Source organism: Fundulus heteroclitus, chromosome 5, assembly GCF_011125445.2.
Source record: "Fundulus heteroclitus isolate FHET01 chromosome 5, MU-UCD_Fhet_4.1, whole genome shotgun sequence".
Lineage (NCBI taxonomy): Eukaryota > Metazoa > Chordata > Actinopteri > Cyprinodontiformes > Fundulidae > Fundulus > Fundulus heteroclitus.
The window spans coordinates 25974214-26037120 of NC_046365.1; the positions used below are offsets into that span (position 1 = coordinate 25974214).

Below are 62907 nucleotides of genomic sequence, written 5' to 3' on the forward strand. Positions count from 1 at the left end.
GCGCACCGCCACGCCAACTCCGAGCTGCGCGACAAACTGGCGGCGCTGTCCGAGAAAACCCACCGAGGAGGGGTCTCTGCGGCCGCGTCCCGAGGCCACGTGAGGCCGCTGGGCTTGAAGGAGATCCTGGGCTACCTGAGCAGCCAGGAGCGGCTGTCGGAGGAGAAACTGACCCGAGGCAAAGTCAAAGTGGTGATGGAGAGAGAGGTGGAGAGGGGCAGGCTGCGCAGGACGCGCTGCGGGAACATCACTCTTCCTCTGCGGGGGGTGGAGCTGGAGGAGCCCGAGCCGAGGAATGCGTCCGCTGACAGACTTGCGAGAAGCGCACTGCAGGACAAGCGCGCAGTGAAAAAGGTGTGTGGGCAACTTATTATTTCTAACACGTCTGTCCCGCCCGTCGCCACAAAGCGAGCCGAGCAGCGCAGCCTCCGCGGGCTCACCCATAGATTAATGATCGGTGTTTAAACCGCACGCATGTGGCACCGAGGCGCGCTGGGCTCGGCTGGAAAGATAATTACATTGTTCTTTAATTAAACCTGTCTGTAACTGGATGTTCTCCACTGTCAGGGTCACTTATTTGGTTTTCAGTTAAGTGTCACTACGATTAGTTGATTTATTTATTTTTTTAGTTTATTTTTTGCGCCGCATGTGGCGCGATCGTGTGCGTGTTGTTCGGTTTTCTGCACAAAAGGTGCGGAGTGCGCGACGCTGAAGTCGGCGTACGATTGGGTGCCCGACTAAAGGGATGTTCCGCTGCATTTGACAACTTGGAGCCATCATCAGAATCAGAACCAGAATACTTTATCGAAATACCCAAAGGTTACAAATGTAGATTGTAATGTATAGAAATAATAATCAAACAAAATAAACGTAACCAAACAATAAGCACAGAAGAATTAAAGAGAACAGTGGTGAATTCCTTTGATTGCATGGACAAAGTAGAGGTGGTGGTAATTCGAGTTATTGTACATATATTGATTATTGCACAGAAGAAGAAAAAACAGAATCACCGATCCCAAACATAAGAGGTGTCAAACCTTAACGGAGGTGTTGTGGAGTCTGGTGACCACAGGTAGGAAGGACTTCCTGTGGCGCTCTGTGGTAGATCTGCACTGATTAGAAATCTAAAATACTTTGAATGAGCAAACGTCACCTGTGAGAGGATATCCCCTGTTAACAGTGCGTACGAGGGTACGAGGGAAGAAGCCATGAGAACCTGAACGCTGAGTATAGACCAGGCGTGAGGGGTAATGTGTATCGCGTCACTCGGTGTAGTTATATGATGCAAAGCCAAGATGGCACACCAAGAGCAGAGGAAATACATGATATTTTATTGTCAATCTGAATCCAACACTGATAATAAAATGTTAAGGAGGGCGCACAACCATTTTGCTTCCATTTAAAGCCCTGGTTGGATATGAGATGAAAAGCCTCGAAATGCAGATTTTTGTTTAGTTTAACTAAATAAAGGTTAAGCAAACTTGTATTGCCTTGAATTTAGCTACTTGCATATTCCCATCAAACATGACCAACTTACCTGTAGCATCCACGCAGCGTGATGCTACCACCATGTTTTACTATGGGAATGGTGACAATAAAATATCATGTATTTCGTTCTGTATGCACTCTGTGCTACAAAATGACAATAAAGAAAGTCTAAGTCTAAGTCTAAGTTCAAGGATGCTTTTTCTATAGCCCGACATGAATGTCGAATCATTTCTTTTAGGTTTGACCAGTGAAACTGCCGTAGCTTTGTAAGATGGACCCAGTGTTGGACAGTCTTCCTTTTTACAAATCACAAACTGGGCCTCACACAATAGTATTGAGTAGCTGAAGAATGAGGCAATACAAGTGTGAACATTTTAAGTATTTAAGGGTAGTTGCATTTCGACCGGGCCTAATAAAAATGGGTGGACCAAATGATTTTAGTTGAACATACGTTTATTTGTAAGTTGCACATTTGTAAGTTCGCTATGGAGAAGATAGAGGCTGAGGGGAAGGAGAAAAGACCTTCTCTGTTCACGTGAACATCCTTGACTTGACAGCGGATAAAAAACAATCAAAAACCCATCACCTGTAAGATGATTTAGGGTCACAAACATGGCGGAGCAGCTTCTGGATCATTTAAACTGCGGCAGCCTGTCAAAGTCATTATTTCCGTTTCTGAACGCAACGTCACTAAGTAACGGCTGCCGTCCAGACGCCCAACACACAAAACCGTTTTTGTAATGAGTGGAAAACTTCTGCTGTTTTTCTTTTCCTTTAATAAACACAATATTCCGCTTAACAGTTAAAAAGGGGGAAAATACGGTTGTCTTTACAAATGATCCTGTTTTCCTCTAAAGCAATCAGAGTTTTCCTCTGATCTGCTCCGCCTCTTGTAGATTGTAACATTTCATAACCTTTGTCGTTACCTTTCACAGCCACAGGTTTGTAATCTCAACCTCCACCCTGACTAGATATTATTTCTCGTGTATTTCACAGGGCGCCTCTGAGTGCGTAAGTACGCACGCCGAAGGCCGAGTTCCAAGTTGTTCTCTGTGTTTTGTGTTTGTGCTCCAAGCCAGTGAGGCATGTACTCCTGCTTCGCCTTTAACCCGCCAGCAATAGTGTTAAGCCTACTGGAAATAACACTGTTGGAAATAGCACTTTTATGTCGTATCCCCAAATTCTATAAGTATAGCTGCAGCCCTTTTAGGCTCTGCGCTTCACCGCGTCTCACCTTTCTACACAGCCTAGATGGCTATAGGAAAAAATAGGCTATTTGGGAACTGATTTTCCGGTCCCAGGATAATTTATGTTCAATGATACCCGGTTGAGGTGGTGAGGGGAGTGGAAACAATTCTTCTTTTCAGTTCTGCACTGTGCGCGAGGGATAAACACCGTGGGGAAAATGAATAAATACAGACTCTAAAGCACTCTTTTTAAAGACGGAGGATGAGGAATGAGGGGTCTCCGCTTAAACTCCCATTGTTACAGGACCCTACAAATGCTCCTTAAAAGTACGCCCTGACATTACAGTGTGACTAAATTGAGTATGAGCAATTGAATTCAAGCACAAGGTAACGCAGAAGCCCCACAGCATGCACACCCCCAAAAAAATCCGGAGCTCTTCTGTTTCTCTGTGCCGCCTAATAGGAAAGGTGCCGTCTGGCACACATCATGACAATATCCAGCACCACCTTCACCTTCTCATGCTGAACAGCTTCATGGTGTTTCCAGCATCTCCTTCCATTCGACTTATTACAGTCCCGCGGCTCTTAGGCGGATTTCTGTTGGTTTACTGAGAATTAGAACATGAAGCTTTCTGCTTTCGTGTTTGGGACGAGCATAAATAAAATTTTATTCTGCTTATTTTTTTGTTTTGTTTTTATGATGATTTTTATGATGGCTTTAAGTGACACCCCTAAAAAAAAAAATCAAATGAAAGCCACTTCATTGGGTGAGCCCTGATACAAAGTGGGTGGGCTTAGGCCCAGCCAGGCCCACCCTTGCTACGCCCCTGGTTCAGGGTCGTTAAATGCGTTAAATGGCCTTTTATCTAATCAGATGCTAACTTCGGCCGGTGTTTGGGGGGGTTGAGGGGTGTATGAGCAGCATGAAGAGCGCCGCTGCCTGCTGAGAGCTGCTCCACCCTCCCCGGTCCACCACAGATGGTGTGTCCAGCAGCAGTCCATCCCTCTGGGTTTCCCTTTGTGGGAAGCTGACGCGGAGCGGAGCGCGCCGCGCGTTCTGTGGACAACTTGAGCCGCTGCCGCGCGTTCAAGGACTGAGCATCGAGTTTATTGTTGATTTTTCCTCCTACCCTCATTTAAACCTCCCTGTGGTCCCAGATAGCGCCCCCCCCCCCCCCCCTTTCCTCTCCCCGTAGGCGCAAACTTGACTAGACTACAGCTGGACGCTCGTTATTTCTGAAATGTGTCTCTTTCCAAGCATTTCCCCTCCACTGCCCTTGTGATTTTTGTAAAGAGGACATTTTTTTTTCCAACTCGTCTCTGCAGTCCCCGCCTCCAGGCCGCCCGGAGAGCGAGCCCATGGAAACCGCCGGAGAGGAAGCGGAGGAACCGGGAGGAGAGGAGGAGGAGGAGGAGGAGAAAGAGGATGAGGATGAGGAAGATGATCGCAGGAGTTGCGATGAGGGCGCAGGACTTTCCCCGGTAGCCATGACGACCGAAGCTGGACCTCCTGAGGAAAACGGAGAAGATGCGGGTTTTCAGACAGGGCCGGAGGAGGAGAGCCCCCAGCAGCAGAGGCAGGATGGAAAAGGTGCGTCTACCCAGACATGTTCAGCTACCTCCAGGTTGGATTCCTGTTGCGTTTCTCAAATGAGTTCAGTTCCTTACAAAAGTATTCACACCCCCTCCAAAGTTTTCAAATTTTGACGCATTACAGTCTCAAACTTACTTCAATGTGTTTTGTTCGGGTTTGAGCTGGTTGACCAACATAAATAGTGTTTAACTGGGGAATATAGAAAGGGTTATGCGCTTATATTCAGACCCCCGAGTAGACACTTGGTAGAAGAACACCTTGCTGCAACTATAAGTCTTTGAGAGTATTTCTCTACCAGTGTTGTACATCGAGACACAGAACTTATTTTTATCTTTGTAAAGCAGTTTAAGCCCAGTCATACTGAAAGGAGGAGGTCTGAGCCTTGCCACGATTTCTCAGTGGCTTTAGGTCTAGACTTTGACTAGACCGTTTAACTAGCAGATGGTCTTTGATCTAAACCATCCCATCATAGCTCTGGTTGTATGTTTAGGGTCGCTGAAGCTCTGCTCCAGTCTCAAGGTTTTTGCTGCCCCTTCTTGTATTTGTAAACTCCAAACAGGACTTCTAATGGCGCTTGTTATCTCACAAACAGACTCTCCCCTCTAAGCTGGGGATCTCTACAGCTCCTCCAGAGTTGCCACAGGCTTCTTGGCTGCTTCTCCGATTAATTTTTACAAAAGCGTCCTTTGATTGTGAAGTTTGAAGGACTATTGGTGTTGGTCTATCAAATAAAATACATTGTATTTCATGTGATGGGTCAAAATGTGAAAAAGTTCGAGAGGTAAAGACGCTTTCTTCAATGTATGAGGGGCTGTGCAAGCCACGCTTTATCCTGCCACCCTCACACACATAAACACGTCACTCATAAACATATATTCTTCTGAGGCATACATATATTTCACATTTCATAGGATTAAAATAGCAAGCAATGAATGAATGTGTATGACACATGTATGTGTGAGAGAGAAGGTATAGTGGAAACTGAAGTTGGATGATTTAGGGAACTCTGATTGGCTGAGATTACAGGGTCATGTTCATCAAGTGTACCGTTGCCAACTTAGCGATTTTGTCGGTATATTTGGCGACTTTTCAGACCCCTCTAGCTAGGGGTGGGCAATATGAAGAAAATCTAATATCACGATATCTTTGGGCTATATCACGATACACAATATATATCGCGATATGTTCAAATAACCTTGAATAACATATGTTTTTAGCCAAATAGTGCCTAAAGTTGCATTGGTATATCTCATATTAATGTTTTTTTTGTTTGAAAAATTGATTGCAAAAAAAAATGAATTTAAAATGTTTTATTTTAGCCATTTTTTCCACCACACCTGCACATAGAAGCTTTTCACAAATTACAATATTGTCACATTAAAGCTCTTTCCTGGTCAAAACTGGACCTTAAAAAACAGAACATCCCAGCGGCCAAAAGGAACACCAAGGAAAAAATCTGACACAAAATACACCTGAAATAAAAGGTGCTCTTTTGTGCTTAAGACATAAAAATTTGTAAAATAAAAATGTGCCAATCCCAAAAACAAAAGCCTGTATAGTGACTATAAAATCAACTGACCAGTCGCAGCTACGTATTTAGAGCATCTTGAAAATATTTCCGTTGCTCTTTAGGTGCTGGAAATTTTAAACAAACTTTTTTTTTCTGTCATATGGGATTTAGCAAAAGAAAACGACAGTTTCAACAGTTTTTATTTCTGTGTTATTGGCAACTTTGGTGAATTTACGTGAACGCCCTATATCATTCTGTAGTTACTGTCTTGAGGCAGCGGTGAATGCCAAGTATGCTTACTAGGGTGGGAACTCCCACTTTCAGTCTGTAGAGACCCCCTTGTCACGAATGCTGCCGCAAGCCCCTCGCCGTGTACCAAGGGCGGTCTTCATCCTGTAAACCCCGCCTGCAGTCACAGCAGAAAGACCACCTCCACTTAGGGTTACCAAAAGGTCCCGATTTGTGCGGGACTACCCTGCATTTTTCACTCTTGTCCCAGTGTCCCACAAACCCAGCGATGGCAGCTCGCCAGCCAGTGGTCAGACGTGGGTTTTTAGATACAGAAACAGACCCACACCATCACACATGTGCAAAGCTGCCGGTGACCTGACCCTGGAATACAGAGCAGGATACAAATATAAAGTAAATATAGTTTTGTAGTTTTTTTTCTTTCTCTCTCTGAAGCTAAAACACTTAAATAATTCCCTGAATTTGATTCACACTCACTTATTCACCTCCCTCACTGTGTTTGCCTCTGATCATTTTGGTTTTATGTAGTGTGGATTCAGGCAATGTATTAGAATCCATAAATAATTTTATAAAGTTCATGTGTAGTTCAAAACTCATTTAGAGTGTTTTTAAACACATTTCTTGTCTTGCCAAAAGCCTCTTTTTCTCACAGCCTGGATCAAAAGTAAATTAAGAAATGTGCAAATTTGTCCGTTCATTCCAGTACACAGTAAATAGAATATTTGCTCCTCTGGAATATTGTAAGGAGGTCGTCCTTGGTGTCCTATCAAGACTCTTGGAGGCAAAAAGTCATCTCTGTTTTCAGTTCTGCTTCTTAAAAGCAAAGCAAAATCTGCAGACATCCATACAAAGACTGTTGTGTATTGACTACTTCTCTATTCCTTGAATTCTAGGGCAATTATTGATTCTGACAGAAATACAGATAAAACATGAACTGAATAAGCCAATGAGGTATTATTAATACATTTCCAGATTTCATATGCATATATATATATATATATATATATACACATACATACATATATATGTGTGTGTATATATGTGTGTATTTATGTATGTGTGTGTGTGTGTGTGTGTGTGAAGAATATGTGTAAAAGGTGAATGTGTGTGTTTGAGAGGAGAGCATGTGTGAGAAGTAAACTATATGTGTATGAGAGGGAAATGCGTGTAAGACTATGTTTGTCAAGGTGGCAGAATAAATTATGGCTTGTACGGCCCTTCATATATATTAAATGTTTTTTCTTAATAGTGTTCTTCTAAGTTTTGTTTTATGTAGTAAAATGTATTGCTTTAAAGGTCATTTCTTTGTATTTGTACTTTGAATCCATACCCGTCCCTTTTTCATCTCTTTCCGTCTTGCTTTAGCCGCTTGCGCCCCAGAGATGTCTGGGCTTGAGGGTCCCCCGGAGTCCCATTCACCCCCTACCGACGGAGCCTCCTGGTCTGAGTGTAACGGCGTGTCCTTGGAGGACGGAGCTTTTGCCTCGGATCATTTGGTGAGTGCATCCTGTTCACTTTTATCGCTGGTGGATTTCTTTATGCAAACCAGGTAGCTTAGCATGTGATTTTAATCGACGTAATGCAATTTAATATTCAAATTATTAGGTCTGTCGCAACACATTGCAATAGTTCAGGTTTGGGGTGGTGTGTTTTTGCTGGCTTGCAGGCTGAGTTCATGGGATCTGCCGGTTAAACAAGGGCACCTTATGATTTAGTAAACCTGGCTGCTATGTTTAGACCCTCTGCAGGGGATAAAACTTTGGCCAAGAATCAAACAGGAATGAGCAAAAAAGGACTTTGTACAGCACATCAGTCAACCGATTGGTTTACCTCTTGCAACAAATCTCAGATTGATATTGGGTTAAACTTTGACTGGACCATTCAAACGTATTATTATGTCTTTAAGTGTTTTTCAGCTTCTAACAAGTTTGGTTGGGTGCTTCTCTGAGTAATGCTCCCTGTCCTGTCGTGTTGCCTATCCTATCAGTTTACGTCCATGTGTTTGTAGGTTTGCATCTGTGCTATAATCTTTCCGTTTTCCCATGATGGATCGAACAGAGCCCTGAGAGATGTTTTATCACCCGACCCTGCTTTAACCTTCTCTTCAACTTTCTTCCTGACCTGTCTGATGTGTTTCTTGGTCTTCATGGTGCTAATCTTCTCCAGGAAAACTCTGAGGCCTTCGCAGAGCAGCTGGATTTACGCAGAGGTTGAATTACGCGCAGCTTTACTCTTATTTATCAAATAGGTGACTTTTGGCGGCGCTGCATTTTATTTAGAGGTTTCAGGGTAACAGGCGCTGATTTCAGTGGCATGGATCACTTAGCAGGAAACTGAAAACAACGTATTGTTTCCTTTTCACAATTGAGCTCCAGTTTAAATACTTGATAATGGCACTATAGGTCTACATACATATGCCACAAGAGAGTTCATGCTTTCCTTCATTAGTTTGGCATTTTCCTTTATTCTAGCATTTTAAAACAGAAGCGTTTTTATAGGTGATACCCTAGGCCAGGGGCCTGCACCCTTTACACTCTAAAGAGCCATTTTTGCCCACAGTGCACTTGAATTAAACTTGTTCAGAGCCGCAAATGTTGCCTGGCCTTTTGAAAAAAGACAAGTTATAATTTTTGATAAAGATCTACTGTAGGAAATGTGTTGTCATCGTTAAAGAAAGGCCCTTTTATGTCTATTTTGAGGTTTAAAAAAAAGAGGATGGACGGGATGTTGATATTTCTGGATAATGATGTAAAAAAAAAAAATAGTTTGGAACATAATGAAAAAATCTTGACTTTAAAATTAAATATTACCGCCACTTTTAGCATCATTCTGTTGTGAAAATTAAACGCAATTATTCCAAGACAAAAAAAACCCGGCATTTATTATCATTATTACATTTAAATGCCATAATAAAAATATAATTCGTTGCCAAAGTTATTAAGAGCCACTGTGGAAATGACCAAAGAGCCACAGCTTGCAGACCCCTGCCCTAGGCGTTGAGTTGCCAGTTTTAAGGAGTCAAGAAGAGTTTAGGTCTAGAAAGAAGATTCCAGTGAGTTGGAACAAAGGTAAAAAAAATTCTCCTTGGCAAGTGTTATTGCATTTTTATCTCCTAGAAGGTTGTTTTATCGTTTTTTTCTAAGCCAAGCAGAAAGATCCTGTTGAATTAAATGAGTTTATGGCTGTTTAAGGGGGGGGTCGACTCATCAGCCTTGTCAGACTGGTCTCCCCCGTCGCCGCTCTTCATCCCGAGCACATCATCACTCACACTCCCCCAGCAGATGGGCTTAATGTGCCGCTGCAGATTTGTCGTTATGCTGCCACCTCCTCTTGTCCTTGGGTTCAGACGGAGGCCGATGCTCCCTTTCTCCTTGGATTTTGTTTGACCTTGTTTTCTCCCCACACAGAGCTACGCACAGCAGGATGAGACACACCTCGCCGCCCGCAGCTTGCGCGGTAAGTTTCCCTCCCGATTACCCCGGTACCTGGGTGAGCTTGTGCACGTCGGTGCTGTGAATAACGCCTGGCCTGATATTTCCCCCGGTAGACTTAGAGTACAAAACAGAGGTTGGCGCTTCGTCCTGCATGCTCACACCCACCGCCTCCCCGAGGGACTCCAGCCTCCCTGAAGAACGAGGTATTAACGACAGCAGTGGAGGGTGAGTACAGCAAAGACGGGAAAACATCCAGTCACAGATGGATGGTGTCTCTTGTCCGCAGCCTTCTTTCACCTGAATGCACAGATTTTCTGTCAGATTTAGTCCGGGATGCCGACTAGGCCGTCTAGAAAAACTAAAAACCGAGTAATCTTCTTCTGAAAAAAAACACTTCTGTTGAACTGGATGTGTGTTTGGACTTACAGTGGTTCTGGAAAATAACGTTCCTCTTCATTCAATGGTTTTGGGTCGAAGCTCAATTCTATCTACCTTAGCCAAAGCTCAGTTCTGAGAAGTTAACCCCACAGCACGATGCTGCCGTCACCTTGCTTCGCTGTGGGGGTGCTCTGCCCCTACCGATGCACAGTTGTTTAAGTTTGGTTGTGTTTTGAAACCTTCTACTGACTCATACCCTTTTTTTTCCCTTTGAAACTTCCATGACTTTAGCTGAAATATGCAAATGAGCAAATGTCAGGAAATTCCTCCTAGGAACAGTAGACTTTACTCATGGTTCATCGGATTTACTAAAACTAATGGCAGGTGTAAAATCAGGAAGACTAAGTGCTGAAAATAAATCTAAAGTTGCTTAATCTAAAATTGTTAGTTTAATTAATGCTAGCGGGTTATTGGACATTTTTCACACCTGCCCCGCCAACAGATGTAGTATTTTTCAGTTGAATATAAACCACATTAGCCTTGGAAAGATGATTTATTATTGTCTCCTTATTTCACAATTAACAGCATTTTTTGCAGAGCTGTGTGCACTTTTGAAATCCCCTGTTACTGTACCCCAGACCTTCGGTGTGCCCTGTGAGTTTTATAAAAGTCCGACGTGTTTTTTTTTTTTTGTTTTTTTTTCTGCCCAAGGCAAATGAAGGTTGACGGCACCGGAGTGAGCCCAGTGGACTGGACCGTGTCGGATGTGGTCAGTTATTTCACAGAGGCGGGTTTCCCTGAGCAGGCAGCTGCCTTCAGGACCCAGGTGAGGCTGTTCTCTTCTCTCTCTGCCACTAGTGGGCGCCCTAGACTGCATCTGCTCAGCTGCTGCAAACTTCATGGACCTCCACTCACTGCTTTGCTCTCTCTCCACAGGAAATCGATGGAAAGTCTCTCCTCCTCATGCAACGCAACGACGTCTTGACCGGCCTGTCGATCAAACTCGGACCCGCCCTCAAGATCTACGAGCGTCACATAAAGGTTCTGCAGAAAACGCACTTTGAGGACGATGACTGCTAACAGCGTGCAGAAAACACACACCCGGACTGTTCAGTTCCTTTCTAAATATAGCTCAAGTAGTATAAAAATGCATGCGTGACATAAGGCAAAATAGGTTTTTCATCTCTTGAGAAATCCAACAAGCAACCACATCTCAGTTTGGAGCCTGCTTTGCTCCGTGTGGAAACGTGGCTGGATTTTCTAGGAGGATTTTTCTACTGATCGAAGCACAAATGTTGGCCAAAAAAAGTAGAATTTTAGAACATTTTCATATGCATATAGAGTCAATACAAAAATGTAATTTCTGTTATTTAAAACAATGAAGCACTTTCCTTTTTTTTATGAATTAATCTGTTTAAGATAGTTTGTGTTTTTAGGCTGTATCTTACGCACATTGTGTCGGAGCTCATGTTTTGGCTAAATATTGAGCCCGTGGTATGAGAACCTCATGCTTGTAGGTGTTGTTCATGCAGAGGAAGCATAGTGGACAAAACAGCAGTTAAAAAAAAAAAAGCAGATTAGTTACAAACTTTGAAGCTGGAGTAGCGTTCATCACATTCAGTGCCGGTTTTCACACATAAGCAGGTGATCTAAGCAGTAAACCAGTGTTTTCTCTCAGTTTTTCAGAGATTATCATTTGAGAGTTGATGTTTGTTTTTTGTTTTTTTAACTGGAGCCTGAAGCATCACCTGGACAGCTAGCAATAGAAGGTCTGTATTATTTTCAAGCAGAATTCCCTCCAGTCGGATTGGACCTTTTAAATGATGATGCCAGGAACCGTTTTCACAAATTTACTCTTTAGCTTAAGGCTTTGATAAACTCTCAAACTCACGATTGGGATCTAAATTAAGTTTCTTTGCAAATAAAATCCTGCTTTAAAGTTGTTGATTGCCTTTTTTTTATGATTTATAGATTCTCTGTATGTTACCCTAACTGCACAGCTCACCTGAAGAAACCAATTTGACATTTCCAAAAACTGAAAAAACAAACTAAATAACTTAAACAAAATACCTCTAACTACAGTGCAGTCGTGCAGGAATGAAAAGTTGCTTCTCCAAATGTTTATGTTGTCTTTTATCGAGCCCAGATTAAATAATAAATCTATTTGAATAATCAAAACTGAACATTTGCCTGGAAACGTATAGGGCAGTGCTGTCCAGTTCCGGTCGTGTCCTGTATGTTTTAGATCCAAGTGTTCCCTTGATTTAAATAAATGAGTCATTATCAAGCCCCTGCAGAGCCGGATAAAAAAGTAATTAAACCACTTGAATCAGCTTTCACATCTAACACATGGCCCTCGAGGACTGAAAGTAATAACACTGCTGCAGCAGCAAACGTGAACACCTCTAGAAAAAAAAAAAAATCAATGTTGATGAACTGAGCAAAATGTTTTGTTGTAATTGTTTAATTTGTTGACTTTCCATGCATGCATGAATCTTCATGTAGCAAAGAACATGGCGGTCCCACAGTTGCTAATGAGCGACAAATAACCGAGATGAAGTCTGCTCCGTCCAGCACAGTCCCTCGTCTTCATCAGTCGTCTCTTTAAACCGTCACAAGAGAAGATGTTTTGCATGTTTATGGTTTATGTGTAAGTGTAAGTCAGCAGTAAGGCTGTAACAATAAGCGTTCATCTTACTGCCACAATGTACTGTCAGCATTCTTAACATCAGTGCAGTGAGAGGCGACACCCAACCAAAAAGTGCTGTCCGATGATATTGTGACAATGACTGAGGTTCAATCTATTGTGCAGCTCCATTCACGTTTATCTCAAATCGTTCTTTTGTTTTGGTCTGTCCTCACCGTTTGTTTTACTCCAATTCAGGGTTTAAGAATTCATTGTGTTTGGTCAAAAAAAGATTGTAGATGGCTTTTAAGAAGAGTCCTTTCTAGTGGCGCCTTGTAGGTGCTCGGGTGTCTTGCCCCTGATCAAAATTGCAGGAACAAACTATAGACACAGTAAACTAATAAAAAGTAATTAGCACTTTGGTTCTCTCATAAAATGTGTCTGACTTTTGATTTTTCAGCATTCCCGTATAATTCTGGGTTTATTTGGGGTTATCATTTTTTGTGTAGGCTTAATTTGAATGTTCCGACAGTGAGGGACAGGCCAGTGTGTACGTATGCTTTTAACCTTCTGGCTTCCATGTGACTTCCTGCTGGCCTCTAATTGGTCACTTAAAGATTTTCCTGAGGGCGCAGCTCTCTGCGCTTGTGGCCAATCAGCAGTTTTGGTGTCTTTCTTCCTCCAATCAGATTAATTCATCAAATCTATTCATTAAAGTCACACCTCTGGCAGCTGAGATACGGAGACGAGGAGATAGCTCAAACATAGGAATACTAACACAAGAGTCAGACGGCAACGACAAAAAGGAGACAGGAGACAGAAGAAAATCTGGTGATATATTTACAGAATAATAATTTCACTAGACTTTTGCTGGAGGAAAAGAACCCAGATAAAGGAACTTGGACCGGACTGACAAGGCTTAAAAATCCAGTAGTAGTCCTTACATAAATGGTGACATCTTTCCAGAGATGAATGAATGATTTATTTTTTTATTTTTATGGCTACCTCATTACATTCAAACTCGTTGTTAAACAGGTCAAGAGGAGCTACACAGATGCTACAGTTGCGTGTTTAGTTGCAGATTTTTTTAAATTATTATTATTATCTTTTTTTGTCATTGAAACATTCCAATGAAATTCATCTTCTACATTTGACCCATTCTTCAGGGAACAGTGGGCTGCCACTGTCCGCGTGGCGCCCAGGGAGCATTCTGGGGCTAAAAAAAAACAGTCAAAATATGTCATAGTACAAGTGTGAGCTTCTCTTGGTCTCGATGACTGATTGCTGGCATGTAAACATGATGGATATTTATAGGTTGCCTTGAGGGAACTCTAACTCACTCATAGGTGGCATAAAATAAGTCAAATAATAGGTCTGGTCTAATCTCAGAAAGCCGATTTTGGTGCATTTCACCAGCAAAATGCAGCAACTGAACAGTTTAATCAGTAAAAATAAAACATGTAAAAAATATAAACATCGAACATGCCAGTGAGTCAATCAAATATTAATCACCTGTAGTTTTAAACCCTCGGTGACATCAGGTCGGCAGATATTCCAGGTTTTGCACTAAAACGTTCTTGTTACTTTTGTTTCCATTTGTTAGCATGTTGGGTGTTTTTTTTTTTTTTTTTTTTTTTTAGCAATAATTTCTACTGAGAGATGTTCTCCTTGGTATATTTGAACCTTCTTTACCTCTTGCTTCATTTGTCCATATTGTTTTGTTGAGTTACCAAAAAGTTTTCTGTCTTTCACTCTATTTGAGTAGACAAGCCTGTTTGAAGGGAACGGCTGTGTTTGAGAATGTAGAAAACTGTTGATTTTCCTGTCATTTGTTACTTGTTGAACAATTTTAGTAATAAAAGTAAAAAAAAAAAAAAAACTGAAAGCAAACATCTGTGGATGTGCCTGATTTTTGCAGTAATTCCCGTCATCTTGCACAGCAGGCTACATGTGCGGGTTGTGCGTGCAGTGCCTTGCAAAAGTAATCACACGTTTGTCTATTTCTCGATACAACCACAAACTTCAAGGTATGTGTTTGGATTTTTATTTAACAGACCAACACAAAGTAAAGCAAAACTGGGAGTTCAGAGAAGCATCTATTTGTGTAGCCGAGCTTTCACAGGTTAAAATTTGAAGTGTGCTGTGCATTTGAACACTGTGAAAAGGGAATGAAAAGGGAGTAAAATTTTCCTGAAATGACTGTATTTGTCCTTGATTTGAGCAGGTAAATAAGATTATCTGCCAAGGGAATGAGTATTTTTACCCCTAAAATAAGATAATTAGATATACTGCGCTTGAAATAAGAGGATGGAGATGAGTTGTTCCTATTAAGTGCAAATAATCATATTCCACTGGCAGATCATCTAAACTTGCCTGCTCAAATCAAGGACAAATACACTAATTTCAAGAATTTTTTGCTTACTTTTAGTTCCCTTTTTGCAGTGTATTCACTCCCCACTTTTCATGACAGTCACAGCTTGAGACCTTTTAGGGTACATCTATGCCAGTTTTTTACAGCTACCGACTAAAATTGTGGCTCAGTCTTTGCAAAATAGCTCAAACTCAGTCATATCGGATGGAGAGTATCTGTGTCACTTTGACTGGCTGTTCTGACACGTGAATATGCTTTCATCCAATCCTTTCCACTGCTCCTCTGGCTGCATGTCGTCCTGCCTGCTGACCGATGAACCTCTGGCTTTTTAGCGACATCTTACCTGTACACCTGTCCTGTAATTCCCTCCATCCTTCAAACGTAACCAGCGTCCCTGTCCCTGTATGTCCCGGGATTCAGGTTGATGCGCAGTGTTTCTTTGCTTTTTTGTTTTGTTTTTTTCGTTTATGTTGCTGCCGGAGGCATTTTGCCTGTAGGCTGAAAGTTTAAAATTTAAACTTTAAATGTTGATCTCATCTGATCAGAGTTCTTTCTTCCACGTGTCTGATGTACCCCCTACAGGACTGGAAGCAAGCTTCGAACTTTGCTTCTTGTGGGTTTCTTTCAACAACGGATTCTTTTTTCCACTCATCCGTAAAGGTCCGATTTGTGAGGAGCATGAATAACAGCTTTCACAAGTTCTCCCACCTGAGCTGTGGAACCCTGCAGCTCACCCAGAGTCATCATGGGCCTCCTGGCTGCCTCTCTGATCAATGCTCTCCTTGCCTGGCCTCTCAGTTTAGGTGGACGGCCATTTATAAAATTTGGGGTCCCAAAATTTTACACACAGGTGATCTCTATTTATTAGTTTATGGGACTTTGGGTGCACTGGGGTTTATTTAGGGGCATCCGAGTGAAGAGGGCTCAATACAACTGCTGCCACATGAAATCCCAATAAAAAAAAATATTGCCGTTTGTAGTGGCAGCATGACAACAACCGAGAAGGCTCAACGGAGATGAACACCCCTCGCTGGCATTCACAGGCAGCACGTCGGGAAGGTAACCTCTGGCCTTTCAGAGCAGCTGGTTCTCAGAGGCAGCTCCCTTCATTCACGCAGTCGGAGGTGAAGACAGTACGCCGTGTTTGAAAATAAGAAGCGGCTGATCCCGGGGATGACACGTAATGCAGAGGAGGAAAATCCTGAATTTATTTGAACACACGACTATCCAGCAGTTGAGCAGCTGAGCTACTGGTTTTGCGTTTGCAGCCGAGGAGCAGGGCCAGGAGGAAATATCACATTGCGACCGCTTTGGGACGCTCTCCCAGGATAAGTGCCAGGGATCCCTGCATGTGTGGGCGCACCGTGTTGGGGTTATAACAGGAGAAGCAGACGGACGTATTTATAACAAACAGGCAGAGTGCAGCTCGCGCAAACATGAAGATTGAAGACAAGTGAAGAGGGGGGGAAAGAGAAAAGCCTGAGAATATCTGCTGTGACCTTTTTTGGCCTCTGAAGACCAAAAGTTCACCAAAGACCGGAAAGATCAGGCAGAAAGCTAAAAGCTTTGAAGCATAAAGGCCCGACTGTTGAATATTCAGCAGCGTAAAATTGAGCTTATCTGAATTTCCCAGACAAAGGAGAGAAGAAATGCCAGGCCCAGGAGGAGCAGAGTGAGTAGACCGCTACATTACTTTAAACATGGAAAATAAGATTAACACACCTTGATCTCTGTAAAAGAGGTCAAATGTTTCATCCGAATCTCAAAACCTTTTTATGAATTTAGATGTTCTTAGGTTTATCAGGGCAACAAGCTGCTCCGCGGAGAGCCAAAGAGATTCTAAATACAGCTCAGAGTCACATGAAGAAATTAGATCTTGGTGTGTGGAGCGTGTGGTGCATGTGAAAGTGTCCGATGTGTCTCCTGTTTGGAAGCCCGAAGGGAGAGGATTTCTCCACTGCCATCCTGAAGCAGAAGCACAGACCCAACAGGCTGATTGTGGACGAAGCGCTCAATGAGGACAGCAGCATTGTCAGCCTGTCGCAGGTGTGTGTTTCTGCATGAACTCAGCCAGCGATTGATCTGTGGAGGCGGGTTTGCACTCAGCCTTGTGTGTCCACGTCAGCATAAGACGGAGGAGCTGCAGCTCTTCCGCGGGGACACCGTGGTGCTGAGGGGACGAAAACGCCGGCAAACCGTGTGCATCATCCTGACGGACGACACCTGCGGAGATGAGAGGATTCGGATGAACAGGGTGACGCGCAACAACCTGCGCGTCCACCTCGGGGATGTCATCAGGTAGATCAGATGTGCACCCTACAGTAGATATAGTAGGATGTGTAGAGTGCACACAGACGCACATACCTTAAAGTAGACCTTTCACCTACAAAATGTCCCTTATTTTATTTTCTAGATCACTTCAAAAGGCCTTCCTGGCTTATAGATTTAGTTAAAACAAATTCTCATCACCACCATTCATGAGTCGTTCTGGCAAAAACCTTTGGTGATGTTCAAAACCTTGCTCATTGAGACTAAACAAATAAAACATGTTGTGATGGTGCAGTTATGTTTTGTTTGGAAAAAGAGAAAGCTTTGTAAAAATTTGTTATAAACCAGACATTTTAATATTACATTGATGCAAATCTGTCTTTTCTAGGTTTGAAATGGTTTTGAAGCTCCAAGAGAACTTTAGTCCTGAGATAATTATTATGCCTAAAGTGATGGATTGTTGATATTTTTGGAAGTGAGAACAAGTATCTGTGATGAGCAGAAAATCCAGAATGTATTTAGAATATTAGTTGAAACTTTGACATATTAGACAGTTTGGCTGTCTAATATGTCAGAGTTGTCACTTTACCCCATGTCAGCTTCTGATTGGTTGACCAGGCCCTTGCGACAACTCCTCCTCAGAAAAGAGGACCATCTTTTAGTTCTAGAAGAATACATCAGAAACAAGAGTTGCCTGACTAATTCAAAGAGATAAACAACCATCCTTTTGTGATTTGTTGCATTAAAATGCTGGTAAAAACGTTTTTACCCCAAACAGATGCCTGCTTTAGCTTTATTGTCAGACTTGTTTTAAAAGAACAAATATTTGTTTTATGTCAGACAAAATTATTTGCGTATATACAAAATGCATTTAAACATTGTTTTCATTTATCGAGGGAGAGAAAATGAGCATGAAAACAATCTGGCTCTATGTAAAATGATTCTCCAAATGTTGATTTTATTTCCCATTTTCATTCTTTCTCTTCCTACATTAAAGCAGAAACTAGAACTTGGAACCAGACCATAAAACTCTTTTTTTAGGTTTGTATGACAATGAAAAACATTTTATCAGTTAACAATTGTAGTTTTGAGTGTTGGCAATTAGGAGATCTTTATTCAGTTTAGCAGTTCTTTAATGTTAACTCTCTGGGTTATCAACAATCTCTTGAATTTGTAGTAACATATTAGACTTAGAGTTCTAAATTGTTCTAAATTGTTTAGTGTTTGCGTCTTTTGTGTTTGTTCATCAATAGTGAATAACTATTAGTCAAAAACAATACATTTGTTTCTTGGTTCCATTTTTTTTCTAGCTTTCTTTAATTGAAGTGTTAATTATCTTTTTCTAAACAAATTTAAGTCCCAAATTGTTTAGAAATCTCACAATTCTTCTTTTATAATTGAAGTTTCTCCAACTTTATTCATCAGACTAATTCTTTTTAACATTATATATATATATATATATATATATATATATATATATATATATATATATATATATATATATATATATATATATATATATATATATATATATATATACGATAAGCAGAGCTGGTAAACAAATTGGATTTTTGAAAAAACATTTCTGCTGTCTTTTCCCACAATAATTAATTTATGAAAATTAACACAAACTACCTACAGATATAGATGAAAACTGAGATTATTTTGTGTTTTTGACATAACAGCATCCATGCTTGTCCTGACATCAAGTATGGGAAAAAGATCCATGTCCTCCCCATTGACGACACTATTGTGGGCCTGGCAGGGAACCTTTTTGACGTTTTCCTCAAGCCGTACTTTCTAGAGGCATACCGGCCGGTACACAAAGGTACGAAAACGAGACTCTTGACATGAAACGATAAATAACCCAAACCTCTTCTTTTGGGTGTTTCTGAGTGAGTTGCATTGTCTTGTCTTTGACATCAGGTGACATTTTCTTGGTGAGGGGGAGCATGCGAGCCGTCGAGTTCAAGGTGGTAGAGACGGAGCCGAGCCCTCACTGCATTGTTGCCCCAGACACTGTCATCTACTGCGAAGGAGAGCCGATCAAAAGAGAGGTCTGTAAGGATGTGTTGCGTTTAGAGAGCATGTGATGGGAGAGGTCCGGACGTTTTTTTAAATTTTTTTTTACACAGGCTGTCAAGAAGACATGTTTTCTTTCAGTCCTTGTTTCCTGTGGAGAAAATGTAGAAAACCACCGGAAAGTGGGTTGTTATGCATTTAGGTCAGTTGGTCAGTTCCCATTTTGCCTTGTTATAACCAATAACCTTTGTCATTCTGTATATTTCTATTATAAAATACGACAGACCATGGGTGTCCAACCCCAGTCCTCGCTGACCGTGTCCTGCATGTTTTTTCGACATGTCCTTGCCTAAAAACAGCTCATTTAAATGGCTGAATTAGCACCTCTGCAGTCCATCATGTTTTGCAGGACCCTGCTATTGACCCATTCACTTGATGCAAGTGTCCTGAAACCAGGGTAAGATTTAAAACATGCGGGACACCGGCCCCCTGACTTTGCACATCAAACGCATGCATTTGCATTCAATCCCCTTAACTCTGATACCTGCACATAAAGCCCAGAGCAAGTAATGCTGTCAGAAGTCACATGATTAGTAAAAAAAACTGCGTGTGGTTTAATCTCAGTATGAATCCAGCTGTTCTGTGAAGACCTCAGCGGTTTTAATAGAGATCATCGGTGAGCATAAAGCAGCGCTATGAAACAATTTACCAAGCATTGAGCATCTCAGAAGGCAATGTTTAATCTATCATCAGAAAATGGAAAGCGCATTGCACAACTGCAAATCTACCAAGACATCGGCGTTTACCTAAACTGACAGCTCTGTAGAGGAGCGCGTTCATCACAGACAACTCTGGAGGAGCTGCAGAGATCCCCTTAAAGGGGACACAGCGAGCATGCAGTAAGGTGTTGAGTCACATGATGCCGTGTCCGTCTGTTACATGAAATCTGTACGTAATATTTAAATATTAAGAAACTGGTTTACAGGAAAAGACAGCTGGCTGCGTCACAAACCTTGAACTTTAGCTGTTCAACAGAGCAACATGAAGAGAAGGAATCTTCGTGAAACACGATGAGAATTTGTTGTGTTCCCACACGTTTTAAGAAAGTATCTCGATCTGGTTGTCAGAGCATCCTGGATGTTCCTGCTTTCTGTGACAGGACGAGGAGGAGAATCTAAATGATGTTGGGTATGACGACATCGGAGGCTGTCGGAAGCAGCTGGCTCAGATCAAAGAGATGGTGGAGCTTCCTCTCCGGCACCCGGGACTCTTCAAGGCGATAGGAGTTAAGGTGTCGTGCTGCCGATCCAACCATAAGACCGCTTTCTTTAAATCCTAACATCAAGCACTTCACTTTTTTTGTTTCTTTCTTTCTCAGCCCCCGAGAGGTATCCTGCTTTACGGCCCTGCGGGGACAGGGAAGACCCTTGTGGCCCGAGCGGTAGCCAATGAGACTGGGGCTTTCTTCTTCTTAATCAACGGTAAGTCACTTTCCCATGATTTAGTCACGTCACACTGCAAAGGGCTGTTAAAATGTTCCCTTGCAGATTTCTTCTGTTTTTTCTTTTTTTTAACACCCAGATGCTTCTGGTCATGAAACAAAGGTTCATATTAGACATTGTTAAATCATAAATTAAACTGCAATTATGCACTGTCTTTGGACAAGGTAGTTCAATTTAACAAGTCATTCCCAGGCTTTGTAACTGACTGACCTGTAGGATCAAGAAATCTTCTAAACAACCTGTCCGGCAGCATGAAGTAAACTAAAAGCTTTCAAAAAGAAAGAAATTTAAGAACAGATAAGAAGCAACGTCACTGACATCTGCCAGTCTGGGAAGAGTTAAAAAGCTGTTTCCAAGGCTTGAGGACTCCACTTATAGAATTTCTTCACAAATAAAGAAAAGGTGCAACAGGGGGGAACCATTGCAGAGAAGCTGGCCTAAGAAAACTACTTCAGGAGCGTATGGATGGCACCGTGGCCCCTGGGGTCCCAAAAGAACCCAGGAAAATAATATCTCAGAATAAAAGAGAATATTTTACTGCAACTTAATGTTGCTTGATGCCGTTTTTGCTCAATAAAGATATTGGGCAAGGATGGCATCTATTGGAGGATTCAAAGGGAAAAAACCCTGAAAAAACACAAAATGTTCACAGAGGCCGATTTAAACATTGACCCTGAAACAACGTGAGGATTTTTGGGAGTTGTACTGATGTGAGACGGTGTGATATCCTTTACATTTGGTGTAAAACAAATGCAGTTTTTAAGAAAAATATAATGCTGAGAGTCAAATGTGTGTGTTGGTGGGAGGTTTTCAGCCTCTGCTGCATCAAACATGGACAACTTGCCATGACCGATGGAAACAGGAACCCTCCTCCCAACCAGAAAACCCTGAAGCAGAATGCCCTGACGTAAAGTCTGTGACTTTACGCTCAAGCGCACTTTGAGTTTGCAAAATAAACCAAAACAAAAAGAAGGCTTTGAAGTGGCCTAGCCAAAGCCTCGACTTAAACCCAGTTGAGATGCTGTGACAGGATGGTGAACAGGCGGTGAATGCTCAAAACCCCTGCACCGAGGCTGAAATGAAATAACTCAGCAAAGAATCCACACCGATGTCTAAAGTGTCGTCATCTGGTCCGAAACACAGCTGATGGCAGATGTTGCTGCCAAGGATACCACAAGCAGCTGTTGGGTTTAGATGGCAGTAGCCTTTTCATACACAGTGCCAGGTTGGTCTGGATAGATTTTGTAATAAATGAAACTGTTATTTGAAAACAGAATTTTGTATCGAATCAGTTATTCTTTGTCTGAGGATAAAATCTGTTTGACCTAAAAGCAATTAAATGGATCAATGTGTGCTTCTGTGCTTGTTTGTCTCTCTTGTTGTGTCTCTGCTCTGTCTTCTCTAACTCCCAGTCAGTCGAGGCAGATGACCGTTCATACTGAGCCTGGTTCTGGTTCTGATGGAGGTTTTTCCTTCCCTTTAATGGGGAGTTTTTCTTCCCACTGTCGCTTCATGCTTGCTCAGTATGAGGGATTGCAGCAAAGCCATGTACAATGCAGACGACTCTCCCTGTGGCTCTACGCTTCTCCAGGAGTGAATGCTGCTTGTTGGGACTTTGATGCAATCAACTGGTTCCCTTATATAGGAACATTTTTGACCAATCTGTATAATATGATTGATTTTGACTTTGTAAAGTGCCTTGAGATGACATGTTTCATGAATTGGCGCTATATAAATAAAATTGAATTGAAATGAAATGTTACAAAAAAAAAAAACTAAAGCACTTCATCAAGAGGTTTACTGAGAGATACGGGAGACTATCAAATGTTATTTCGTGTAGTGAAGTGGGTTTTCTTATTTCTAGCTCAATTCAGGAGATCCTAACATGATTCTGTCACAAGGTCCCGAGATCATGAGTAAGCTGGCAGGGGAGTCGGAAAGCAACCTGAGGAAGGCGTTTGAGGAGGCAGAGAGCAACGCTCCGGCGATCATCTTCATCGACGAGCTGGACGCCATCGCTCCCAAGAGAGAGAAGGTGGGCAAACTAAGATGAGCAAATGCACTTGTTTCACAAGAAACTCACACCCCGCACACATACCTTTGGGATCTTCGCTGCTTTTGCTAAAGTAATGTTGTGCGCACAGACTCACGGTGAGGTGGAGAGGCGCATCGTGTCGCAGCTCCTGACCCTGATGGATGGCTTGAAGCAAAGAGCCCACGTGGTTGTGATGGCGGCGACGAACCGGCCGAACAGCATCGACTCGGCTCTGAGACGCTTCGGTCAGGACGGCCACACATACGTGCACGTGTGCAAAAAGCAAGCGCTGACATGCGGGTGTATTCACGGAAACCCCGATGCTCTCCAGGCAGGTTTGATCGAGAGATTGACATTGGGATCCCCGATTCGACCGGCAGGCTGGAGATCCTGCAGATCCACACCAAAAACATGAAACTGGCGGATGATGTTGATCTGGAAAAGGTGAGCTGCTGCAACAGAGAGGTTTAAAATATAACATTTAATGCTACACAGTAAAAAGTGCTTGAAAAATAAGTAAAGTTTCAACAGATAAGTGGATTTGCCCTTAATTAAAGATTATCTGCCAATAGAAAGAGTATTTTGACCCCTAAAATAAGATCATTAGATATACTGCACTTGAAATATGATGACAGAGATGAGTTGTTCCTATTTTAAGTGCAAAAGTCTTATTCCGTTTGGCAGATCATTTAAACTTACCTGCTCAACTCAAGGACAAATGCACTCATTTTAAGAAAATCTATTTATTTTTAGTTCCCTTTTTGTGGTGTAAAATCATGAGCGCATGAGGGATTTATTTCACAAATCCCTTTCAAAATAAATTATTTGATTCTTCTAAGCAGGGATACAAGCTGACTGCATTCAAATGATGGCCTGCTGCAGGCATTTATGGGGAGAGCCAGCTGTATGCAAATGAATCTAAATTAAACACCTGAGTCTCACAGACCAGTGCTGTTTGTGGCTTATACCTAATAATCTTTCAGGACTAAAAGCTGGCCTTTTAAACCTGACTCCTGCAAGTAATAACAGCTGTGAACTGGTGAGATTTGAACAGAAATCGTCAGGGCTGTCAGAAAGACGCTGCACTTGAAAATAACAAAACTTACTAATATGTTTACTTTAAAAAAAAAAAGGCCAACAATATATTTTCCACTGACACCACAGAGATTATTAGCCAACAACCCTTCTGCTTTTACTGATGTTTGTTCATGTGGTGTTTAATTTGACGTCAGATCGGAGCAGAGACACATGGGCACGTGGGCGCCGACCTCGCCGCTTTGTGCTCAGAAGCCGCTCTGCAGGCAATACGCAAGAAGATGACGCTCATCGATCTGGAGGACGAAACCATCGATGCTGACCTGCTCAACTCCCTGGCCGTCACCATGGATGACTTCCAAGTTAATATGCAATACCCACTCATGCTGCATGCTCAAATGCAATGCTTACTCCAAGAATTTGAGCTATGGATCTGTGTAAAAGGCTGGATTAATACCTGTTGCTGCAATTTTGCTTCCAGTGAGCCCAACGTCTTTTAATCTTTTAAAATTGTGTTAGTGTTAGGATGCCATTTGAATCTATTTTCCATCCAGTGCCTGACCATTTTTGCATGGATAATTGCCTGTTTGTACACTAAGTCAACTGACCAATGAAGCAATTTTCATTTTGATTCCATCACTGTGCCAAAGACTAAATTTCTTAAAGTGAAAAACACCAAAGGTGGAAGGTTAGGCTCCGTGCTATGATCAGGTACAAGGTTTTGGCAGCTTTTTCTTTAATTTCCCGTCATTACCTCAGAAAATTAAGGGAAAAAACTGCCAAATCCTCAAGAAAGACTTTGACAGATTTTAGGAAATCAACCAATTTAAGAGATTACAGGAAAGTATTACTCCGTGAAAGCAAAATGTAAAGGGGGGTTTAACACTTCTGCACAATACCGTGTACAAGACGACTTCTAAATGTTTTTTTTTTATCCTTTTGGTAAAATCGTCCCACTACAATTTGGGCAATCTAGTGGGCCCTGAGTCAAAGCAACCCATCAGCTCTGAGAGAGACAGTGGCAGAGGTTCCTCAGGTCAACTGGGAGGACATCGGTGGTCTGAGCGAGGTCAAGCGAGAACTCCAGGAGCTCGTTCAGGTGCAGGAACCATTCGCAGCATAGCCTGCACTAGAACTACAATCATAACGCTCTTAAACCATCCATTAATGTTTGTCGTGATATCTCCAGTATCCAGTGGAGCACCCTGACAAGTTCCTGAAGTTTGGGATGACCCCGTCTCGAGGGGTGCTGTTCTACGGCCCCCCCGGCTGCGGGAAGACGCTCCTGGCGAAGGCCATCGCCAACGAGTGTCAGGCAAACTTTGTGTCCATCAAAGGACCGGAGATGCTCACCATGTGGTTCGGAGAGTCGGAGGCCAATGTCAGAGATGTTTTTGACAAGGTGAGAGGTTTGTGAAGCGACAACAGATCGAGGCACATCTGGAGCTTTTAATGTGCAACCTTTTGGCGACTGTTCCTTCCCTCCTGCAGGCCAGACAGGCAGCCCCCTGCATCTTGTTTTTTGACGAGTTGGACTCTATCGCCAAGTCCAGAGGAGGCGGGGCGGGGGACGCCGGCGGCGCCGCCGACAGAGTCATCAACCAGATTCTCACTGAGATGGACGGCATGTCGGACAAGAAGAACGTTTTCATCATCGGTGCCACAAACAGGTGCCTTCTCTGTGTATGTCTTCCCTGCATAATGGCAAACAGCTGAAAATCCATGTTGACGTCCCTCCTCCCGTCGACCCAGGCCGGACATCATAGACCCGGCCATCCTGCGGCCGGGCCGTCTGGACCAGCTCATCTACATCCCGCTCCCCGACAAACCCTCTCGCATGGCAATTCTTAAAGCTAATCTGCGCAAATCACCGATTGCACGAGTAAGAAATACACAGACACACATCTCATCTGTTGACGGATCTCCATCCCAGCTTTTTGGCATGTAGCCGTCAATGATGGACAAAAAAAAAGGTCTAAAGCTGGTGTATTAAAATGTTAGATATCTGTTAATGAATGCAACGCGTTCAATTTTAACTCCATGCCATCCCCTCATCATATTAAAACTTCTTATTGTATCCTTGCATTAGACCTTTTTACCCAGAAGTAAATGGAGTTATTTAGCCTTGGAAAAGTCCTCACACCCCTTAAACTTTTTCACTTTTTGTCTGGTTGCAACCTGTTCGTCCTGTGCATTTGGTAGCGATTTTTATTCGCCAGACCAAAACAAAGCAATGCTTAACAGGGCAACGTTCTTAAACATTTTCTAGAAATGCCAGCAATCTGAAATGTGCAAAATACAGCTGTAAGACGTTTTTGCCCCAAGGACACAGCAAATAAGTGGATGAGGGAGCTCTGATCAAATTAGACCACAATTTAACCTTAACCAAGACAAACAATGTGTTTGGTTGAAGACCAACATTGCTAAAGGCACCATCCACGGCGTGAAAATAGGAGGTGGTAGCATCATGCTGTGGGGAAGCTTCCCTTTAACAGGGACATGGAGGCTAGTTAATGTTGATGGGGAGATGGATGGATCAAAACACCGCGGAAATCCTACAACAAGCTCGAACAGATGTGACGTCACAGCGGAGTGTCACCTTCCAGCAGAACAACAACCCTAAACCCACAGCCGTAGCCATAATGCAATAGTTTAGATTAAAGAATATTCATGTGTTAGAATGGCCTAGTCAAAGTCAGGGCCTAAATGCAAATGAGAATGTGTTGCAAGATGTGAAAGCTGTTGTTCACAGATACTCTCCGTCCAATCTGACTGAATACGAGCAAAGAAGGAGGGCCAGAAATGTATTTGTTCATGTACAGAGCTGGTAGAGGCAGACCCCAAAATACTTGAAACAATTGGTTGTTCTGGATATGAATACTAATGTCGGTCTGTCACATAAAATCCTGTTCAAATTCATTTGAGATTGTAGCTATAATGTGACAAAATGTGGAAAAATTCAGGTGATGTGGTAGAAATATCCCAACCGTAATCGTGTAATACAAAATAAATTGACGGGTACAGAGTAAAAAAAATAGAAGAGAAAAATAGTGTTTTTATTACCGGTTTAATCCAAGTTCTTTGAGGCGGTAGTTTATAATTTTAGTGTCTCAGTAAAGTTTATTATTCCAACATTAAACCAGCTGAATACTCCTGAATAACAGAAATGTAAAGTTTCAATGTCTAGAAAGTGCCTTTGGTTTTTTTTCCCCCCCCTGCTGCTTCTTTGTTTAAATGGGGTTCCTGTCTGTAGGACGTAGATCTGGAGTTCCTCTCTGGGATCACCGAGGGTTTCTCCGGAGCCGACCTGACCGAGATCTGTCAGCGAGCTTGTAAGCTGGCCATCCGGGAGGCCATCGAAGCCGAGATCAAGGCTGAGCGTCAGAGGCAGAGCAGACCAGGAATCCCAATGGTCAGCTATCAATGCTGCTCTACCATTTTAACTCTACATTACACACATTTAGCATTTTGGACTTCATTTCACTTCAACAAAGACGTCGCATCTTAAAGCACTGCTGAGATTTTCCTGAAGGGCTGCTGTGTGTTCTGCGACCTTCAGCCTTTGGACTGGTATTCTGCAGGAACAGGTTTAATCTAATCCTGCTCTGGTTCGCTTTTTACAGGACGAGGACTTCGATCCGGTCCCAGAGATCAGGAAGGACCACTTTGAAGAGGCGATGCGCTTCGCTCGCCGCTCCGTCAGCGACAACGACATCCGCAAATACGAGATGTTTGCTCAGACTCTGCAGCAGAGCCGAGGTTTTGGGAACTTCAGGTGTGGACAAGCGTTGCAGGCTTTGTTTTTTTTTATTGTTCTCCAGATTTCTCACTTTAGATGTCCCCCCCTCAGGTTCCCGTCTGCTACCGGCACCCGGTCTGGAGATCAGGGGTCAGGTTCTGGATCGGAGAGGCCGAACCAGTTCAGAGAGGAAGGTGATGAGGATCTCTACCAGTGATGATGATGATGATGCTTTGAGACTGCTAGTGACAGAAAAAGACCGATTGAAAAGTGTCTGTCTAAATTTCTTTTTGACTGATAGAAATTACATTAACATGTAAAAATATAAAAGATTTGATTTTCACTTTTAGAATCCAGTGAGAGTTTTTTAAGCATACAGTTTGGAATGATGGTGGTAAATGAATAATGTTGAGTTGTTTTGTTCTTTGCATTTTATTGTTTGTTAACTGTTGAGAACGTCTAAGCAGAAAAATAAACCGGGCTTCTGTTCACTCATCCAGTGTTTTGCGTTAAGGATAGTTTTTGATCCAAGATATTTCTATAAATACTTTTTGTCAAAATAATTATAGCCTACCCACAAACAGCCGATGATATCTCTGTATTGATTTAGTGTTGATACTTGCTTATATTAGACTGATTCATTGTCTTGTGACATGCAACATTTTGGTTCTTTAACACAAAATGTTCATGAACTAAAGATCTGATTTTATTTGTGTTCAGAGAATATTATGAAAAATATGTTCATGTTTTAAAATAAGCCAAACAGAAAATGAGTTCCAAATAAACCTTAAAGTACCTTGCTCAACACTCTGAGCAACCAAATTAACTTGTGTCAATATTTTTGTAAATGTGTTGGTTTTTCATCGAATCATTTCTCAATGAAATGCGGTTTTCCCTGTTGGCTCCAAGAAAAACACAGTGCATGATTTTTTTCATTCATGCTTTCATCATACTTTAAAGTGGGAACATATCATGCTTTTGAATTCTTCCTTTTCACATTTAAATAAGTGATTTGCGGTTTATATAACAGGGGCACTGAAATATCTGAATTATTTGCTAATTTACCCTTTCTACCCCTGTTCTGAGGCGCGTCTGAGAGTAACTCGGTTTGGTGCAGTCTCTTTAAGTATAAAGGAGGCCTGTACCCCACCCTCACCCACGTGGGTTGATACACCTTCTAACCAAATATTTTCACATATCCACTTGAAGCTTCGGCATCCTTGAGCTTGGACTACAAAATCATAAAAAAGCAAAAAATGGTAAAAAGATAAAAATGGCAAATTCATGAAATTGGGAAGTTGGAAGTCCTTCACCTTGTTCAGTCCTGCAAATACTGTGACGTAATTGATCAAAAACCGTAATAGATAACAGAGAAACTGAGCAGCTTTAAAAAAGTATTACCCAAAAAGAAAATGAAGATGTTTATGCAGCATCTGGACAGATTACATTCAACAAAATGTGTTTGAGGGCTGCAAAAATGGATTTTGCATGCTATGCTCCCTTAAATGGGCCTATGTACTATGACTACAAATCTCTATGCCAGTAACGCACTCTGGTTGCATTCAAATGGCTTTCCCATTAAATTATTGCGTCCTGCTTTTAATGTTTTTTTTTCTGTGTTTTACTATTTGTTTTGCCTCTATTTTTTGGTAAACCAAGCGCTTTAGTGTATATTTACAATAACAAGACCATGTGACCAGAGGTACGATATTGTGCATGCGCACAATGAGTAAACAAGGAGAAGCAATAGTCAGTAACATCTGGCACAGGTGCAACAAGAAAGACTAAGTAACCAAATCCCTGTAGATCGGGTCGGTCTTCGACCACGCTGAGCTGTCACTTTACTGCGAGGCATTGCAGGTCGATCTACTGGCTCTTACAGTAGCTGCATCAATTGTCGCCATCTTGCTTTCTGATAGTTCTGCGGTCCTGCCGGCAGATGGCACACAACAATGTTGTGTGAATATAAACATTTATGTTCATGTCTGCTGATTGCGCCAGGTGCAAAATTCCTTTCAGACTCAAAAAAGACTAAGTCAACGCTATAAGGATGAACGCTTGGTGTATATTGTTTTATTTGAAGATAATTGTATGATTATTTTTGTATTTTCCTTTTATGGTCAAAAATGTGACTGGGCCCCTTTAAAGTTTAAAAAAGTAAAGAAATCAGAATAAATAAATCAAAATTGGCCTATCTTTTGTTTTTCAAAAACAGATTGGTAATTTTAAAACTTACTTTTAACTCTCCATCATCTGTTGTGCACGAATGAATGATGTCATGTTGTCTGAAACCCCAGAGCAGGACTGTCTATTGTTATAAATGCATTAAAGACCTTTATTAACTTTCAGCTGCTTCCATTCATGTCCTCTATGTTTGCCAATATCACTACGTAGCTTCGCTAACATGAGATATCCAGATGCTGGGAAATATGGGAATCCTGAGAAACCCCTGTGTGCATAAGAGTAACCATACTGGTCAGAGTTGGAGTGGAATTTACAACCCCCCCCCCCCCCCCCCCTCCCCAACACTGCCAGATATTATGTTAAAAAAAATTATTCAGCAATATAGCGAATAATTGGCAGATTGTCCTCAACAGGGAGTACTTCTAAATCCTACTGTAGGGTGTTCATATTCACTCATCAAATCACCACGGAAATATACATTTGGTTATTATTACTTTCTTGATGTGGTACATACATTGATCATATAATTGCCTGTGTTGTTGTCTGCACTGCACTTGCTTTGCTTTTGTCAAATTTTTATATACATTTCTTATTTGGAAATATTAATAAATGTAACCATTTTAAACAAATAATCCAAACACAATAAAAAAAATGCATTAAGATGCCCTTTAATCTCATGCATCCACAAAATTATTTCTATTAGGCTGTTTTGTTCACCTTTTACAATAGCCTTTTGTAGACCGCCAATCAGACCACCTGCCGGCCTCTTTTTTAATGACAGCGTAGGCTTGCGAGAGCTTTACCTGGAAAAGCTTTTCAATAGCTTTCTGTCTTTGATTACATTGCTTTTATTTAGGCTGATTGGAAACTGTAAGGTACACTTTGCATGCAAGTGCATTTCAGTCTAAATAATCTCAAAAGCTATGAATTGTATGTGTCTACACCGGATGACTTTGAGTCCAGGTAAGAAGCTGAATTGCTCAGGGGTTTGCATCTTAATGTAAAATTGCCCATCTAACGCTATAAATCTGTATGTTTTTTTTTTTTTTTCTGGTTCAGGAATTTTTTTTATCAAAAAAAGTTTTGTTTACAAATACAAAAATATGAATATGAATTTATGTATGTAATGTAATCTGAATGTTATGTCCTTGTGCTGTTGTTTTACCTGCCAGCCCTGTAGGGGGCGGTAGAGCGTTTTTAGTATGATGGATTTCTAAAGGAAACCGGAAGTGGGCGCAGGGGTTTTGTGGAGGTGACCGAATGGCAGACTGTAGAATATTTCTGTAAACATTTTATTTTTCCTAGTGAACAAAATCAGTCAGCGATAAATACATTTGTGCCTTCGGGGTGCTAACATCACCGTAGCCATGGGCGCTCACCTGGTCAGGCGGTATGTCACCGAAACGGACACCGAGCCGGATCCTGCCAAGAAGTTCGAGTTCGACCCGGACTTCGGCTTCGGAGAGAGGAAGGAGAGAGGTCAGTGAGCAGCGACTGGACCGGGCTTTACCTTTTGGTTTAGCTCTGTCTAATGCAGCCTCTGAGACATGAACGAACCAGGCCTGTCGAGTGGCTAAATGTTAGCATATCACCTGCTAGCCACCTATTTAGAGAGGAGCTGCAGCACAGCACAATGAACCAGAATGCATCTAAGTGGCAAATCCAGTCAGAGCAAAAGGATCGTTTTTAATTACATTGTTTTTGTATTTACTATTTTATTTTACTTTTGTATTTGAACCGTTTCGGCCACCGTATTTAACAGTTAACAGTCAAATCTTAATTCCCGAGTGCTAATTGTCCTTTTTTTAATTAATAAATGCTAAGTAATTGAAGACAGACTCAATGACATATTAGGATCATGCATAATTAATCTTTATAAAAAATATCGACATGTGATCGGTATTATTTAGCCTTTATAACGTCACAACTTGAGTTTAATTCAGATAAATTCACGCTTATTCAAAACTCAAACGTTTAAACTGGATTCGTGGTTCCTGAACAAAGAAACCACCATCCCTCCGTTTTTGTTAATGAAACATCCTCTGTTGCTTTACTGGAGAGTATTTTGAATGAGATTCTACAACATAAAGTTCTATTTTGTTTTAACACACATTTTAAAAAAATCTTATTTAAATATTTATTTTTATGATAATGTTCAGTATGCCTATTGTCCATGATATGTGTGACTGTTTCAAATAAGGTATTCAATTTAATCCATTTCTATTGTTCATGGTAAATAACGCATGCAAAGCATCATTTCTTTACAAATTCAATATAGTTATAAATAAATCACAACCTTTATTTTAAAGGACCTCGTCTTATAGTAGGATAATTCAGTCTAAGTCTATTTTTGAGCATCTGAAATTAAGCCATCCTTGGTGTAATTTTTCTTTGTAGTTTTTGGATCCCAAGGCAGAAACATTTTAAGAGTAAAAGCTTTTTCTCCCTTATCCAGAATGTTCTAAAAATTGCTTACAAAATAAAACCTAGAAATTTTGGTCAGGTAATTTAAGGAATTTCAATTTTAACATTTTCGTTTCCTGTAAATTGAAAACTCGGACCAAACAACTTCTGACCTCAGAGACTTGTTTTATCCATTTTATCTTTGTTTTCGGTATTAAATGATTAGGTAAAATCGATGGGTACATTTTGTATCACAAACAAAAGTTAATTCTGTTCATATTAAGCACACATTCTTGTACGATGTTTCCTTTTTCCGCTGCATTGGACTAAATCTACACGACTGCCAGTGAAACCCTTTAGACTACACATTTGTTATTTTACAAAGATGCATATACGTGTCAAACTAATGTTGCACCTTTATAAAATAACTACAAGCTGTACATTAATTACCTACCAATCAGGTTGCTTGATGAAGCCGGGAGGTTTTTGTTGTAAATTTACCCTCAGTCATTTTCAAATTTTAAATTGTGACAAAACATATTTGCTCATGAGTTTTAGAAGCCTTTCTCTGTCGGCGCTGTCATTGTAATAAGGGCTTTACAGATCTGTCCATGATAAAAATGTACCAGCCTTTAATAGGTTTTAAAACTTTTATCCAGCCTTAAAGTGGAAACAAAATAGTATTCAAGAAACCTGGAAAGGTGATCTTTGTTTTACAAATTATAAATTCAGGTAATAGTTTATTTTACCACAACTCTGGTACTACATTGATATTTCTGTTAGCATTTATTAAATACAATTAACATTTTGCTTTAGTCAGGTCTGACTATCACTGAAGGTTAGCTGATGACTGAAAATGAGTTTCTCTTTTTTTTTTTTTTTAGAGATGATTGCAACCCAGGATCAGATGAACTTGGCCCAGCTGCCTTTGGGGCAGAGGGATTACTGTGCCCACCATCTACTAAAGCTCATGAAGTGTAAGAGGGACAACTGGCCCAACTTCCTGGCCTGCAAGCATGAGAGGCACGACTGGGACTACTGTGAACACCAGGAGTAAGTGTCCAGGGATCAGGTCAAAGGGACACTGTGAGGCTTCTTTACACGCAACAAGTCGTATAAACTGCTGTAACACCAGTTACTGTTAAAGAAATGTGAACAAGGCCTTCTTTAAATAATACTAAACCTTCTGCTCAGTAGCTATTCTGGACCGTTTACTTAAACGGATCAGTTCCTGAAGCGTCCCGTTTTCCACAAGTCGTTACTTTAGAGCACAATTCATATTTTAAAACAAGCCTTGTGGTTCAGATTCACCTACAATATGGTCTGTAGTAAATATATTTTCACTTTTGTGCTTCCTACCTTCAGTTACGTGATGCGTATGAAGGAGTACGAGAGGGAGAGGAGGCTCCAGCTGAGGAAGAAGAGGATCGAGGCCAAGGCAGAAGCTGCATGATCGGGAAACCCTCTGATTCTACTTCTTTGTATATAAGCCTGCTATTGTTCACATTAAACAATATTGATCAAGCTCTATATGACTGAGTTTATTTATTTTTAAAGTGTGTCAATGTCTCTAAAAAAGTAGAAACTGACTTTAGTGAATCCAGCATCCCTCGCCAGTGTGGGATGAGTTTGGAGCACAAAGAGAAATACCACCAGAGGACATTTATTCTGAATTATTTAAAACTGTCAATTGGATCAAACAGAACACGCCAACGAGCAACATTTAAGGCAAGACAGACAGCTTGATTCAGGGATTTTTTTAATAAATTACCTCAGACAACAACAAAACTCAATTCTGTCAGTTTCAGATTTAAGATCTTTGAGCAATTAAAGATTAGATGCTTTTAATCTCAGCAGATCCAGACAAAAACACCAGAAAACTGCAGAGGGAGGCAGTTAAAAACGGAGCTCTTGCATATTTTACAGCAGTTTTTGGTAGAATGCAACTCTGGGGGAAAAACAAAGTAAACCGGCCAGAATAGAAGTGTTTGTCTGCAATACAAAAAAAATCATAACAAACTACTGTTTTACATTTTTACCAAACAACGGGAGTTTAAAGCAGGAAGGGAGACAGAGTGGAGATAAAGCAAGGGATTAATCTTGGAATCTATCAGTCTAAATCCAGCCAAGGACATTCTCTCCGTTGGTACTGGGTCTACAGGACGAAGGGCAGGATGGGCGAGCGGAGGGGAGGGTAGTCGCGAAACTCCTTCAGATAGCTGCGGTGCTTCCCTTTGGCCCAGACGGTCATCTGGATGAAGCCCACCAAGGTGAAGAAAGCCACCGGCAGACACTGGGTCATCAGGGTGAAGCCGAGCCAGGAGCCCAGCTGCAGGAGGAGGAAAAGCCGCCCATTTATTAAAAATTCAATTAAACTTCTCACAAGGGCTGTTCATTTTATTGCTTTCCAGGAATCCTGAGGCTACAAATTAACAAATTCAGACTAATATGGGCATTTCTAATAACTAAAATCCAAAAAAAATTACATATAAATTAACCAATTATTGGCTAATTAAAAAGTGAGAATATTCTTTTGTGAGGCACAGAAGGCAGCAGCTATAGGAGCAGGGTTTACAACACAGGCAAAAACATTTTAAAAGTCTCAATATAAATTAAGCTTATTGTACCTGCATAATCACACACTCAACATTTTGAGGAAAATTCAAACATTTGATTTGAGCGCATTATTTTCATTGGAATGGGAATGTTAAGCAAAAATAATGCTGAAATATTATTGGTACATTTTCTCACAGGGTTTGAAGATCTTTTTATACTTCAGTATCTTATACTTTTCCGAATTCAAGTTTCAAGATTTTCAGTTATTTTTATTAAGAAATGATGTACTATTTTTTGTCTGTTCCTTGCCCCCAGATCCGTAAACGACACAATACTGAAGATGGTGCAAACGAGCATCTATGAAAAAAAACTATGTAGAAACAAATCTGGATTATCCTGGAATAAATGCAAATCAAATAAAATCCTGTGATAAGTAATACCTTTATTTCACAAAATACAAAAGTAGGAATTGTATCTGTTTTTGTTGTCAAATAGATGCTAAATTTAGAGGAGGTTGCAAATGTGCACATAGTAGTTATTTGCATGCAAAATTAGGAATATTTGGACATGACTGACCAGTAGATGGCAGCAAACTGCTTCTGGTATAATTCAACATCAATGTCCTGCATCTTACAGTAAAGCGACTAGATACAGTTTCAGGTGAATTTGCACAAACTACTTTGTAAGGGTGAGATGCCTTTTGTGGTGTAGCGGGCTAGACTTGCGTCTTTGACAAGGACTCGGATTTGAATCCTGTTTGCGTCTGGAAGGGCATCCTGTATAAAATAGTAATGACTTACTATGGCGTTTCTTAAATAAGGGAGCAGCCGCAAGGACTCAGACACTTTGTAAGGGGTCACAGGATCTAGTAGCCAAAGAAGCGATAAAACGGCCCTTTTTTCATTCTTGGATGACTGTGTGTTTATCTTCAACTACGGAAACCAAAACCATCAGTGCGTTGGACAGAAACTCGTCATGTGATGTGGCAAACCAGAAATAAAGGTCATCATTGACTCAGAAATTGATGTGAAAAGCCTTTTACTTTTGAAAAAGTCTGATCTTTATCTGAGAACGGGGTAAGAAATAGACTCTTGAAACTCAAAATATTTTCTCACACTAAAGTTTTCCTTATTCCCCCCCATGTCTAGATCTGGAAAATGCTAAAGTTAAATGACAGACTTTTAACGACAGCGTAGGAACCCCATCCTAGATGTTTCCTTTCATTCCCACCATCGCGTCGCGGCCCGTGAGGCTTAGGATCTCTAAACTCCTGCTGTTATGCAGAATGTGAATATGTGAGGCCTAAAGTCTATGATCCCACTAGATATTGCATCCAAGCAGTCCTTTGAAACTGTAATATAGCAATAATGACTGAAGTTCAATTGCAGTGCGGGTCTAGTACAACTAACATTGCACTACATTTTGCATAGACTGAGAGCAATGCTTAAGCAGTCATTCTATTTAAAGCCATATTAAAAAAAAATACTTGAGAACATGTTACCTCATAGGTGTAGTTGGGACAGGAGACCAGAAGGAAGATCCAGGTGAAGGGGTTCTTGGTTGGATAGGGAATCTTCCTGGTTTTTGACCCTGGATTTAAATGTCAAAGGAGGGAAAATTAGAAACTTCAAATTTATTCCCTGATCCAGTTCTGTAAGTGAAAACAGATTAACTGGAGATGTTGCTAGTTTAGTTATTAAATGTCCAGAGAGAGAGAGAGAGAGAGAGATCCAGCTGAACATTTTGAGTGCTTGCATCGAAAAGTTCATTAATATGTTTTAGTTTGAATAAAATATACAGTTTTTGTTGTCTGCTGTCAGAGAGGTGCACGATGTGAGTGGCAGGTGTTGACCTGGCGGGCGGAGGTTCCTGAGGGCGATGTGGATGGAGAAGTTCCCGATCTGACAGAACTGCGACACAGAGAATTTATAGTCTTACACAAAGGTGAGTGGTGAAGAGCTAAAAAAAATCACAGAGCTATGAATACAGCAACAATAAAAAAAACACAATAGAGAAAAATAAAACGTAACTTATGTAGATCCGTCTGCTGTTTATCAGCAGGGACGACATTATATTAAACATTATGGATTATGATTTATATATTAACAACACTAATGTATGTAGATATATGATATAAATGTGGACATTTTCAGATTATACTTTCTGTTTCATATTTCTAGGTCTTTTATTGAGCTTGTTGCCGTCTGTTTCCTGCAAGTTGTGCTGCTGGCCAATATTTTCCTAACTATGGGATCAATAAAGTAAATCGTATTGTAATTATTTTATTTGTTTATGGAAATGTTCCTTTTTTCGAACGTGGGGCAATTATTCAATTCAAAGGTGCAATAATGCATTAAAATCAAGGAAAGCTGCCGGATGCACAAGTTTTAACTCACTGCTACATTTTACAAAATCTATACAGAGCTAAAGTTCTGCATAGAGGCTGTGGCCCTCCAAACGCCACCAGTCATCTTTGAATTAATGTCACTGAGTTGGTTGCAGAGAAAGCAGAAGTTCTCTTTGTAGTCGTCAACATGGTTCTGGTATTACTAAGGCTGGATGTTGGAGCTCTCTGCTTGGCAAGATCAGTAGAGTTCATTTAGTTTAGTTGGTCTGATGGAACAGACCCAGCTTTTAAGCTTTGTCCACATATTTTCAGCGCTGTTGACAGACCCAGTCGTATCCAAGTCTCAGCCGTCTGACCCAAGCCGTCTCCCTCAGCTAAAGAAAATTAGGTAAGATGTTCAAGCGTGGCTCAGAAACCGCCCAGCCTCAAACTTTCCACAAATTTGAAAACTCTTTAGCAGCAGCATCTCTGTCCACGGTGCAGCAAATTTAACATCTCCGTGCACAGAGAGGGCGCCAACCACACGGACAAGCCAGACGCCTTCAGCAGAGACGTTTTTTACGGTCGGGTGGGACAACGGTTGAGCTATTTGGCCTCAATGACAAGACGCATGTCTGGAGGAGTGACGCTGGGGATCGTGTACCGGTCCGATGGTCAAGCATGGTGCTGGCGGCATCATGCTGAGGGTTTGCTCCGATCACTGTGGTTACAACGTGGTTAGAACATTGAAGAACAACAGAGTTCTTCAATTTCACTTCAAATGAACAGCTAAATGGCTGAAATTAGAATTACGTTCCCAAACACGCATCAGAACTGGTTTTGGGATGAATGAAGCCGGCTAACATTAAGCTTTGAAAAGGGGCCCCGATCTCATCCCCCTTACCAACCTGTGGAATATCTCCAAACCTGGTCAGTGCCTAGAAACCCACCAGTTTTAAAGAGCTCTGCCTGTTCTGATAAACCGTGGTCCAGCCAGAGGCTTCTGGTGGCTACACAAAGTGTGGTTGAGGTGCAACTTTTGGGAGGGAGGGTTGGTATATATTTTAGCCTGTACAAATATGTTTGACCCTCTATAGAATGGGAGAATATCCACCTATCTTAATTTTTTGTTACTGAAATTGTATGTTGTATTTTCACACTGCAAAAAGGGAACTAAATGTAAGTAAAAATGTCTTGAAATTAGTATATTTTTCTTTGATTTGAGGAGCTAAATAAGACTATTTGCCAATGGAATGAGTATTGTTACCCCTAAAATAAGATAATTAGATATCCTGCACTTGAAATAAGATGGAGATGAATTGTTCCTATTTTAAGTGCAAAAATCTTATTCCATTGGCAAATAGTCTTATTTACCTGCTCTAATCAAGGAAAAATACACTGATTTCAAGAAAATTTCACTTAACTCTAGTTACCTTTTTGCAGTGCAGTCTACGGTGAAAGAAAAATAATTCTAATAAATCAATAAAAGCTCAACATGAATATAACGTTCGTGTCGATGCTTCGTAAACGGCTGACCAGAGCTAGACCGGACCAAGAAGTGCCGCGATCGGAAACGTGATCGTTACCAGGAATATGATGAGCGCCAGTCTGATCTGCTGTTCTCCGTATGCTGAAAGAGAGATTCAACAACATTAGCGGGGGAAAAAAAAACAGGGGTGCAACTAAAGAGCATCCCACCATGTGCCTGGATACTCACTGGGTGGCGTATATAATGGGTGGTTGATGTAATACGCCATCCATGCTGCAAAGCCCCAGTAGTAGGTACAATTCTGAAACAAAGTGGGGAGACAGAGACGTTAAGGTTTGCTTCTTATGCTTTTAAATCACAAAGAGCATTTAGATTGTCTTATATCGGGTACATTAACATGGAGCAGGATCAGACGGGGCTTCGGTGAATCTGACCTTGAAGATGTTCCTCAACGGCATCGTCCCGTGAGAGAAGCGGTGGACGAACAGGGTCTCCAGGAGCCTCTTAACGTAGTGGAAGGAGTGACACATACAGGCCAGACTGGGAAAAGACACACGGTGCCATTTTAGCCGTCACTCACTCCATTATCTCAGCTGGGAATGCAGTCTTTCAAGATCATTTCCAGTTTGGCATAGAAAGAATCTGGCTTTAGACAAGGCCCCTGCTTGAAATATGTAAAAAGCAGACCCATTTAGAGGAGTCCACAAATGAGGACTTGAACAATAAACTTGAGGATGTTTAGAAGAAAGCTGCTAACCTGCAGGGGGAGGGATCAAACCCACCTAAATCAAAATAAGAATCTGTTGTAATGACTTTAGGTTAACAGTTAACCAGCCAAGACCTTCTTCAGCATCCAGATATTTTCTGAAACGCTGAATATAATCTGCCTGCCCCATCTTGCCCCGCACACCTTAACATCTGGTCATTTGGACTCTGTCTCCAGATATTTATAAAAAAAACACAGAAAATAATTTATCTTTTCCTTTACTTCACAAAAGATTTCAGCAGCGTTCATACCTTCATGCTTCTTGGAGCCAAGGTCTCTCTTTTTTGCAGACCTTTCCTGCTTCCCTCCCCTTTCTGCATACTCTCAACCCCTCCGCCGATCTACGTCACATTGCTCCTGATATACCTTCCTGATGCGGCTGCTTTCTAAATGTCCTTTCATGTAAAACTTTACAAAACAGTTCTCAGCAAGGACTTAAGTATAAAAAGGCCAAAGCTCGAGGCTCTAAATTATTTCAAACTTGGGATGAAAACCTTTACGAAGCGGTTTGTTTTCTGCAAGCCAAGGTTCAAAATGAAAATCCAGTTAAATCAGGGGTGTCAAACATACGGCCCGCGGGCCGGATCCGGCCCGCCGAACAATTTAGTCCGGCCCTGTTGCTAAATGCATTATCATTATAAAAAAAAAAAAAAAAAAAAAAAAATTTTTTTTTCCAGTGTCCTGTCTGGCAATGTGGCAATAAGATGCCACAAAGAGCTCATCAGATTTGACTTTCACAAGTGGACAAGATAAAAGGAAGAGAAAGAGAAAACAGTTATTGAAAAAAAACATGTACTTTGTTTAATTGAAAATATGCAGTATATAATTGTCCACGAGGGGGCGCAGATTAAGCTTCAGGTGTGGAAAAATTCAAATCATTTCTTAATTTTTATCTGTTTGATGTATTTTGTCATGTAGGACAGTGTTTTTAAGTTCCAAAAAATGTGAATAAATGTTTTTCAACATTGTACAATCACTGTGATCAGTTCTTATGCATAATGCACAAGTAAATGTTTAACTGAGTAAAAGTATTGTTAAAATTGCACATACTTTTCTTAAAAACGCTGAGATTATTCATAATATATTGTGTAAAAGTGAAATTAACTTAATATAAAAATCAACAAGTCCACATTTATTAGTTCTATTTAATCTTGCTATGAGTTTACTCGTGTGGCCCTCTTGAGATCAGATTAAGCTGTATGCGGCCCCTCAACCAAAATGAGTTTGACAACCCTGAGTTAAATGTTGAAGATTCCTCTGCTACCCTATCTAGATGTGTTTTGAAAAGCAACAAAGTCCCTCTAATCCAATGAGACAGGTGAAGGCAGACCAGACACTCACTGCACAACCCAGTGTTTGCTGGTGGTGAAGTCATATTTGGGTGCGTAGATGAAGGGAACCCTGAAGTAGAACAGCAAATAGATGACCAGAGGGCCGGTGTATTCGGTCAGAAAAACCTGAAAAAAAAATAAATAATAACAGGAATTAAGAGTCTACAAAATACTGGCTTTGTCCACATGGATATGGGATGTATTTGTTCAGTTGTGCATCTAATCATCTATATGCAGACAATTCTTACAAAACATCCAGTGAACAATTTTCATGTTCCCTAATTTCCTCTACAGGGTGCTCTTCCTTTTTAGCTACTTGACAAATAATAAAGTGCGCGTCTTGACTTTGAGTCGCAGCAGTTGTTTGCAGGTTCAGGTAGCGCTTACTCTACACGCCGAGTATAAATAACAACAAATGCACATGAGGTCCAAACTGCAGAGATCAGTATACCAAGGGTTTCTTTAAGAGGACCCCTCAACTAACAATGACACTGAATATAATGTTTAACGCTCCAACGCAGCTGATTATTGGTGAAACTAAGTCTGGACCTGTCTGTTCATGTAAAACGGGGTGGAGTTGGGATCAGGGGACTAATCGTCTTGTAGCAGCTGGGAAGAAAAAAAAAAGAAACAGCCATATTAGTCATCTTATCTATACCGCAGGCTCAAATGGATCTGGTCCTTATGGTCGATCCTGTTCTGAGATGTAATCCTGACAGTTTTAAATGCTGTCAAAAAACGGCTTCACGGATAAATAAACATTAAGACATAAGATTCATGTGGAATGAAATAAAGATACATATTAAGTGGTTTAATGACAAAAGTACTTCAGGTGGAAATAACTGGTTTCTGCTAGACGAATGGGAAGGACACATTTTATAGGTCAAACCTGGGCTATTTAAAGAAGCAAAATTAAATTGCGCCTGACTTTCAGCTCTGAACACTAACATTAATTATAGTTTTCTTTTTGGGCTCATAAGCATAATTTCTGCAAAGAAACGTCTCGCGACAGTCAAGCGGGCGTGGAGGGGAAAAAAAATTAGACACTGTGGACTTGGTTTAATTTTCTAGGTGCACTGATTGGTTGAGATGCCTCGGAGGACCACTAATCCGCCTTCCTAGTCCAGGCTTCTGCCCTCTGAGGAGTAGCGGTTTAATAGGATATGTAGCTTGTATATAAAGTTTGTATTGTTTTAGCTGGGGTTCAAATTTCTTCACGAAAACACTTCATAAACATTCAGGCTCATGTAAACACCCTTGAAGCAGATCTACGTCGAGGTCACGGGGACTTTTCTGCAGCTCATAAACACCCGTTCCTTCACAGTGGGAGCTCTGGTTATAGACGAGGCTGATCCCGCTCTCACGCTCATGTCTTTGAACGCGTCAGGGCCCTTAAAGCTGATTGTGTTTCGAACTCACTGTGACCCAGCTGATCTGAGCTCCCAGATCTCTGAAGTAGAAGGTCGCCGTGGTTCCCACAGGGAGGTTCTGCAGAACGTCCTCATCCTTCAGAGACTTCCCCTCTGAAACACACGCAATGCTCAACACTTAGGATTTACACAGAGGAACAAGAAAAAAAAAGAAAAGAAAAAACATCCAGCTGCTCCACTTTAAATCAGATCAAATTAACAGTGACATACTGGGGTCCAGGCGAATAGACTGTCTGGCTGGGTACCACTGAGGATCTGGAACAGATGGAGAGAATAGCTCACAGTCATGCAAAGGCAGACTCTAAAGACTGTATGAGACACAAAACCCAAAAAAACAGCACTTACGGCTCCTGTGGAACATAGACTTGATCTCCCCGATTGTGGCATTTGGCTCGACCTGCAAATAATATCACAGTAAATAAACAGGGGGATCACCTACTCTCACACACAAAGGGGCAGATCATAATCCGGTTTCCTTTTATGATGGGTAAATTTAGCTCCGACTGTGCTTAAACACCTCCTGAATGTGAGCTAGATAGCAGCTGGTATTAGTTTCAAAAACTCAGCCTTGCGCCATGAGGTCCGACAACGTCAACAACAACAAAACTGAAAACCAGAGACATGAGCAGCACACAAAGGCAATGGTTGATGCGGTGTCCAGAACGACCAGAGGGGTTTTGGAGTGAACATAGTGGTCAAATGAAGCCGGCCTCTCTTGTAAAAGAGACACTGAGTCTCAAAGGACTAATTTGCATAAAGGATTATTTAAAAAAAATAAAAAGCAGTCCTGCCTTGTTTGTCTAGAGTGCAGTTTACTTTGCACACCTCCACAAGGCAGAAGTCTGTAGTCTGACGCAGAAATACCATATTGCAGTACCTGAACAGCAGTCATTAACATTCATGTCCAGGTTAAAGGGGCGTGTTGGATCTCCATAAAAAACAAAAAACATTTGAGCCGTCTCCTTCATTTAATTCACTAAAACGTCTATGACCTCTCCGGGACCTCCAGGTATTTTCAGCAGGATGACGTTCCTGCAGATGGATTTAGGAAACCACCTCTAGGGTTCCACTGCTGGTCTGGAGCCGGAGCCCAACTTAGATCCGGCTGTGTTTTGACTGCCAAGGCTAGAGATGGGGGTGGGTGGGTGGGTGGGGGTGTAATGGAGGTCTACTGATGTGAGACTTTCAAAAGTCACACAGATAAATACATTAGATCAGGTAAACAGAAGGTTAATATATTACAGTCATGTAAAATGTAGGACAATCCATTAAGTATTCAGTTTTCTATTAAGAAATGTACAAAACATATTTTTTAGTTCTGTTAAAGTATTGTAATCCCAGGTAAACACCAACAATTGACCTCGTTTCTCTAGTGAACCAATATCAACAAACGTGTTTTTTGGTCAATTTTTCTCACTCTGCAGAGTTCTCCTACTGTTCTCCAATTTTCCATTGTTTGCCGTTATTTCAACTTTTAACTTTTTGTTCTGTCATTTTTTTTCTCTTCATAGTAGGTACACCTGGTCTGGCGTTCTGTTAGCTGTGACATCATTCAGGGGAGAAAGATAAACTGCTTTTACCATATAACATAGAAAGGATTCCTGGATCAATGTCTGCTTTTGTGCTTTTTTGTGTCTCTGCTCTGTCTTCTCTAACCCCCAGTCGGTCGCAGCAGATGACTGTTTATACTGAGCCTGGTTCTGGTTCTGATGGAGGTTTTCCGCCCTGTTAAAGGGGAGTTTTCCTCTCCACTGTTGCTTAATGCTTGCTCAGTATGAGGGATTGCTGCAAAGCCATGGACAATGCAGACGTCTGTCCTCTGTGGCTCTACGCTCTTTCAGGAGGCGTGAATGCTGCTTGTCAAGACTTGATGCATTCTACTGGGTTTCCTCAGATAGGATACTTTTTGACTAATCTGTATGTTTTGATTAAATTTGACTTTGTACAGTGCCTTGAGATTGCATGTGTTGTGAATCGGCACTGTATAAATAAAATTTAATTACCTGGGGGAAAAGTTATAGTACACCCTACCCCTCTAATCTCATAGCCATCGAAGAGCCTCTGAGATCAGTCTGATGAAGGTTCGACCTGATCCTCACCTTCAGCTGTGAGATATCTGAAGGTTATCTTGCTCCCACGGCCGTTTTATGTCATCCCACATCTCGGTAAGATCACAACCTGGGTTTTGACTCGGGCCAGAACTTTATATTCCTTAATCCTCTGCTAGTCTTTGTTGGATTTATGGCTGCGTTTTGGATCATTATCGTGTTGCAGGGTGCAGTTCTGCTTCAGCTTTAGTCTTTTCACAGATGGCCTCACATTTGTCTTGACGGTAAACTTCAACGTAAGAGGTGGATTGTTGTGACTGAACTGGCCAGGTGCATCCAGTTCATCCGCCATTATTGTTTTAAAAAGGCTCACATTAATTGGGGAGTGGGTTGCGGTCCTGATCCAGTTCCGGTTTTCTGCAAACCCCGACTCACACCGCTCCTAGGCCAGCTGCGGAAACGGCACTAGTGAGAACAGAAGTTCATGTGGTCTTTCTGTTGCTATTCCTCATAAATGATTAAAAAACAGCCATGGTTTTAATTATTTAGGGATAACACGTTATCCGTGCGCTTAAATATTTCATCCTCCAAAAGCCCTTCTGTTTCCTTGTGTATCTGTGTTGCCGTTTGGTTTACACTAGTCGAGCTAGCTAAGTTGGTGCGGTGATTTTATTCTGAAATTCACAGGAACTTTATCCTTTCTAGCGTCCAATGTTTCCAGTTTAGATCATGAAATTCAGGAGCTTGATCCAGTAACCACTGCAGCGTCCGGTCAAACTTCCTTCTCGTGGAATTTTTTCCAGCGCCGCACTGCCTCGGTAATCGGACCCTCAACCGCAGGAAACTGATGTGAGCTGATACATTGATTTTTAATTATTTGGGTTCCTGATCTGTCATAGCTTATTCCCCACCGATATGGTTTTTAAATTAGATTTTAACAGAAATTCTTGAAAGTTCTTTAACTTTTCTAAGTGGTGTTGGTGTGTGTTTTCTCAAAGAGCCACGTCTTTCTGTAGGGACGTAGTCATACCGTTGTGATTTGAATTGTGCCACATTTTTTGCCGACATCGTCCACATCTCGCTCCTGTTAACAATGAAACTTCCTCCTAAGGCCTTCGACATAAAACTAATGGCGTAATCATCGTAGACTGCACTCATTTGTAAAAGCTCACCAAGCTCCACACACCTAGCTCTTCCGTATATTTGAAAATACACTCCAAAGGCTTCATTCATTAAAGAGTCGCCCTTTCATGGACACTGACCCAGACATGCTACTGCACCTGAGATTTATTTCCAACTCAGCCGGTCCGTTTGACTCCGATCTAGGAGTCTCCCAGAGGCCCTCCTCTGTCTGCATCTGTCACATCTTTGAATCTCCAGAGGTGATAAGACTGCGACTGTTATCGCCATAGAAACTCTGCTAACTCGACAACCTGGTGTAATCTGTCCAGGACGGCGCCTTCGGCTCTGTAGTCCCGAGGAGCTGCCTTTAATAAGCAGAGCTTACTTTGGCCGACAGCACCGAGCGTGTGGTCAATGAAACTCTATACACGCTCTAAATCTCCCCCGGGCACCGGCAGCGACAAAAATTAATCCATCTAACACATTAACAACAAACTTGGGGCCAAGTACGCAAAACTAAATAAAATCTGTAAAACAAGCCGCTGGTGTCCAATTAAAATGAAAGCGACTGATATAAATGTGATATCCTTTCATCCATCAGCGGACATCTGACTGACTGAGACTGAGCTTTAAACATCAGAAGGCTTCACAACTGTAGCATAACTCGGTTTAAGTGTTAAATTTATATAGTTGAACCAGACAGTTCCAAACATGGTATACAAAGGGAAAGCACTTTACTGTGGTGGATATATTGCTTTTAACCTGAACAATTCGGGTTAAATGTATGTATGTATGTATGTATCTGACTCTACCGATATAGATCGGTATAATCTACCGATGCAGATTTTTTTAAGGCTGACGCCGATACTGAGTCTGACTGATACCCGATTTGTGCTGGTAGTTTTTTGGGGGCCGAATCTTGAAGCCAATACATCTTCTTCTTCCTCCATTTACATGATAAAAATGACATAGTGACAACAAAGGTCACTAAACACAAGTCTCAAAACTTTATTTTCTCAAAATATTAATATATTATCTAATATTATTATGAGCTTCAGACTGCAGTTTGAAAGGTGCCCCCAAAAAAAAAAAAACATTACAACTGTTATGGAGATGCTTTTCTTGCACTTAATGAACGTGTCACAGCGAGAAAATGGCTTTTTTAGTTCATTGGGGAGGAGGAGGAGAAAAAAAAAACCCACTAACCACTGCTGCAGTGTATGGACATTATTTTATATAAAGTTAGGTGCTGTACGTGTAGTGATTGGTAATTGTTTTCATGTGCATACATGTCCATGAGAATGAACACACGCACACAGAAACAGACACACACCGCTGTTTCCTCCCGCTCACGTTGAAATAGATACAGACTTTCAAAAGCCAGATACAGCCAAATTAGACAGTTAAAATTACATTAACAACTACAAAAAAACTTACCCTTGTTGTTGTTGGCACTAAGTCTTACAACATTACCAGCCGCTTTCTGCCAGGGAGAGGGAGCAGCAATGAATGCGCTTTACGTGATTTTAAGGCATTGCTGCAGGATCGCATACACGTATCAGCCAATACAGGGGGGGGGAAAAAAAACAAAAAAGCGACAATATGGTCCCAAAATATTGGCTGGCTGATGTATCCTCGACCTCTACTTCAGACGCTTCTCATTGTTTGCAGGATTTTGACCCATTCCTCCTGACAGAACTGCTTTGCTCATGGAGCATCAGGTACATGTAGCAACATTTTACTTTGAATAATGACGTAAGAATTGCCTTGCACAAGTGTTCACATCCTTTGAACATTTCCACATTTTGTCCCATTAAAATCACAAACGTCAATGTGTTCCATCGGGATTTCATGCAATAGACACAAAGTAGAGCATATCGTCAAGTGGAAGAAAATGACGTGGATTTTATTTTTTATTTTAGAAATGAAAGTCTAAATGCATGACTTTCACATTGTATATAACTCCAGGCTGAATTATTTCATCCATTGTTTTGTGAACATAGATTTTTGAGGGTCGTCACAGTTTTTAAATTGGACATCAGTCAGGACTTTGACTGGACCATTCTAACATGAATATGATTTGATCTAAACAGTTGCTCCGGCTGGAAGATAAGAGTTGTCCTGTTGGAAGGTGAACCTCCACCCCAGTATGAAGCCTGATGGTTTTCTTCAAGGATTGACCTGTAGTTAGAACCATCCATCTTTTAATCAATTCTGAACCCTTTCTTGCTCCTACTTAAAAAAAAAAAAAAAAAAAAAAAAAAAAAAAAAAGCCATTCCCACAGCATGATGCTGCCACCACTATATCTCACATTAGTGGATGGGTGGTCCAGGTGTCCGCTTAGTTTACTGCATGAAGGCAAGAACATTTAGTTTTTCTCGTCTGGGCAAAGCACCTTCTTCCCTACGTGGTTTGTGGGACTCCTTGTGGTTGTCTTTCAACAATGGCTGCCTTCTTTCCACTCATTCACAAAGGCCGGATTTGTAAAGCGCTCCGCCAAAAGCTGTCCACTCAACAGCCATTAGCTGAATCTCTGCAGCTCCTCCAGAGCTACCATGGACCTCTTGGCTGCTTGATTAATGCTCTCCTTGCTCGGCCAGTATATAGTGGTGGACGGCCATGTGTTGGTAGGTTTTGCAGTTCACCATACTACCAGTTGATGAATTAACTGGTTCAACTCCTGGGGTGTCGCTTAATGACCCAACCCAGCGTTAAACGGCTCCACAACCTTGTCCTTGAGCTGTGTGGTGTGTTCCTCGGTTTTCATGACGTGGATTGTCCTCTAACAAACCTTAGGTGGATTTATCTTAGTATCAACTAGAGACCAAATGACATGTAACTTTATTTAGAGGCATCCCAGTGGGAGGGGCATCATTCTCCCTCCGTTTTACAATTACTACAACTCTTGGTACAACTTTACCTTTGAATGTGTTAAAGTTCAAATGGTCTGAGTACTTTCCTCTAGAATATCTGGCTAATGACCACACAGTTCATGAATATGTTTATAGATAATCTGAACAAACTATTAAGTGGCAGTTGATGCAAAGCCACTACACTGCAAAAAGGCAACTAAAAGTAAGTCAAATCTTCTTGAAATTAGTGTTTTTGTCCTTGATTTGAGCAATTAAACAAGATTAGTTGCCAGTGGAATAAGTATTTTTACTCCTAAAATAAGATAATTAGATATATTCACTTGAAATAAGATGATGGAGAGTTGTTCCTATTTTAAGTGCAAAAACCTTAGTCCATTGGCAGATCATCTTATTTACCTGCTCAAATCAAGTGCAAATACATTAATTTCAAGAAGATTTGACTTACTTTTAGTTGCCTTTTAGCAGTGTACCTCACTATGTATAAACATGAGAACCACCCAAATATGGATATTAATGCCAACAAGCAATGCCTGCATTATGAAAGGTTTGTTGCTAAATGTGTGGCTTTGCACGTCATCAAGATAACTAAGCCCAGCATGCAGCAGCGTCACATGAATGAAAGGCACTCCGGAGGGTGTCCCTTTTACACTGGGAGGTGGGGGGGGGGAGACATGCCCACCGACAGGCAGCGAGCACAGCTTCAGCAGCACCACCATGATCTAGAAAACACCCATCTCCCATGCAGAGACTTTTTACTGTCATCAGTGAGCACATAGGTGCATATGCTCCAGTCAGTGGGTTTACAGCAGAGGCACAGAGATGATCGACTGTACAGAGATTTAATGATTGAGGTGTAAAAAACTTCTAGGTATAAAAGCGTGACCGGAAGAGTCATCTCTACATGAAGTCAAATGAACAGAAATGAAAGATTTGAAGAGGGACTCCTTACCTTGTCCAGGAAGCAGAGCTTGTCCTTGGTCTTGGCGTCCAGTATCTCCACCTCGAAGAAAACAACAGCCTTTTTAGCTTTTTTAGCAGGTTTGCGTTTTGCCGGGGCTTGACCCGCCGGCAAGGCAGCGGCTGCTGCGTTATTCGCCCTTTTCCCGCTGGCCTCTAACGCCAAGGCATCCATGCCTCCTTTGCTCCTCCTGCTCTCAGTTTATCCCCCGTCGTTCGCCTCAGAGCTGCAGCGACCTCTCTAGAACCACGCAGAGAGACGGACAGGAGCGAGGTGGCGCTCAGCTGTGGACATAAATCTGTCGCTTTGCTCCCCGGCCCCACCCCCTTCATTCAGCTCTCCCTGCCCACCTCTCATTTCTGGTCTGCGGCTTTATTTAACAGCCGGCCCGAAGGCTTGCAGCACAAACACAGTCCACATGAGTGCCAACAGTTGCATACAAAGGCATGTCGAGCCCCCCCCACCCCCACCCCACCCCTGAATGCATATCGGAACAAAAGAAACCTTCGTATTCCTTCAACTCCTGCCTTGAGATGCAGGATGCGTTTGGAAATGCAACCTTTCCCTAAACACGGCCCACCATGACCCCCTGACACCTCGACCTCCAGAGAAAGCAGGGAGGCACCACGACAAACAGCGCTTCCTTTACCAGCCTGACCCGGTCTTCTTCCCCACAGCTAAATATAAACATCTCACAGCAACTCTGCCCGTCCAGCCTTCTCCCAACTGACCCCACACAGATCTGCGCCGTGATGTCATGGGTTTACTTTGATCCCAATATGCCGGCGAGACCAGCCACAACCCGCGGGTCTGTCGCTGAACGCGAAAAAACACTCCACAGGTTTAGCTTCAAATTCTAACACCGGCTTTTTTTGAGTCCGGCTGGACACAGACGTTTTTAGTATTTTCCCACCATCATGTAGTGATTAAACTCCCATTTCTCTGGAATACGTGTGTGTGTGTGTGTGTGTGTGTGTGGGGGGGGGGGGGGGGGTATGCTTGACTAGTCTATGCATTTAAATCTTTAAGGATGGAAATGTTACACTAAATCAAAATGTTATGAAGAGAATCTGCTCTGTTCTGACATCCAGATCGGACAGGTCCTTCATTTCCAAGGTTTTGGGTGAGTCACAACCAACTAGTGGACCAGAACAAGCAGCTGTCACCACTTCAATTAACCCAGTTTATTGGAGTCCTTTCATACGTCACTTTATTCCTTTCCAGTCAGAATATTCAGACAACTTTTTAAATATCATGAGATTAACGTAAGAAAAAAAAAAAAGCCATGCATGAAGCAAGCAGAACACATGACACCACAGCTGTGACTTCTGGGTGGGGGGCAACTCCATCCCAGTCTTTGGGCCAATTCCGCTGTACGCCCCCCCCCCCCCCCCCCCGTCATCTCAGCCAACTAAAACCTTTGGCGCCGACAGAGCTGGTGAGACACTCTGAGCCGAGGACAAAGCGGGGAGAGCTTCGTTTTATTTGCTACATCGGACTCCAACCGTACAGCGACCAGATTTACGGCTTCGCCGGTTCGACGTGTGCGTCTGAGTCAGAGGTAAAACTTTATGTTTTAACCGATATTGTAGAAGAGAGGAAACATAATGTGCTTTATGCAAACATAGACGTGCCCCGTCCGGAGGTTAGGGGAGTCGCTGCAACGCTACAGCACTGGTTTCCATCTCTCATAATTACACTAAAAGGACTTTTTGACTAATTAAATAACCAGACTGACAATAACTGAAGTTGATAACTGTTTAAAAACAGTCTGAAAGCTTTTATGAGAATTTACCAAATGATTTGTGTGCATTGTCGTCTATCTTTAATGCCATCAAGGCAAATAGTAACTGAAGATTTAACCTATATTTAAGGGTTTTCCTTACAAAATATTTCATAAGTTACAGAAAATAATCTAACATTTATGATAATTATGTACTGATCGATTAGACAATGATCAAAGGCCACTTGTTTTCCATTGATGGGTAGATCACAGACTGAAAAATGCATCACTCAGCATAACTGATGCATATCATCAGGTTCTGGCCAATTTATACTCTAATTCTGTAATCACACGTCTCTGTCTAGGCCCCCTTATGTTCCACCCATGCTACTGCATACTAGACTCCTTTCTATATACTATTATATATATTATTAATGGTAATATTAACTTTTTGGAGCAGCCCAGCCAGAGTCTTGAATCTGACAGAGAACCTGTGGAGGGAGCTTAAATGAAAAGAAGGCCTTACGATCTCAAAGACTTTAAGCTCATCGCCAACAATAAAGATCCAAGAGCCCAGTGGGAAAACCCAAAAAGCTTGTCAGCAAATATAAAAAGCATTTGCTTTGATTTCTATGACTTAAAGCAAATTTGACTCATTTCCTACCCCCCAAAAAAGAAATGTAAATAAAGCATAAAACCACCAAAACTACAAATATATGAAAAAGGTGCAAAATGGTGAGCACCTGTACAAAAAAATAAATAATCAGATAACAGCAGGTGATACCTGCAGTCTTCTTTCTTAGAAATGTACCCTCTGATTTTTTTTTACATTTTTAACTCAGGATTTTAAAATCTATTTTTTTAGTGCATTAAAGGAACTGATAAAAAACAGAATAGGGACAAACACGAACTGTGATGATCACCCTGACCCTTTGAAATAACACAATTTCAAAGACAAAACAACTGAAAGACTGGTTAGAGGAGTCAGATAAGCTGTCTGAAACAGAGAACTTCATATCATGCCTTAACTGTGGACAGACCTACAGTGATCAGGCATTACATTAAGATCAGGCTGCCTAATAGTATGATAATCGAGGCATGAACTGTGCTAGGCCTCTGAAGGTGTGCTGTTCCATCTGGTACCAAGATGAGACCCGTTTGGGTCCTGCAAGCTGCACTTAGTTAGTCCAGCACTTCCCAAAGATACTCAATTGGACTGAGATCTAGGGGGAAATCAAGTCAAGACCCAGGACTCTGTTGTGTTCCTCAAACCATTCCTGAATCCTTTTACCTTTGCTGCATGGCTCTTTCACCCTGCTGAACGGGGCCACGGCTTCAGGCAATTCAGTTTTCATTCTGACCGGTGTGTGGCAATGCAACACACTGCGATGCACTCTCAACTAGAACACGGCAATAAATCTTCAACTTCTGAACAATGTAGGCTGTGAACACCCCACACGGTCCTGGAGATGACCTGACCCAGTCGCTCCCAGTGCAGGCTGCTGGTTCGTCCGGCTTTTTAAGCGTGAACTTTGAGAAAAGGAACGTCCCTTTTGCATTCCAATATACTCCAACCACCAACAGGTGGAATGATGGAGAGATAAGCACTTCCCCTTCCTATGGCTGTGTCTGATCGCTGTATGTGCATATAAAGCTGAATGACTTGAGGATGCAGAGCACATTTCAGCTGTAAATGTAGTGTGCAGGTTAAAATACACTTTATCCCTTTATTTAGATGTAAAAAGAATCTTTTCTTTTTTTCCTAACAGGTGCTGAAAATCCGTATCTGCCAACTGAAAAAAAGGAGAGCAGTGGTTGTGTCAGTTTCTGCCTGACTACTTCAGATCCTGTCTGATGAGTTTGGGGTGCTTATGCAACTGTGAGCTGATGTAGTTGTGCAAGCCCTGAAAGTTTCTCTAAATCTTATCTCACACACTGATTTCCATTTAAGCCATAAACTTGTGAGATTTACAACTCAAACCTGCTAAAATATGGATTTTTCAGTAGGTTTAGTGCCAATCTCCCCCCAACGTGCACCTTTTTAGCTCAGATGACGGAACAGAGGTTTATTTATTAGCTCGAAATCTCGCAGACAACGTGGCTTCGTTGAAAATATTGCGCTCTTGACTCTTCACCTGCATTCTTGGGTCAGACTGAGCAAGATAAGGAGCGCCATGAATTATTCCAGCCAGAGATGGCGATGCTGACGAGGGTTTCCCTGCACCACGAGTTTCCCCATTAAGCTCAAATTATCCATTAAGTTCAGGCGTTACCAGAGCGGAAAAACGCAGATATGAAACTGATAATGGCCCACGGGCTTTTAGGACGGTGTAAGGCTGTGAATTGACACCACAACACGCCACAAATCTTTACAGATAACACTCCATCACAGGCGGTCCTGGCCGGGCTGAGCTCTTCGCCGCTTTCGGTTACACCTCTGAATCTAACTAGTGGAGTTTACAGACACAGCAACAACGCAAAAAACACCGGGCCGGCTCGGTTTCGTCCAAAAGAAGTCCGGTTTAACAATGTATGAACGCCACTAACCTCGTAGTGCTTCATCTTGGCAGTCGCTGTCTCTTCCTTAATATCCCGGATGAGTGACGGGAAATTGACCAATCAGCGTATAAACATGCGTCTGCTGAGGTCGTATGGGGCGTACACCGAACGCTCGTGGCAGCCTATCGAGGCCAGCCTCAGTCAGGCGGACACGCCCCATTTGTTGAATACAGCCAATGAGATTTGCGCATATGGAAAGGTGAAGCCTTAGCGGGAGATAATAGGATTTACTTCAGCATGGCTCGTCCTTTATAACAAGACATGTCTTTTTTATTGTTACTTTGCTTATTAAGTGTAACATTTGGCAATCTCATCATTAAGAATATTGCCTATTACTGTTAAATACCAGTTTGTGTACATTTCTTCCTGCAAAAAGTGTTTCGCCAATAAAGTTAGCCTATTAAGTTACGTTTTCTGTTTTTTTTATTGAATAAAAGAAGAAGATGTTCCCTGAATGTTCGCTGAAGCCTAAAGATATTCAGGAAATGTCCCCGGATGGTTCTCTGAAGATGTTTCAACACTGACATGTGTGGCCTTATGGGAACTACCAGTGAATGATCTTTGAAGAATGACTAAGGGTTAACTTAAATGTTTATAAAGTGATGGTGAGAGAACTTTGAGAGAACCTTTAGGGAACCTTTCAGTTTTACAGAACCTCTTGTAAATTATTGCAAAGTGTTCCCTAAAAGTCTCCAGAAGGCTAACTACTTTCATAATGCGACCTTCAGAGAACCTTTGACGAACCTTTGGGAAAGGTCCTTCATAGGTTCCTTAATGGCTAACTATATCTCCATGTAACTTTAAAAAAGCCTTTAGGTAATTGTTCTCAAAGGTTCCATGAAGGTTGAAGGGCAACCTATACAAAGTGATTTTTAGATATTACTGAAACAGTGTTCATTCAAGTGTTCTTTGAAGGAAAGAGGGAAGTAGGCTTGGGATACAACTAATCTTTAGCGAATGTTTAAAGAATGTTCTCCAAGATTTTCTTTTTTCTTCTTGAGAGTGTTCAGAGTAAACCAAGAGTAATTTCACAGGAGTTCCAAGGTTCTTTAAAACTGAAAACTAACCAACCAAACGGTGGGTCTGGTGCGTTTTAGTGCCATCCATATTCTTAAAGCAGGTCAATGTTCTTCAAGTTATCAAAAAACTTTTTACATGGCATTTACTGTAGTATTGAGAAGGTAAAGCTAACAGCTATACATTTTGAAAAGGCTTCAAGATTTCTCCCCCATTTTATTTCATCAGACAAGTGATCATGATTCTTTAATCCTTAAATTGTTTGCCCAAATCCATTGAAAAACTCTTCAGATATCAAAAAAGTGACAACTGATTGGTCGCCACGGCCTTTATTCTTTCACAATGCATTCATTTTGCAGTTCTGTTGCATAAAACGTAGCAGCTACGGCATCGTTTCCTTCTCACCTGTCTGTGAGATGAGAAGTTTAAAAGATGTCAGTAAATTGGGAAATAAACTGAACTGGAAACAAATGCTCGTCTCCTCTGAAGGGAGTGTATCACAAGCAAGTTCCTGCCATGTCAAACATGCTTCAGCAGAGTTGGCTTCGGAATGAACCACACCCAAAGAAAAGCAAAAGGACCTGTCAACCCCCAAAACCTTTCAGTAAGAAAGTCTATTTCACTCATCATCGGCTTGTTTGTACTAGCGTTTGCCGTTTTTCAATCTGACACTGGCCTGTTTATCATGACTGTAAGATATTTCTGTCATGCTGAGGGTTGTCACCTATTTAGCAGATTCCCCTTTAAAATGATAAAGTACACTGTAGCAGAATTTCAGATTTAGTTATTGTCATGCATATAAAAAAGGTGCAAATTTTGTGCATTTACCAGAATTAGGGCCATGGTTCTCCAACTGCATTAAAAGGACTACTGCTGGCACACAGGCTGTCTTTAGCAATGTAGTATAATGGTGCTGGTGCAGTGGTGCGTGTTTATTGCTTTCTATTTACCTCTGAAGCTGGAACTTGGATTTGTGAATTACATCAAAACAAACCCAACTAATTCCAAGTTGTTGGCTTTTAAGCTGTGCAATTAGTTAATTGATGTGTTCAGTGATATGAGCAGCAAAAACTACTTGCAATAGAACAGAATTGGAATATCCTTTATTGTTACACAATAGGAAAATTCAGCTGCACCAGCAGGAAAGTGAAATGCACATGAAAGTATGCAGCTACATACAAGGGTAGGAAATATTAACACAAAACAAGAATAATAGACTGTAATGTAAGGGCACATTTACAGCATAAGAAAATATGTCACTGTACAGTTATTAGTTAGTTATAAAGTGCACAAAACATAAATGCATGCATAAAAACAGACTAGTTAGGGTGCAAAAATAGCAGGGAGTAAACATATTTTCAGTTTGTTAGGAGCAGTGACGGTTATATAAGTGATAAAGTCAAAAAGCTTATGGGATATAAATGCTGTACATTGTGTTACTTTATGCTTTACTTTATATTGTACTTTAAACACTATAGCAACATGCTCATAAAAGAGGTGGTATTATAAGTTTTATGTGCAAGGAGGCCGTGATATGGCCTTGATAGATAGATAGATAGATAGATAGATAGATAGATAGATAGATAGATAGATAGATAGATAGATAGATAGATAGATAGATAGATAGATAGATAGATAGATAGATAGATAGATAGATAGATAGATAGATAGAATTCAAACAAATTCAAACTTAGAAATGTCAACTTTTAAAAGACAAACTGAACATAGTTTAAGTCCGTCCTAATTCTAATAGTCTTCTTGTTGTATAACATTACACGATACGCTGAAATGGTCTAGGTTTTGGTTATTTTTAGAAAGCTTGTAAAGCTCTTGACACTTGCAAGACATCCTATCTACTCAAGTGGTTCGTCTTTTAAAAGTTTGGGTCACGTTGTTAGCGTTTGTTGAAATGTTCACATTTTGAAAAAAAGCACACACGAAAAATCCGAAAGCACATGAAAGCACCGTTTCTAGATGGGCGTGGTTTTGTTCGTGACGTCACAGGGGAGAGCGTTCAGGCTGCGTGTGGAAAACTCTGGAAGTTTCCACGCAGTTTATAAAGATTACGCTGAGAACTCCAGCGACAGCCTGAGTTGAGAAGGACGGACCGGAGCGAGAGGTGACACACGGACAGCAAAAAAACTTCCGCGAAAACTTTGGTTGAATATTTGACATTGACGCAGCGAAGGGCTGCTGGTCGGTCAAGATGGGCAAGGATTACTACGATATTTTGGGAATTAAGAAAGGAGCGTCAGAGGACGACATCAAGAAAGCTTATCGCAAGCAGGCTTTGCGGTACCACCCCGACAAGAACAAATCCCCCGGAGCGGAGGAGAAATTCAAAGAGATCGCCGAAGCCTACGACGTTTTGAGCGACCCGAAGAAGAAGGACATCTATGACCGTTTTGGAGAAGAAGGTAAGCACCATCATGTTTGAGTGCGCTCAGTAAACGCGGTTACGTTGTGTTGGGATGGAACAACTTTGCTGACGTCCTGGGTGATGAAGCGTGACCTGAAACGCGACGACCGTTATATTGTTCGGACAAACAAACGGTCGTTCGTAATCAGCTGTCATGGCGCTTCGTGCTCTGGCCGTCCTTCATTGTGAGTTTATCTACTGGGCTTTAAAAACAAAACAACAGCAAAAATAAAACGACAAGGCCCTGCTTTACGGAACAAAGTCTAAACCCGTTTCCATAATAAATGAGCAGGAAACCTAACGGGAATTTAACATGGCTAATATTAGCAGTGCTGTTGGAAGCCTCTCTTGTGCTGCAGGATTAGCCCCACTGTGGCCATAAAGATGCCAGCGACACTAGCCTGATGCTAAGCTAGGTTGGGTTACTTATTATATAAGCGAATATAAGTTATATTTATTTATTTTTACCATGAGAAAGAGAATGTGCTTATTTTTACGAGTCCTCTAACCCAAGTGCTCTTTTTTTACACTGCGATTAGTTTGGTCTGAAATGGTAAAACGATTGTCACGAGCTGGCTCGCTGTGTAGTTTCTCCTGATGTGTCGCCATGGTTACCTCATGTTTTCACCAAAAAAAACAACAACAACACGTTACCCATAACCCGGAGCGGCTCTCTCAGCGGTATGAGAGCACGCTTTTGGGCGATGGAGGAGGTGAAGCGGGCAGACCTCACAACAAGTTCGAGCTTTTAGCCCAGTGGAGCTATCTGTCTGCGTCCAGTGAGTCACAATATATTAATAGATAACCTATAAAGAGCTTTACAGTCAAGCATGCAATCAACTCAACCCTCTCTTACCAAAGTCAAACAGCCGTGTTTATAAAAAAAAGAAGGAACATTTTAAACAACTGGAATTAAATGTGGAACTGGTAGACACAGGACGCTCAGTTTTACACAATTTATAATGAAATAAAAATGCTTTGGTTTAAAAACTAAGATTGAAACTAACTTAACCTTGTGATTAAAAAATAAAACCAACAGAAGCTTGTTTAAAAGTCGAGAAATAGAATACAATAAAATTAATATATTCCAGATTCACTTCGGTTCAGGTAAAGGCCAGCGTGTTACTTTTAAAATAGCTCTCAGCTGCCCTCAGGTATTCAGGAAGGCTGTTTTTAAATGAATGATGCCTCGGCGTTGCTTATAGTTTTAACTCTGAATATCAGCAGATGATCTCCTGCGTCTGGAGGCAGAGGGCATGTTGGGTAAACAGCAGATCACATAATTATAATTTATAACATTCATTATAAAAAATTAGAGAGTCCATGTGGGAAAAAAAAATCAAAAATGCGCTACAACACACATGCCCAACCCAGAAACAAGTTACTGCAAACTTGCTTTGTGGTCCTTCTAAACATTGTTCAACACAGTCTGGCAAATTTCTCTATGACAGTTTAATACGCAACATGTGCAAGAATGAGAAATGCTGTTTACTTTGGATACGTTTCTACAAACGGCTCTTATTTTCCTTTTTGCGCACATAGTCCATGCAGACTGTTTTTTTTTTTAGTTGTATTTAATAGCATTTTAATGTATTATTTATAAGCCTATGCTGAGTTACTCTTGTTTTAGTGGCTTTGTTTAAATCAGGGTGATGGTGCTATATCTGAAAACCTTTTTTTATAAAATCAGTGGAAAGAAATAAAGATGCTTTTTACAGGTCTCTCTTTCCTGTATGGTTAAGACTGTCACTTGTTTAGTCATTAATTATAAATAAGCATCGCAAAACTAGGCGTAGTTAAAGTATTGACCATTGTTCCTCCCTATTTTTGTTTTTTTTAGGTCTGAAAGGCGGTGGCGGGGGAGGACCACCAGGGGGCGGTGGACCTGGCACCTTCAGCTACACCTTCCAGGGAGACCCTCACGCCATCTTTGCCGAGTTTTTTGGTGGCCGTAACCCCTTTGAGCAGTTTTTCGGTGCTCGCAATGGGGGTATGGAAGAGGACATGGACACCGATGACCCGTTCTCTCGGTTTGGGATGGGCGGTGCCGGAATGGGCCCCGGCGGAATGGGCCCCGGAGGAATGGGCCCCGGCGGAATGGCCGGCTTTTCGCGCTCCTTCGGCCCTGGCATGGGAGGAATGGGCGGTCACACGAGCGTCGTGAAGAAGCAGCAGGACCCGCCCGTGGTTCACGACCTCAAGGTGTCGCTAGAGGAGGTGCTGCACGGCTGCACCAAGAAAATGAAGATCTCCCGGAAAAGGCTCAACCCCGACGGCCGGTCGACGAGGACGGAGGAGAAGATCCTGGAGGTGCAAATAAAGAAAGGGTGGAAGGAGGGCACCAAAATCACGTTTGCCAAAGAAGGGGACGAGACGCCGAGGAACATTCCAGCAGACGTGGTCTTCGTGTTGAAGGACAAACCTCACCCGGTGTTCAAACGGGACGGTTCTGACATCATTTACACTGCCAAGGTCTCACTACGCGATGTAAGTCAGGATCGCTTGAAACCATAAAACGCATTTCGACTCGGAGCGGCTTCAGCGTAGCGGTGAATCCCGTCACTAACCACTCTCTGCTCTTTCTGTCCCACCAGGCCTTATGCGGCTGTACGATCCACGCGCCCACGCTGGACGGCCGGACGGTGACTGTGACGTCCACAGACATCGTGCACCCCGGGATGAAGCGGCGGGTCAGCGGGGAGGGGCTGCCGTACCCCAAGCGACCCGACCGCAGAGGGGACCTGATAGTGGACTACGAGGTGAAGTTCCCGGAGCGACTCAGTCAGAGCGCTCGGGACACCATCGGCCAGGTTCTCCCTCGATCCTGAACGACACAGACACCGCTGCTGGACTCGCACTTGGCTGCCATTTTTGTTTTTTTTAAACTCGTGAATCAAAACACGGACGTTCACAAGTTAAGACTCACATCTGACATGAAGAGCGACGCTTGTTGGGTGAGGGTGGGGTGGGGTGGGGGGGGTTGAGATTTGGAGATACTTGCTTCCAATGAATGAGTGCTGCTTTTCAGAGGCTAGATTTGTAAATATATGACCAATGTGGTGCAGTGTTTGGTTTACCGAGTTTATATTTTCATGAAAGCTGTACAATAAATGAGGGGATACACGTGCCACTATTCTATAAGATCTCTTGTTTATAACAGTTTTCAGTGAGAAAACGTTTATTTTTTTGTAAGATGTTTCAACATCCAGGTTTGTAGTGGATGGTTTCCACAGATGTGAGATGTTTTGCGAAGTGCAGAACAAATTGTTTTAGTGAGAACGGGAGCTCTGAGGAATGGAGCGAGAGACTGTTCTCTGTGTCTTCAATAAAGATGATTGGGTGCTGTTTACACCTCCTGTGTGTTTCTAAGCTGCGGCTTGTGTGTGTGGTTGCCTAAAACACATTCTGTGTGTAATCATTTCCTCACGACATAAACATTATTCTTTTTTATTTTTTTCAAATCTGGCTCTTCTTTGTAACTATAGTCACATTCCATGAATTAAAATAGTACTGAAGTTAATTTATTTCAGTAAATGAAACTGATTAATTCAGCATACTGTTTTCTAACCTTCTCTTAGTTATGATTTTCTGCTTGCAGCCAATGAAAACATGACATCTTAGAGTAGACTATAACAGACCAATAAAAATAACATTTTATTATAGAAATAACAGCTTAATGAAAAGTATTTGGATTTTTATTTTCAAAAGGTTCCTTCAATTCAGGAGTTCCCAAAGCGAGATGATTTGATACTGATGTGCTGAAAAGATTTTAGCAGTTTCCTATTTGTGAAACCGATATTAAGATATGGGCTTACAAGATGCTCTACATTTCTAATTTTAATACAGGTGTAAGGCTGCACCTTTTTGTAAGAGTTCTTACAAAAATATTACTTTATTCTCGTAACTTTACGACTTCATTCTCATCATTTTCAAATAAATTTTTTTTCCCCACTTGCCGAAATGGTGTCGCCAGTCTCTGGCACAGTTATTTTGGGGGTTGCTGGCTAAAAGGTTTGGGAACCTCTTCTTTCATCTGACCAAAAGGGCCTCATTGAAATGCATTTTTTATTTTTTTTATTTATTGACTTTAGTTTTATATCTCCATGTTTCTGGGTTACATGCATTCAAAAGGTCTTCCATTTTGGTCAGCTTAAATGGCTCAGAGTCAGCTGATGTCTCGCACCAGCTGATGCACTGGCTACATTTTCAAATGTTATACAATACATTAAATTGTTGATTTTAAGTTTGAGTTTTTCAATTGAAATTTCTTTTTTTTTCTTCAAATTAACAGAACTTGGCCCCAATTTAGCTCTCTATATTTCACTGTCTATCGGCTTCCAGTGAGATTTCTAAGCTAGCTTGAACCTCGTTTCTTTTTCCATCATTTTCCATTTGTAGCTCCTGACCCACACTTGGCCGGTCCTCCTTAATAGCTTGCTGAAACAGTTTGCATGATGGGCATTTTTTTTCCTTTCTATTTAAATAGCTAAAATTTAATATAGTTATTTTTTATTCGTAGCATTACACTGAGTTCTAGTTACTGTGACTAGAACCAGAATCTGAAAACCGTGGATTGAAACAACAGGTGGGTCCTGAGGTCAGCTGCATTTAATGAGTGGAGACGTTAACAGTTCAGGCTTTATTTGCCCAAGAGGGTCAAAGACACACAAAGCAGAGACTTCTTAATAAGTGATCCAGGGTGAAAATGGGATGGTAAGGACTATTGTTGCGTTCCATTTGCCTTGGAAAACTAAAATAGGAGCTGAGAGTGAAGTAAACCCGAGTAAAAAGCGTTCCAGTTAATACAGTCGGAGAAGTTGGGATTCCAAAATAAAAACAAAAGGTTAGGATTCCAATATGGTAGCTCTTATAAACATCCTTTAAAGCTGTACTTTCGACAAACACCGGTTTTTATTTGTTCAGTTCAGAGTTCGCTACATGTAACATTCATTTTAGACACATTCTTACAACCTTGTCTTGTAACACAAACGTTTCATCAAAGCTTACAGTCGTTGATGCAAGGAGCTGCCATGTTTGACCCGAATATCTGCCGTAAAAAGTTTCTCCCACTTCCCGAGGGGAAAGTCCAACTACGGCGGCCGTTACAGTTGAAGTTCTGACTGGAAGTGGAGCGTTACATATTTCACAAAAGTCACTTGTAGTCAGTCTTTTGAGATATGTGAGGAAGAAGTTGATAAATGTTGCAACAGACTTTAAATCGGTAGAACTAGGAAAACATCAACAGTCTCTGACAGAGATGAGCGTTGAAAAGAGAACAAAATTAAGATAAAAAAAGATAAAAATCACCAACTGGGGGCGTAAACACCACCGATCAGAACCGAACACAAAACCATCTGTGCCAACGGATGAACCCAGAGACTAATCCTCTCTGAAATGATGTAAAGAGGCTGGTGAGTAGATCTCTTCACGACCCCAAAGACAGAAACGTTATCGGTGAAACATGTTGAGGGATCCTGGATCAGCTCAATGGTCTTCATTGTAACTTGTGACGGCAGCAGCCATATAAACTTAGAACGCTACAGAACCTTCTTGTCTTCCAGCTTAAATTGATTAATTTGATGACACAACAACAAGAAAACACTTCTGCCAAAACAAGCGAGGATCTCATGAAGTTGATGGAAGAGCGAAGCTTGGAAACTGGCCGATCTCCAGATATAAACCCATTGGAATGCTTTTTATCTGATGGAGACTGATGCCAGTGGTTTGTAGGCTGAGTTATGGAAACCAAAGGAGTGGCAACAATATTGCACTTAGATCTGTACTCACTAGCCATTTTAGTCGGTACGCCTGTTTGTTTAATTGTTAAGACAGAGATCAAATTAGCCAGTCACGGGGCAGCAACTCAACACTTTTAGGTACCTAGAAGAGGGGAAGATGACTCGAAACAGGAAACTTAAGTCTACAATTTGGTGGCTCCACAGAAGTGAACAATAATTAGATTAGATCACATTAGATTCAACTTTATTGTCATTACACAGGTACAGGTACAAGGCAACGAAATGCAGTTTAGATCTAACCAGAAGTGCAATAGCAGCAGATGCAGGATAAACAATGGTTTCATAAGTACATGACATGGATATGTACTGAATAAATATAGAGATGAATACTATTATAAACAGAATTTTACTGATAGATTTGTCCTATGAATATAATATATAGGTATACTAATATTGTGAACTAAATTTACAACTGGATATGTACCGAATATAATATACAGGTGGATAGTACTATAAATAGAGTTTT

At 41.4% G+C, this 62907-nt stretch overlaps 5 protein-coding genes across 7 annotated transcripts in view; 4 read left to right on the forward strand and 1 right to left on the reverse strand.

Moving 5' to 3' along the window:
- Positions 1 to 11782, forward strand: part of samd1b (sterile alpha motif domain containing 1b) — a 13220-nt gene extending 1438 nt beyond the window's left edge. Inside the window, exons 1-7 of one of the 2 annotated variants that reach the window (XM_036137301.1) lie at positions 1 to 354; positions 4002 to 4266; positions 7394 to 7524; positions 9436 to 9484; positions 9582 to 9687; positions 10552 to 10666; positions 10777 to 11782. The exon at positions 1 to 354 is cut by the window's left edge and continues 1438 nt beyond it. In XM_036137301.1, the coding sequence (XP_035993194.1) occupies positions 1 to 354; positions 4002 to 4266; positions 7394 to 7524; positions 9436 to 9484; positions 9582 to 9687; positions 10552 to 10666; positions 10777 to 10920 (1164 nt within the window). In that variant the 3' untranslated portion in view covers positions 10921 to 11782. Of the gene's footprint in view, positions 355 to 4001; positions 4267 to 7393; positions 7525 to 9435; positions 9485 to 9575; positions 9688 to 10551; positions 10667 to 10776 lie in introns of both variants that reach the window. The other variant, XM_012866909.3, reaches the window with a different exon arrangement.
- A 4117-nt stretch (positions 11783 to 15899) lies between these two features.
- On the forward strand, positions 15900 to 29786 carry zgc:136908. Its single transcript, XM_012866902.3, has 18 exons — positions 15900 to 16509; positions 16772 to 16883; positions 16963 to 17135; positions 18791 to 18933; positions 19032 to 19162; positions 20287 to 20418; positions 20506 to 20608; positions 22531 to 22664; positions 22774 to 22909; positions 22996 to 23108; positions 23897 to 24061; positions 24676 to 24798; positions 24889 to 25101; positions 25191 to 25369; positions 25452 to 25581; positions 26953 to 27111; positions 27323 to 27474; positions 27550 to 29786. The coding sequence occupies exons 1-18, from the start codon at positions 16487 to 16489 to the stop codon at positions 27653 to 27655; spliced, it is 2427 nt and encodes an 808-aa protein (XP_012722356.2). The 5' UTR covers positions 15900 to 16486; the 3' UTR covers positions 27656 to 29786.
- A 1041-nt stretch (positions 29787 to 30827) lies between these two features.
- Positions 30828 to 33555, forward strand: ndufb7 (NADH:ubiquinone oxidoreductase subunit B7). The gene is made up of 3 exons (XM_012866983.3): positions 30828 to 31101; positions 32910 to 33078; positions 33391 to 33555. Exons 1-3 carry the CDS (start codon positions 30990 to 30992, stop codon positions 33476 to 33478), a joined length of 369 nt encoding a protein of 122 aa, XP_012722437.1. The 5' UTR covers positions 30828 to 30989; the 3' UTR covers positions 33479 to 33555.
- A 212-nt stretch (positions 33556 to 33767) lies between these two features.
- tecrb (trans-2,3-enoyl-CoA reductase b) lies at positions 33768 to 53383 on the reverse strand. Of its 2 annotated transcripts, XM_012866982.3 has the most exons (12): positions 53196 to 53383; positions 48917 to 48967; positions 42269 to 42320; positions 42134 to 42178; positions 41913 to 42016; positions 40504 to 40619; positions 38831 to 38936; positions 38625 to 38697; positions 38494 to 38537; positions 36434 to 36491; positions 36083 to 36171; positions 33768 to 34354 (listed from the first exon to the last, which is right to left on the reverse strand). In XM_012866982.3, the coding sequence occupies exons 1-12, from the start codon at positions 53208 to 53210 to the stop codon at positions 34181 to 34183; spliced, it is 927 nt and encodes a 308-aa protein (XP_012722436.2). In that variant the 5' UTR covers positions 53211 to 53383; the 3' UTR covers positions 33768 to 34180. The 2 variants fall into 2 exon arrangements, with proteins under 2 accessions (XP_012722436.2, XP_012722435.2); XM_012866981.3 differs by lacking the exon at positions 53196 to 53383 and having other exon boundaries at positions 48917 to 49222.
- Positions 53384 to 56217: 2834 nt separating this feature from the next.
- Positions 56218 to 59994, forward strand: dnajb1b (DnaJ heat shock protein family (Hsp40) member B1b). The gene is made up of 3 exons (XM_012867007.3): positions 56218 to 56641; positions 58484 to 59130; positions 59238 to 59994. The coding sequence occupies exons 1-3, from the start codon at positions 56431 to 56433 to the stop codon at positions 59469 to 59471; spliced, it is 1092 nt and encodes a 363-aa protein (XP_012722461.2). The 5' UTR covers positions 56218 to 56430; the 3' UTR covers positions 59472 to 59994.
- The last annotated feature ends 2913 nt before the right edge of the window (positions 59995 to 62907 follow it).

What these genes read in the sequence shown, in the direction of transcription:
- ndufb7 (XM_012866983.3), top strand. Translation starts at nt 30,990, where the DNA reads ATGGGCGCTCACCTGGTCAGGCGGTATGTCACCGAAACGGACACCGAG. An exon ending in CGGAGAGAGGAAGGAGAGAG is followed by an intron (nt 31,102 to 32,909) that starts GTCAGTGAGCAG and finishes TTTTTTTTTTAG; the next exon opens with AGATGATTGCAACCCAGGAT. An exon ending in GACTACTGTGAACACCAGGA is followed by an intron (nt 33,079 to 33,390) that starts GTAAGTGTCCAG and finishes TCCTACCTTCAG; the next exon opens with TTACGTGATGCGTATGAAGG.
- tecrb (XM_012866981.3), bottom strand. Translation starts at nt 49,099, where the DNA reads ATGGATGCCTTGGCGTTAGAGGCCAGCGGGAAAAGGGCGAATAACGCA. An exon ending in CAGGAACCTCCGCCCGCCAG is followed by an intron (nt 36,172 to 36,433) that starts GTCAACACCTGC and finishes ATTTAAATCCAG; the next exon opens with GGTCAAAAACCAGGAAGATT. An exon ending in GTCCCAACTACACCTATGAG is followed by an intron (nt 34,355 to 36,082) that starts GTAACATGTTCT and finishes CTCCTCCTGCAG; the next exon opens with CTGGGCTCCTGGCTCGGCTT.
- dnajb1b (XM_012867007.3), top strand. Translation starts at nt 56,431, where the DNA reads ATGGGCAAGGATTACTACGATATTTTGGGAATTAAGAAAGGAGCGTCA. An exon ending in TGACCGTTTTGGAGAAGAAG is followed by an intron (nt 56,642 to 58,483) that starts GTAAGCACCATC and finishes TGTTTTTTTTAG; the next exon opens with GTCTGAAAGGCGGTGGCGGG. An exon ending in CCAAGGTCTCACTACGCGAT is followed by an intron (nt 59,131 to 59,237) that starts GTAAGTCAGGAT and finishes CTGTCCCACCAG; the next exon opens with GCCTTATGCGGCTGTACGAT.
- zgc:136908 (XM_012866902.3), top strand. Translation starts at nt 16,487, where the DNA reads ATGCCAGGCCCAGGAGGAGCAGA. An exon ending in TCGCTCCCAAGAGAGAGAAG is followed by an intron (nt 22,665 to 22,773) that starts GTGGGCAAACTA and finishes TTGTGCGCACAG; the next exon opens with ACTCACGGTGAGGTGGAGAG. An exon ending in GCAGACCAGGAATCCCAATG is followed by an intron (nt 27,112 to 27,322) that starts GTCAGCTATCAA and finishes CGCTTTTTACAG; the next exon opens with GACGAGGACTTCGATCCGGT.